We start from the raw sequence: 67,109 nt of genomic DNA, 5'->3' as shown, positions 1-67,109 counted from the left end.
TCAGCACAGCCAGGGCAGTGCACACATCCTGCAGCATTCACCCTCCTCAGCCCCCAACCCCAGGGCTGTGCTGTGAGACCCCCGGGTCCCTCAGCCTGTGGAGAGGCTGCAGTGTGACCCCAGGGCACGGCTGGGCATCATGCCCCAGAGCCTGTGCCCTTCTTTGTGCTGTGGTGAGGGGCTGCCAGCTCTGCCCACCCGTGTTCCTGCTCTACAGGGTGTCTGTGTGATCCCACCCACCCTTGCACTGTGCTGAGCCCCATCAGGCAGCTCTGTGCTCCCCTCCAATGGGGCTGCTCCTCTGTCCCACACCAGCCCCATGGACCAGCATCACCCCGATGCTTCCTCCATCCCTCCTCCTCCTCAGCCTCCCTTCCCAGTGCGTTTCCAGGGAGCACAGCTCCTCCCTCCCAGTCAGTGCCAGACGAAGACAACCCCAAACACAGAGCAGGGCAGGGCAGGGCAGGCAGCCCCCAGCCCCGCTGGCAGGATGGGACGGGACAAGAGACCCCGCGGGTGACTCAGGGGCTGGGCAGAGCCTGGCCGGTGTCTGCACATCCCTCCTGGCTCCTGCAGCGCGACGGGCAGCCGGGGCTCGGGAAAGGGGCTCCGGGCAGCGGGCAGCAGGAGCTGCCGGTGCTCCAGCGAGCTCCGTGTCCCGACGGCGGGGCGACGGGGACAGCGGGGACAGTCGGCACGGCCGCAGGAGACGCTCTGCAGAGGGTTTGTCGGGCGGGAGGAGCTGCCGCCGCTCCCCGGGGCCGGGCACAGCCGGGTCCCGCCGCCGTCCCGGGGCTCCTCCGTCCAGCCCTCACCCTCCTTCCCCGGCCCTGCCCGGCCCCGCCAGCGCCCGTCTCTGTCCCGGGCTGAGAGGCCGGTGGGACCCTGCGCCGTGGCGGCCGCGTGTCCCGATTCTCCCCGGCCCCGGCCCCGGCCCCGGCCCCACTCACTGCCCGGCCGCTCCCTCCAGCGCGTCCCCTCCACGCCGCCGCCGCTGTCGATGAGGAGGAAAAAACGGGTGGCTGAAAACAGCCTTCGCCAGCGCACGTCACCCTCCAGGTGACCGTAGCTGCGGGGGGGCCGCCGACCGCCCCAGGCGGCGCTGCCCGACCCCGGCCCCGACCCCGGCCCCGGCCCCGACGCCGGCCCCGCCAGCACGGCGAGTGCCCCAGCGAGGCAGGCGGCGAGGGCGGCGGGTGCCCCGCGCCTCATGGCAGCGGGGGGCGGCGGGGCGGCGGGTGACGGGCCATGGCCGCGGCGGCGGCGGCGGCGGCGACCGGCCCCGACGGGGCGAGCGGCGGGAGCGCGGGGCGAGCCGGCGGGGCGGGGCGGGGCGGGGCGGGGCCGGCCAATGGGAGGAGAGGGGCGTGGCCAAGGGGGCGGGGCCTCCCATTCATAAATCGGCGCCCCGACGGCTGCTCACGATCGTGGTCGCTGCCCCCGGTGCTGGTCGCTGCCGTCTCACCGGAGCTCTCACGGCGTCTGGTTGAAGTGTTACCGAAATCTGCAGCAGGGAAAATGACTCTTCAAAGCAGGTTTTATGGTTTAGGAAGCCCACATCAGCTTATCTCAGCTCTGGGGGTCCCAGGGGTGGCTCCTCCTGATGTTGCACCCCAAGAAATGAAAGAACACCTCTAGCAGAGACATGAGCCCCCCACTCTCCTGTGACACTGCAGTGCAAAGGGATGTTCAATGTGATTTGGGTGCAGAGTTGAGGAACACAGTGGGAGGTGTTTAGGACGTGCTCCTTTTAGCTCATAACCACTTCTAGGGGTGTCAAAGGGGTGTTTGATGTTGATTTCATGGCTAATGAAGCCATTTACTCACTTTGGGCACTGTGACCTTGCTGAAACTGTTTGGAAGTCGGTTGTCTGCTCAGTTCTCACAATTTATAGCCAAAACAGAGCTGCCTTGCTCTCCTGAAGCTCCCTCCCTTGGCCTTTCTCAGGCTGACTTCAGAGGCCTCCCACTGCCAGGTGTCTGCACACCAAACAAGCACCACTGGCACTTTTAAATGCTTTTCACCCCTTTGCTTGTGGTTCTCTCATCGTGCTTGTATGAAACCAGAGCAGATTTGGTTTGCAAAGCCCTTGAAGCTGCTGCAGTCCCAGCCCTCCCCTCACCCTGCCCAGCCCAGCACTGACCCACAGCCCTCAGCACCTCAGCTCCAGGGCTTTGGGATCCCTCCAGGGCTGGGCACTCCCCCAGCTCCCTGGGCAGCCTGGCACAGGGGCTGACACCCCTCTCAGGGAAACAGTTCTGCCTCAGCTCCAGTCTCAACCTCCTCTGGGGCAACTTTAACAACAAATGAGGGTAGAGATTCGGGGTCTACAAATGAGGTGGGTGGAACTCTAAGGAACCTGAGGAGGAGCCTATAAACGAGGCATCTCTGCAGCTGGGTATCAATGGCACTGCACCCTCCCATCCCCCCCCAGCTCCCGTGGTGGGTGGGCAGGGGATGGTCTGGATGTGAGGAGTAGCTGGGCAGCCGAGGGGCTGCTGGGGCCAGGGCTTGGCCTGTGTGTGTGTGTGTGTGTGCGTGTCCCGCGGGACAGCCCCGTGTCCCCCCCGCCGCGACCCCCCGTCACTCCGCTCCCAGCCCGTCCCGTCGGGGCCGCCAGAGGGCGCGGGGAGAGCGGGGATGGGGCGCGCTGCACCATGGGAGTTGTAGTCCGGCGTGGGGGGGGGTGGAAGCGCTGGAACTACAGCTCCCGGCGTGCCCCGCGCGGCGGCAATGGCGGCGTAGCGCTGGCGGCATGGCGGCGCTGCGGCTGCTGGGCCCGGCCCGGCTGCGGGGCGGCGGTGAGGGGCGGCCGGGCCCGCGGGGGCGCGGCGGGGCAGCGGGACGGCCCGGGATGGAGTAGCGCGGCTCTGGGGCTCTGCCTGTCCCGTGGGACGGCGCTGAAGCTGAGGGGTGTGGGAGGCCGCGCTCCGAGCGTCTGGCTGTGTGGGAGCCTCGGCCTGTGGGAAGCGGCCGTGGGGCTGTGGGACCCCGGCCGTGGGGCTGTGGGACCCCGCCGTGGGGCTGTGTAGGGTCCTGGAGGGCTGACCCTGGCCCTGAGGCTGTGGGACCCCGGCCATGGGGCTGTGGGACCCCGGCCATGGGGCTGTGTAGGGTCATGGAGGGCTCAGTCTGGCCCTGAGACTGTGGGAACCCCACTGTGGGCCTCTGGGACCCCGGCCATGGGGCTGTGTAGGGTCCTGGAGGGCTGACCCTGGCTCTGAGGCTGTGGGAACCCCACTGTGGGGCTGTGGGACCCTGGCCATGGGGCTATGGGACCCCGGCCATGGGGCTGTGTAGGGTCCTGGAGGGCTCAGCCTGGCCCTGAGACTGTGGGAACCCCGCCATGGGGCTGTGGGACCCTGGCCATGGGGCTCTGGGAATCCGCCATGGGGCTGTGGGAACCCCGCCGTGGGGCTGTGGGACCCCGGCTACGAGGCTGTGTAGGATCCTGGAGGGCTCAGCCTGGCCCTGAGACTGTGGGAACACCACTGTGGGGCTGTGGGACCCCACCATGGGGCTGTGGAACCCTGGCCATGGGGCTGTGTGGGATCCTGGAGGGCTGACTCTGACCATGTGGCTCTGGGACCCCAACCATGGGGTCTTGGAGGTCTGATCCTAGCTGTGAAGTCCCAGAGGTCTGATCCTGACAGTGAGGCTGTGGGATCCTGGAGGTGTGACCCAACTGAGGGGCTGTGTGAGGTCCCTGAGCCTGACTGTGAGGCTGTGGAGTGCCCTTGGGCATGAGCATCCCCCTGGGGCAGAGCTGGGGGTGTGCACTGAACCCTCCACTGAGATGGAGCTGTGAGGGCTGAAGCCTCCTCTGACCTCTTGGTCTTTGCATCTTTCTGCTGCAGGGATCCCATGGAGTGTTCTCAGGAGCTACTCCTCTGCCAGCACCAAGGAGAAGATGAGCAGGGTTGCCACGTGTGAGAGGACAGAGCTGCTGGAAGGTGAGCTGGGCAGAGCTGCAGGGCATTCCCCTTGCTCAGTGTACTGGGAGGAGTTTTTAGGAGTCTCCACAAGATGTTTGAGCCTGGAAATCTTTGTAGCCTGGGCAAGGATGTGAGGATTGCCATGGAGCTGATGGGCTCCCTCAGCAAGTTCTGGCCTGTCTTAAGGACCTGGAGGCTCACTCTGCTCCCAGGGAGTGTTGAGTCACTGTAAAACACAGCGTGGTCCTAAGGTCCCTCCAGGACATGTGAGGGCTCTACAGACTGACCTGGAGCACCCTTTGGTTTGAGCTCTGGGAGCTGAGGGCATTAAGACCTTGGAGAGAGAGCCAGTGAAGTGAGCAGGCAGATTAGACAAGGGGGAGCTGATTTTCCCCTTGCAGTGACACTGTTGGGTGCCCTGAGGTGCTGGAAGGGGCCACAGCATTAGGTAGATCCCAGAAAGCCAGTGGCTAGAGCAGCTGCTTGTTGGGAGGAGAGCTGGCCCAGGAGGGAAGAGGTCCTGATATGGACACTCCTTCCCTCAGCAGGTTCCTGGGCACATCTAGAGGTCAGACCTTTGGGGTAGGAGACAACCCCTTCACCTCTCCCCATCTGTGTGTCTCCTGGCAGTGCTGAAAGCTCGAGTCAAGCAGCTCCAAGGCAGTAACAGCCCAGAGGTGCCAGAGAACACAGTGGAGTTGGCCTCACTGGGCAATGACAAGTGCCAGGCCCAGCTGCAGAGAGCAGTGGCTCCTGAGCCCCCAGGGGAGCAGACCCCTCCCAGGGAAATTGCTGAGAGCCCAGCCTGGCCCAGCAGCTGGGCTGAGAAGCTGAAGAAGGAGACGTGCATCCACCAGCTGAAGGTGGAGAAGGAGTTATCTGTTGGTGCTTCTTGGCCTGTGGAACAGCAGGGGAAGGTCAAGGCCAAAGCAAAGGCCAAGACCAAGTCAAAAGCAAAAACCAAGGCTAAAGCCAAGACTAAAGCAGAGGCCAAAGCTAAGGCTGAAGCAGAGGCTGAAGCAGAGGCCAAAGCCAAGGCTGAAGCAGAGGCCAAAGCCAAGGCTGAAGCAGAAGCCAAAGCCAAGGCTGAAGCAGAGGCTGAAGCAGAAGCCAAAGCCAAGGCTGAAGCAGAAGCTGAAGCAGAGGTCAAGGCCAAACCAGGGATTAAGGGCAAAGCTGAAGCTAAGAAGACCCTGAAGACCTCAAAGGCTACATTGTCTGCTGCCTGGAGCCAGGACCCTGCTCTGTTCCTCAGTCTCTGTGGGCAGGGGAAACTCAAGGAGCGTCCAAAGATAAGGAAGCCTCAAGCTGAGCTGAAGCACAAGGACAGCAGCCATTACAGGGTCCTGCAGCAGACCATCCAGTCCAACCTGGAGTGTTTCCTGTTCCTGCAGCAGCCACAGGAGGCTGAGAGGTTCCTGCTCATGTACCACAACTCCCCTGGCAGGAGGAGGCACTTGAATGTCGATTCCTACAACGTGGTGATGCGGAGCTGGGCAAAAAAGGTACCGAGCTGTGGCTGCTGCCCTGCTGTGGCTGCTGCCCTGCTGTGGCTGCTGCCCTGCTGTGGCTGCCAGGTTGTTGGCTGGGAGAGGGGAGGCTGGCTCAGGAAGGGAGATGTCCTCAAAGAAGGTGGTGGTGTAGTTTTACCTCTGTGTGTCACATCTGCCTCTTCTGCTGAGAGGGATGGAGCTGATGGGAAGCCACTGGGCAAGTGTGTGGTGGCCAGTGGCAGGACAAGGGGTAACAGGCACAGGCTGGCACACAGGCAGTGCCCCTGGCACAGGAGGAGCAAGTCCTTTGGTGCTGAGGTGAGGGAGCCCTGGCCCAGGCTGCCCAGGGAGGGTGTGGAGGCTCCTTCTCAGGAGGTTTCCAACCCCACCTGGACATGTTCCTGTGCCCCCTGAGCCAGGGGAAGCTGCTGGAGCAGGTGGGAATCAGGCCACTGATCCCTGGGAGGTGACTTTTATAGGATCACACAATCCCTGAATGGTGGGGGCTGGAATGGCCTTGCAGAGCTGCTCCAGCCCCTGCTCCAGCTGGTTCCCCTGGCTCAGGGAGCACAGGAACGTGTCCAGCTGGGGTTGGAAACCTCCTGAGAAGGAGCCTCCACACTCTCCCTGGGCAGCCTGTGAAGTCTCCTCAGCTTTAAGGGGACTAGAGGATGAGGCAGAAGAGACATGGCTAAACCTGCAGAGGAGCAGAGGGTGGTGAAGCTGTGCTTTGGGAGTGCTGGTGCCTGTGGCCACAGTCCCCTTCTCTCTTCTCCCCCACAGGGCCGTTTGAAGCGCATCAGCCATCTCTTTGCCATGATGCACTCTGTGAAGCTCCAGCCCAACCTTGAATCCTATGCAGCAATGCTGGAGTGCATGGGCCACACCTCAGAATCTGTCAAAGTCATCTGGAGGTAACACCCTTCACCTGGGCAGCATCCTCACAACCTGCTGCCTCACTGGGAGAACTGGAAGCTTGCAGTGGCACAGAGGTGCCCTGGCCTGAGGCTGGGAAGACCTGTCCCTGTTGTGTGCACATCTAGATGCTCTGACTCACTTCTTGTGGTCACATTTAGGGATGGGCAGAGCTCCTGCAGTGGGCTCTCCTTGTTGCCACCCCAGCTGCTAGGGAGTTTGAGATCTTGCAAGGAAAGGAGATGTAGGAGGTGAGAACAGCTTTGCTTCTGGTCAGAGCTGTCTCTGCACTCCCCAAAGCAGCTCCCTGAGCCAGGAGTAGTGTCAGCTTGCCCCAAGGGAGGTTGAGGTTGGAGATGAGGCAGAACTGTTCCCTGAGAGGGGTGTCAGCCCCTGTGCCAGGCTGCCCAGGGAGCTGGGGGAGTGCCCAGCCCTGGAGGGATCCCAAAGCCCTGGAGCTGAGGTGCTGAGGGCCAGGGGTCAGTGCTGGGCTGGGCAGGGTGAGGGGAGGGCTGGGGCTGCAGCAGCTTCAAGGGCTTTGCCAACCCAAGTGATTCTGTGATTCTAACCACAGTTCCCTGTTCCTTTGCCCAAGCTGTGACCAGCTCTGTGGGCTCCCTTCTGCTGCCTCAGGGGAGAGGAGAGCTGGGTTATTTAAGGGTGAAGGAACCTGCATCTTTTTGTTCAGTCTCACAACAGCAGTGGAGCTCAGCCTCCCTGAAAGCTGCCTGCTCAGCAGAGGTACAGGCTGGAGGGTGGATAATTGATGGCTGTAACCTGAGGTGGGTGACCTTGTGGGGACAGGCTGTGCTCTGGAGGCAGCTCCCACCTCAGCAGCTCCTGCAGGCTGGCTCTGGGCTGTGTGCAGGGAGAGCTCCTGCAGCCAGGCTGCCCACAGACACGCTCTGAAGGACTGAGGCATCTGCTTTCTGTGGCTCTCTCAGTTCTCTGCCCTGCTTTGGGGAGAGGGTTTTGCTTTTGTGGCTGCCAGGGATTTGGGAGGGGTGGCTCTTTGTCCTGTGATGTGTCTCATGTGCAGCTGGGGGCACAAGAGAGAAAGGAAAAGCCTGATGCAGTCAAGGCTCTTGTATCCTCAGAAGTGCTTACCCCCATGTGTCTCCTCCAGACTTGTGTTTAAAACCTTTGTTCCCTGCCTCATGATGTGCTGGTTTCTGTCCAGCACACAAAGATTCAGCCCATCTTATCTGCCCCACCTCAGCTGCCTGCAGCAGATGAAGATCAATGGCTTTGAAATGGATGACCTCTTCCAGAAGTGCCTGTTTGAGGAAGATGAGAAGGAGAATGTGCTGAAGGCCATCAGGATTGTCCATCCTGACTACCAGCTGCCCCCTCCACCCAGCCCCCAGATCTGCAAGTCTTCTCTGCTCCCAGACTTCTACTCCAAAGTAAGCTCCAGAGCTCAGGGGTGGTGGTAAAGCAGGCCAAGTGGTTCTGGAGCCAGGTGTCCTTGAGACCACTCCAGGCCTGTAATGTGGGAAGCACTTTTTAGCCCAATCTCTGCTCAAAAGCCCACCCAAGTCATCACAGGGGTAAAGAACAGCCTTAGAGAGAAGCTGGGGGCTGGCAGGGGGCTGAGAGATGATGTGCATACACTGGAGGAGATGCCTGTAGGGATGCTTGACCATGACACAGGAACAGAGCAGCCTCTGGAGAAGCTTTTAAACCCCCTGGGGTTTGCCAGCCAGAGACCTCAGCCCTCTGGACACAGAGGTCCTGGAAAAGTGCCTTCAAGAGGGACTGACCCCACATGCTTCTTGCAGGACAGCTGAGACAATCAGCACATCTTCCCTTCCTCAGGCTTTTGGCACTTACTGTCTCAACTCTTCTTGCAGGAGAGGATGGTGTCATACCCCAAGCTGGATTTCTCTGTGCAGGAGCTGCAGGAGTGTTTTCAGCAGCAGCTACAGATGGAGCTCAACAACACCATAACCATGGAGTCAGTGGAGGCAACCAAACCTCTGACCCCTCAGGCCATTAAAGCGGTAAAGCTGAGGCTGGGGGCTGCATGTCTGCAGGGAAAGGGGAGTGTTCAACCCTCCAGATGTGTGGGAGGGGCTGTGGGACCTGGGGCTATTCAGCTGGAGAAGAGAAGGCTGAGGGGGGAGCTCAGCAGTGCTGATCAATCCCTGCAGGGTGGGTGTCAGGAGACTGGGGCCAGTGTTTGGTGTGTGGTGGCCAGTGGCAGGACAAGGGGTAAGGGGCAGAGGCTGGCACACAGGCAGTGCCCCTGGCACAGCAGGAGCAAGTCCTTTGGTGCTGAGGTGAGGGAGCCCTGGCCCAGGCTGCCCAGGGAGGGTGTGGAGGCTCCTTCTCAGGAGGTTTCCAACCCCAGCTGGACACGTTCCTGTGCCCCCTGAGCCAGGGGAAGCTGCTTGAGCAGGGGCTGGGGCTGGAGCAGCTCTGCAGGGCCCTTCCAGCCCCACCATTGTGTGATTCTGTGAGAGATGCAGAGGGTGGTGGCCAGAAGAGGGAGGCAGCTCCTTGGTACCACACTCTCATCCCAGCTTACTCAAATCACTCAGGTCTCACCAAGTTCTTGGCTTGTTTCCCTTTCTGTGCAGCGCAAAGTGCTGGACACGCTCCGTTCCCAGTGGCACAGCTCCATCTTCCAGGCTCTGAGGAAGTCCAGGAGCAACATGCCCAAACTCAAGACAATGTCTGGGCACATTAGTCTCTACCCCTACCTGTGCCTGCTGCCAGATGAGGAGTATGTGGGCATCATGCTGCAGGTAGGTCCCTGCCCTGCCCTCACAGGGCCAGGGGCACAGGCCACAAAGCACTGCTTGGACCAGCAGAATCACAACATGAGCCTCAACATTTGCCCTGGTTATGAGGTGCAGGCTCTGTCTTTTCCTTGTGCTGAGCAGCCAGAGAAGCCCTTGCTCTGTCTTGGCCGTGTTTTCGTCCTCATCATGACATGAACCAGCATCTTCCTATGCTCCCTGCTTTAACTCCCACTTTGTTTCTCTGCTTCTCTGCTCCCTCTTTCTGTTCCTTTCTCCTTAAGAGCCTTTTTACCTTCCCCTTTCTCAGGTCCTCAACACCCTCTCTCCACAAGGAGAATCCCTGACTGTTTTGGCCAGGGAGCTGGGCTCCAAAGTCTACAACAGATATGTCACCCAGAGGAAGCTGCACAGTGGCCAACTGGAGAAGGTGCAGGAGATCTACAAGGACTACATCCACCTCCTGGCAAAGGATGGCAAGGTAGGAACACCTGGGAGAGGACTTCCTGAAGCCTGTGGGTTACAGAGCAGCAGAGCAGAATGAGTAGAGTCAGTTTTCCTGTCCCACCTCCTCACAAACACAAGGTCCAGGTTGTGGGAAGCTGCTGCTAGAGGCCACCAAGAACTGGGGAGATCTCCTCTGGTTCTTTGCAGCCTCCCTGCCTCATGGTGACAGTCACAGAAGTGAGTATTTCTGAAGGGGAAGGCTTTAAATTGGCAGAGTTGATGCCTTGGAGCCAGGCATCTTGTGCAAGATTGCTCTGGGGCATGAGGAGGATGAACTTTGCAGGGAAAGAGGAAGGGAGAAGGAAGCCAAGGCCACCGATGGGAGTAGCTCGAGTGCTTGGTGCATCTGGCCTGGCAGGGGAAGGCAGATCTGCAGCCTGGGAGAGAGGATGAGGATGGGAGTGTGCTGAGGGGAAGGGCTTTGCATTGCTGCTCTCCTGCTGCAGCAGCAGGTTCTCACTGCTGGCCTTACCCCAGCCATGCCAACAGCCCTTCCCCAGATAGCTCTGTCAGGGACGAACCTCAGCGGGACACACGGACAGGAGGAGGGTCCATGTTCCAGCTACACAGATCCCACCCAGCAACCCCTCATGGCTGACCCCTCTCCAACTGATTTTTCTGCTTCCCCCTGCCAGCCTGGTGAGTTTTTGCCACGGGAATATTGGGAGAAGCTGGTGGCAGAAGCAGGTTTTGGGCCTTCAGTGAACCTGAAGGGCTGTGACTGGCCGTACATGCTGCTGGTGCGCCTGGGCATGCACCTGCTGGAGATCCTGGTGAAGACTGTCAAGTTTCCCAGGAACATCCTCAATCCTCGCCTGGAGCCAAGTCTCATCCCTGTCCTCTACCACATCTACTCCTTCTCCAGCACCTGGCAGGTGAGTTTCATCCTGGAGGCTCTGTGGGTGGGCAGGTCAAGCTCTCCAGCAGAACCAGGCTTTTGCAAGGGCCTCACAGCTCCCTGCTGCCTTTGTTGCTCAGGGATGCATCATGGAGACTCTGATTCTTGTGCAGGTGCTGTCAGTACCTAGTCTGATCATTGTGTAATTGCTGATTGGCCACATGGGCTTCCAGACTCCAGCCTTAATGACACGCAGGGACACTGAGGGGCTGCAGCGTGGCCAGAGCCGGGCACAGAGCTGGGGAAGGGGCTGGAGCACAAGGGGCTGGGGAGGGGCTGAGGGAATGGGGGTGTTGAGGCTGGAGAAGAGGAGGCTGAGGGGAGACAGCAGCACTGTCTGACACTCCCTGACAGGAGGCTGCAGGGAGCTGAGGGTCAGTGTCTGAATGACAGAACAAGAGGAAACAGCCTCAAGTTGCCCCAGGGGAGGTTGAGGCTGGAGCTGAGGCAGAACTGTTTCCCTGAGAGGGGTGTGAGCCCCTGTGCCAGGCTGCCCAGGGAGCTGGGGGAGTGCCCAGCCCTGGAGGGATCCCAAAGCCCTGGAGCTGAGGTGCTGAGGCCTGTGGGTCAGTGCTGGGCTCTGACTGCAGCAGCTCCAAGTCCAACCAACATGATCCTATGATAATCCTGTCCTACCGACCTTCTTCTCTCCAGGTTGGGCTGATAAAGCCTCATCCCATCTTCTCCCAGCTCATGTCAGAAGCTGCAGAGACCTTGCTGACCTTTAACTCCTCTTCCATCCCTATGCTGTGCCCTCCAGTCCCTTGGACCTCCCCCAACCTTGGTGCCTTTATCCTCAACGACACCAAGCTGATGCGCTTCGTGGACGGGGCCATGCAGCACCAGGTGCTGCTGGAGCAGTGTCCCCCAGTGAACCTCCACCCAGTGCTGGATGCCCTCAACCAGCTGGGCAACTGTGCCTGGAAGATCAACCAACCAGTGCTGGATATCATCATCTCCATCTTCAATGACAAAGGGAATGAGAAGCTGGACATCCCCCCACCTGTCTCTGAGGCTCCCAAACCTTCTGTCCCTCCTGGCAGCCCCTCTACTTGGACCAAGTCTCAGAAGCATGAGGTGTTGCTGTGCAAGAAGAAGGCAGCTGAGATGCACAGCCTGCGTGTAGATGCTCTCTATAAGCTCTCCATTGCCAACTATGTCAGGGACAAGATCTTCTGGTTTCCTCACAACATGGATTTCAGGGGCAGGACTTACCCTTGCCCACCTTACTTCAACCACCTGGGGAATGATGTCACCAGAGCCATCCTGCTCTTTGCAGAGGGAAGGCCTCTGGGGCCCAAAGGCCTTGACTGGCTGAAGATTCACCTCGTTAACCTGACAGGGCTGAAGAAGAAGAACACTCTGCAGGAGAGGCTGGAGTATGCCAATGAGATCATGGAGGACATCCTGGACTCAGCTGATCACCCACTCACGGTAGGTGGGGAAGGGCTGACAGGGCACTGCTCCTTTTTGGAGTGGAGTGGTGGGAATCTGAACCATGAGGAGCCTGCAGCAAGCCCTGGGTGGATTGGAGAGATCCCCTTCACAGGATCAGCCAGGATTCCTGAATGGTGGGAGCTGGAAGGGCCCTGCAGAGCTACCCCTGCTAAAGCAGGTACCCCTGGCTCAGGGGGCACAGGAATATGTTCAGCTGGGGTTGGAAACCTCCTGAGAAGGAGCCTCCACACCCTCCCTGGGCAGCCTGGGCCAGGGCTCCCTCACTCAATAACCAAACTGCAAAGCAGAGAAGTTCCTCTGTGGTGGAGTCCAAAGAGGAATTGTCCAAACACACTGAGGAGGAAAAAGGGATCAGCATCATCCTGAGTTCCAGAAGAGACTTGCCCATTCCTCTCAGGTAGCAGAGCTGCCAGGCAGTAAAACAAACCAGGAATCAGATCCATTTTGGGACAAAACCATATTGAAGTGTAAGGTTTTGAGTGAGAAAAGGTGCAACAAGGCATTGCTGAGGCTGCAAACAACAGCCATCTGTGTGAACACAGGGACATCCAGGGCAGTGGAGGTCTGGTGGGAGGAGAGGCTTTGTCCAGTGTATTCCAGGAGCACAGAGGCTCCTGCCTTTGCTTTGTGGGGCCACAAGAGCATTGGTCACTCTTACCAGTGTGTGCTTTGCTGTTCCCAGGGCAGGAAGTGGTGGATGGACACAGATGAGCCCTGGCAGACCTTGGCCTGCTGTATGGAGATCGCCAAAGCCTCGAGGTGCCCAGATCCAGCAGCCTACATCTCCCACTTCCCAGTTCACCAGGTGGGAGCCCAAGGGATCCACACAGCACATGGGGCTGAAGGGGGGTGGGGGAAACAGGCAGAACACACAGCTCAGGGCAGAAGAATCCCACAGTCATTTGGGTTGGCAAAGCCCTTGAAGCTGCTGCAGCCCCAGCCCTGCCCTCACTCTGCCCAGCCCAGCACTGACCCCTGGCCCTCAGCACCTCAGCTCCAGGGCTTTGGGATCCCTCCAGGGCTGGGCACTGCCCCAGCTCCCTGGAGTGAAGCATCCAGGTCTCCAGCACTGTATTTACTACACCATGTGGCCAAGGCTTTTTTAAGAATGGGAGTGCAGTCTACAGGCATCTTGGCTTGAGGACTCCAGTAATTTGCTGTTTCATGCAGCTGTTCATGAGCCAGTGCACTTGGGTGCTGCTTTGCTTCCTTTGGCTGGAGCTGAGCCTGTCTGGGAGGTTGCTGTTGGCTGCCCACAGGGTGAAAGCAGGGCCAGTCTTTACCTTCTGCAGCTTCAGGATCAGGACTGGAAGTCAGCCTGACCTGACTGGTGGGAGAGCACCTGCCCAGCTGAAGTTCTCGGGGCTGTGGTGAGAATTTGGGGGCTTTTGGTCTGCTCCTGTTCTGAGGCTGAAGCCAAGCAGCTCTGCAGGAGCACAAGGTGGGAGAACTGGACCTCTGTGCTGTGACTATTGCCCTGTGTCCTGCCCCTGCTCGGTCCCAGACATGCCCACGTTCTGAGTGGGGCAAGCACAGCCTTTCAGGTGCTGCTCAGCTCTCTGAAGGCATCCTGCACCTCTGGATCCTGCCCTTGGGCCACAGCAACCCCAGGCACCTCTCCAGGCCGGGGCAGAGGGGCTGGGAAGCTGCTGGAGGGAAAGGACCTGGGTGGCTTGGTGCCAGCAGCTGAACAGCAGCCAGCAGCGTGCCCAGAGGGACAAGAAGGCCAGGGGCATCCTGGCTGGGCTCAGCAGTGGGGTGGCAGCAGGAGCAGGGCAGGGATTGTCCCCTGTGCTGGGCCCTGGGGAGGCTGCAGCTCCAGGGCTGTGTCAGTGCTGGCCCCTCACTCACTGCCACAGGGACACTGAGGGGCTGCAGCGTGGCCAGAGCCGGGCACAGAGCTGGGGAAGGGGCTGGAGCACAAGGGGCTGGGGAGGGGCTGAGGGAATGGGGGTGTTGAGGCTGGAGAAGAGGAGGCTGAGGGGAGACAGCAGCACTCTCTGACACTCCCTGACAGGAGGCTGCAGGGAGCTGGGGGTTGGTCTCTGCTCCCAAGCTACAAGTGAATAGGACAATAGGGAAGGGGCTGCAGTTGCCCCAGGGGAGGTTGAGGTTGGAGCTGAGGCACAACTGTTTCCCTGAGAGGGGTGTCAGCCCCTGTGCCAGGCTGCCCAGGGAGCTGGGGGAGTGCCCAGCCCTGGAGGGATCCCAAAGCCCTGGAGCTGAGGTGCTGAGGGCTGTGGGTCAGTGCTGGGCTGGGCAGGGTGAGGGGAGGGCTGGGACTGCAGCAGCTTCAAGGACTTTAACAACCCAAACAGTTCTGTTTCTGTGATTCCATCTGTCCTTCCCTGCTGCCATTAGCCCACACTCAGCCCCTTCTCCTGTCATGTCCCAGCAGCCCCACAGCTCTCTGTGCAGCCACTGCCCAGCCAGCTATCTGTCTGCACTGATAAATCCCTGTGCTGCATGGGAGACAGTGATTAATTGTTTTCCTGGTGAGAGGGGTTTGCTCATCCCATTAGAAGATCAGATGGCCACAGTGAAGTGTGGGGGGAGAACAGGGGTGTATTCTGCCAGCAGCAGTCTGGAATATGTATGAGACAGTCTAACTGATACTGTTATAACAACAAAAGATCAAGAGAGCAGTTGTGGGAGTGTGGAGGGTGCTGTTAATGAAATTCAAGCAAGGACTTCTTCTGGAGGGCACCCCAGTGTCTTTCCACCTGAGTCATCAGCACTTGGTTAATAGAGACAGCTCTTCTGCAGCCCTGACAGTTCTCAGCTCTGCAACTTGCTGCACTGCAGGGTGCAGGGAGGAGGGGGAGAGGAGAGGAGGGTTGATCCTGCTGGCAGCTGCAGGCAGAGCCCAAGCACAGGAGGAAAAGGGACAATCCAAAGCAGCAGCAGCACATCTGTGGGAAGCCTTTCTGCTGGTGATGTTTGGGGAGCAGCAGGATCTTCTCATGCCATCACTCAGGTCCTGCCCATCTCATCCAAACTGATCTTGGTCCCAGGGGGACTGTCAGGGCAGCTGCTGGGACAGATCAATCCATGATCTCTGTAACTGCAGCTCTGGGGAAGGCTGAGTGGGAGCTGGTTTCTGCCAGGGGGAGCTTTCCAGCACTTGCTGAGTGACCTTCACCTCATCCTGCCTCTGACCCCACTCCTGGGCTTGCTGGTGTTGCTGTGGCTGTTGCCTCTTGGGGCTTCTTCCAGCATCCCAGACAGATCAGTTGTTTTCTGAGTGTCCTGGCTGTCAGTGTTTCCACAGAGCTGGTGTGTTTGAAGATTCAGGGAGGGGACCATGTGATGGGGAGGCTTTGTTGGTGTCAGGCAGGCAGCAGGTACTGATGAGACCCAGACAGGGAAACTGGCCAGGAGGAAAATGGAAACTGGTGTAGCCCTGGCCAGTGCTGGGAGATGAGCTGCAAAGCTGCCTGGAAAGGGCAGGGAAATGTCCTAAAGCTCCTGAGCTAAGTGTGTCTGCCATTGAGCTGGGGATGGGTGAGCAGGGCTAACTCACACTAACACCTAACAAGTCTCCTCACTGGCAGGATGGCTCTTGCAATGGTTTGCAGCACTATGCAGCTCTTGGCCGGGACCTTATTGGTGCCATCTCTGTCAACCTGATGCCCTGCAGTGTGCCCCAGGATGTCTACAGTGCAGTGGCCCAGCAGGTGAGGCACAGTGACAGGTTCCTCATGGACCTGCCTCCCCTCCTTGCCAGGGTACTGAAGGCCCTCTCTACTCTGTCCTGGTAAGGCCACACCTGGAGTTCTGTCCAGCCCCAGCCCCTGCTCCAGCAGCTTCCCCTGGCTCAGGGGCACAGGAACGTGTCCAGCTGGGGTTGGAAACCTCCTGAGAAGGAGCCTCCACACCCTCCCTGGGCAGCCTGGGCCAGGGCTCCCTCACCTAGCACCAAAGGACTTGCTCCTCCTGTGCCAGGGGCACTGCCTGTGTGCCAGCCTGTGCCTGTTCCCCCTTGTCCTGCCACTGGCCACCACACACCAACCACTGGCCCCATCCTCCTGACACCCACCCTGCAGGGACTGATCAGCACTGCTGAGATGTCCCTGAGCTCAGGCTTCTCTTCTCCAGTTGAACAGCCCCAGGGCTGCAGCCTTTCCTCCTCACACACATGTTCCATCCCCTCAGCATCTTGCTGTCCCTGCACTGGCCTCTCTCCAGCAGTTCTCTGCCTCTCTGGAGCTGGGGAGCCCAGAACTGGCTGCAATACCTGAGTCCTGATGCCATGTCCTTGTGGTGTCTGGCACCATCCAGCTGCCAAATGACACTGCTCTGCTGAGGCAGCAGTGGAAAGCTCTGGCCCCCACAGCCACACTTATCTGTGAGATCCAGATGCCTCTTTTCTCTTTCAGCAGCTGATCTCAGTTAAGCAGGGCTGGGCAAGGTGGGGAAGCACAGCTTGAGGGGGAAGGTTCTTGTAGCCCCCTCCACCTCTCCCCAAGCCATGAAGAGCCCTTGGGCCAGTGTGACTGGCTTTGGGGCTGCTCTCCTCAGGTGGAGGAGCTTAGGAAGAAGGATGCTGAGCAGGGGGTGAAGATTGCCCAGGTGCTCCAAGGCTACATCAGCAGGAAGGTGGTGAAGCAGACGGTGATGACGGTGGTGTACGGCGTGACACGCTACGGCGGGCGGCTGCAGATGGAGAAGAGGCTCAAGGAGATGGACGAGTTCCCTGAGGTGCTGTGACTGCCCCAGCCTCCCTCAGCCCAAGCCCTGCTGGGGGAGGCACCTGCAATGCCTTTCTTGTGGCTTTCCTTCCTGCCTGGTGCTCTCTTTACCTCTCAGATCTCAGCTAACACTGCTGAGTGCAGCACTGAGCTCCCCCGTGCCCACCTTGTGATCCCCCCATGCCAGCCCTGTGATCAACCCCCCCCATGCCCATGCCAGCCCTGTGATCATGCCCCTGTAATCCCTCCCATGTCTGTGCCAGGCCTGTTGTCATGGTTCAGGCCCAATGGCAACAAAGCCCTACACAGCCCCTCCCTCACTCATTCCCCCTGCCCACACCTCGCATAGAATGGGGAGGGGAGTTGGAAAGGAAACTCCAAACCTGGGGGTTTAAGGTAAGAACAGGGGTTATAACTGACTTAAATATAACAAGAGGAAGAAGAAGAAAGTATAATAATAGTAAGTAAGAGAAACAAAACCCAAGAACAAGGCAAGTGCTGCCCAGTGCAGTTGCTCCCCAGCTGCTGACTGGTGCCCAAGCAGGGATCTGCCCCTCTCCACCAGCCACCCCAGTTTCTATACTGGGCTTGACTCCTGTGGTGTGGAATAGCCCTGTGGCTAGCTGGGGTCAGCTCTACTGGCCACATTCCCTCCCAGCTCCTGGTGCCTCTGCCACTCACTGTCAGGGCAGGGGGAGAAGCAGGAATGAGCTTGATCTTCAGTGTAAACCCAAAATACAGCCCTGGAGCAGCTACTAGGAAGGAAATTAACTCCATCCCAGCCAAAAGCAGGACACCTGCCCAGTGTCTGCCAGGGCTTGTGGCTGGGAAGGGATTCTTGAGGTGGGGCTGCTCCTCATCCTCCCTGGGCCCAGCCTCAGCTGGTGTTTCAGATGCAAAACAAGGTTTGTGCCTTTGTTCTTCCACCTGGAAATGGCCCCTGTCCTCAGCATTGCTCTTGGAAGCTTGTTCCTCTTGATGCTTGCTTCTTGCTTAACACAGCTTGTGATGGGGGCAATTCTGAGGCTCTCTTAGCTCCCTCCAAGCTCCATCTCTTGCTCCACATCTTTAGCTGCCCCTTTGCTCTGTCTTGTGTCTGTGCAGGAGTGTTTGTGGGAGGCATCTCACTACCTGGTGAAGCAGGTGTTCAATGTCATCAAGGAGATGTTCTCAGCCACTCGAGATATCCAGGTAAGGTGCCTGATGCCTCTTATCTCTCCCTTCTTTCTTCTACCCTGGCTCACAGACAAGGGGATGCTCCCTGGGGAGGGGATGCTTCCAGCCCAGAGCTGTGAGATTGTGCCTGGTGCAGAGCCAAACCCCCCCAGTAAATGCTGGACTGTCCCAGTCAGTGGCAGGAATCGGGCTGGCCTGTGCTGGGAGGGGATTGGGATCTCTCCCAGCTGCCCAGACTAACTCCAGCTGCTCTTTTCCCATCTTCCCTGTGCTGAAGAACTGGCTGACAGAGAGTGCCAAGCTCATTGCCCAGTCGGGACAGACGGTGGAGTGGGTGACGCCGCTGGGGCTCCCCATCCTGCAGCCCTACTATCGCTCCAGAGCTGCTGTGGTAAGTGTCTGCTCTGGGGGTCTCATCCACCCCTTCCCCTCCCTGATGGGGAGCAAGGGCAGCTGAGCTTTGAGGCAACTGGCTAAAGCCTGGCAGGTTGGCATCATAGAGTTGTTTTGTTTGGCAAAGCCCCTGAAGCTGCTGCAGTCCCAGCCCTCCCCTCACCCTGCCCAGCCCAGCACTGACCCACAGCCCTCAACACCTCAGCTCCAGGGCTTTGGGATCCCTCCAGGGCTGGGCACTCCCCCAGCTCCCTGGGCAGCCTGGCACAGGGGCTCACACCCCTCTCAGGGAAACAGTTCTGCCTCAGCTCCAACCTCAGCCTCCCCCAGGGCAACTCCAGCCCCTTTCCTCTTGTCCTGTCACTTGTTACTGGGGAGCAGAGACCAACCCCCAGCTCCCTGCAGCCTCCTGTCAGGGAGTGTCAGAGAGTGCTCCTGTCTCCCCTCAGCCTCCTCTTCTCCAGCCTCAACACCCCAGCCCCTCCCCAGCCCCTTGTGCTCCAGCCCCTTCCCCAGCTCTGTGCCCGGCTCTGGCCACGCTGCAGCCCCTCAGTGTCCCTGTGGCAGTGAGCGAGGGGCCCAGCACTGACACAGCCCTGGAGCTGCAGCCTCCCCAGGGCCCAGCACAGGGGACAGTCCCTGCCCTGTTCCTGTTGCCACCCCACTGCTGATCTCAGCCAGGATGCCCTTGGCCTTCTTGCCCCCCTGGGCACGCTGCTGCCTCCTGTTCCTCCACTGTCAATAACCCTCCCACGTCCCTTTTGACCATCACCTGCAGCTGAGCCTGCAGAGAGGTGAGATTCGTGTGTGCAGGCACATCCTTCAGCCTCCTCCCTCCCTGCAGAGACCAGAGTGTGTGGGTGGGCTGGTGAGGAAGCTCTGCTGCTCCCATCCCACTCAGGCAGCTGGGGCAGGGGCCTGTTCCCTGCACCCAGGAGCTTTCCTCAGAGCTCCCGTGATTCAGTCGCCGCTCTCGTCTCCCACACGTTGCTGAGCTGACTCACAGCTCCTCAGCCTGGCTCGTCCTCACAGCCCCTCACCTCCAGGAGCCCTTGTCTTATCCCTACCAGAGTGAATCAGTGCATTGCTGGGAAGGAGTGAAGGATGCCTGCCAGCATCCTGGGGAGGGGAAGCAGGAGAGGTGTGACTGAGGCCTCACAGCTGCCCTGGGGACTGGGATGCCTTGGAAAGGTCCCTGCCCAGGCCCCTTGTTGTGGCCTCAGATGTTTCCTGCAGCTCATGCTTGCTGATCCCACTGCAGAAGTACAGGGCAGTGCCAAGTGCTTTGTGCTGCTGCACAGTGCAGTGTGAGTGCTGATCTGTGGGAGCAAATGAAACATGAGCCACCAATGTGCCCTCGTGGGCAAGAAGGCTGATGGCATCCTGGGGGCATCAAATAGAGTGTGGGCAGCAGGTTGAGGGAGTTTCACCTCCCCCTCTGCTCTGCCCAGGGATCAGGAGATTTCCAAACCCACCTGGACAAGTTCCTGTGCCCCCTGATTGAGGGGAACCTGCTTTAGCAGGGGCTGGGGCTGGTTGAGGTGTGCAGGGCCCTTCCAAACCCCCACCACTGAGGGATCCCTTTTCTGTCTCCCTGCAGGTGAGCTGTAACATGCAGCAATTGAGTTTGAAAAGCTCCAGCACCAGCCAGTAAGTAAACTCATGGTCTTACTGAGACCCCAGCCCATGCTTTGGGGACAAAGCCAAAGCTTTCCCATCAGTGGCACCTTCCACTGAGTGTCAGAGCTCTTGGTACACCCCTGAGCTGCAGAAAGGCAGCCAGAGATGCTCTTCAGGGCTGTCTCCAGCAGCTCCAGCTCTTGGCTGGCACATTCATTGTTGGCTTGGAAGTGCCTCAGCTCCTCCCATCTCTCTCTCTGTGCTGCAGGAAGCCTGACACAGTGAAGCAGAAGAATGCCTTCCCTCCCAACTTCATCCACTCCCTGGACTCCACACACATGATGCTCACAGCTCTGCACTGTCTCAGGTATGAGCAGGCAGCTGGGGCTGCTCCTGCCCTGGGCATCAGTCTCTGCAGGGAGAGTGTCACCAGGGTGAGGGGTGTGATGTGGGAATGGAGTTTTCCTGGGGGTGGGTGTTTGGGCCTTCTGGCAGAGAGGGATGGGAAGAGGCAGCAGGGACAGAGACATGAAGGGTTGGCCTTGTCTCTTGCTGAAGATCTGCAGGGAAGTTTTCCCCCTCTGCTCTGCCCTGGGGAAGCCTCATCTGGAGTCCTGGGGCCACTTCTGGGCTCCCCAGCTCCAGAGAGACAGGGAACTGCTGGAGAGAGGCCAGTGCAGGGACAGCAAGATGCTGAGGGATGGAACATGTGTGTGAGGAGGAAAGGCTGCAGCCCTGGGGCTGTTCAACTGGGGAAGAGAAGCCTGAGCTCAGGGGGATCTCAGCAGTGCTGATCAGTCCCTGCAGGGTGGGTGTCAGGAGGCTGGGGCCAGTGTTTGGTGTGTGGTGGCCAGTGGCAGGACAAGGGGTAACAGGCACAGGCTGGCACACAGGCAGTGCCCCTGGCACAGGAGGAGCAAGTTCTTTGGTGCTGAGGTGAGGGAGCCCTGGCCCAGGCTGCCCAGGGAGGGTGTGGAGGCTCCTTCTCAGGAGGTTTCCAACCCCACCTGGACACGTTCCTGTGCCCCTGAGCCAGGGGAAGCTGCTTGAGCAGGGGCTGGGGCTGGAGCAGCTCTGCAGGGCCCTTCCCACCCTCAGCATTCAGAGACTCTGTGACTCCCCCTCCTTGTGTAGGCCCCATATAGATCCCTGCAGGAGGGTGTCCATGGGGTAGGGGATGTCATGGATAACTCTCAGCTTCACCTCCTGGCACCTTCTGCCTCCCAGACAGGGTCTGACCTTCGTCTCAGTCCACGATTGCTACTGGACTCACGCGCTGACCGTGGACATCATGAACCAGGTGAAAGTGTCCCCCTGGCTCCCTTGTGAGCAGGATCTTGCTGATCTGTCCTCTGGGCACTTGCCAGCCCTTCCCTCCCCTGGGCTTTGCTCCATAGCCCGATTGATTTACCCAGACAAAGTGAATTTGAGGTGCTTTTGGTGGTTCCAGCCCATTCCTTAGTGCCATCCACCCTTCAGGGACTCTCTGGAGGAGAATCTGTCTCTAAATCAGCCTTTGAGAATCTGTGCCTGTAAGACAGCACCTAACAGGATGGGTGTCTCTGTGTCCTGCCCCTGGAGTGCTCTGAGGGCTTTGAGGGCTCTTGCACAGTAGATTGATAAACGAGGATCAACCTCTGCATCCCACCTCCCCAGGCTGATTCCCTTCACCCCTGTCTGGCAGCTCCCCTTCCCTCTCTTCCTTACCCTTCCCCTCACCTCTGACCTGGCTGAGAAGCACTGATGGGATGGTGGGGAAAAGGTCTCTTAACCCACATCTCCCTGTTGCTTCCTGGATCAGATCTGTCGGCAGCAATTTGTGGCTCTGCACAGTGAGAAGATCCTGCAGGATCTGTCTGAGTTCATGCTGGAGAAGTACTGCAGGTATTGTACTGCTGAGCCCCTGCAGCTCCTTCCTCTTCCCCTCTCTCAGGGGTGGTTGTTTTACCCAGTGACAAGTGACAGGACAAGAGACAGTCTCTGCTCCTTAGTAATGAGTGACAGGACAAGGGGAAATGGCCTCAAGTTGCCCCAGGGGAGGTTGAGGCTGGAGCTGAGGCAGAACTGTTTCCCTGAGAGGGGTGTCAGCCCCTGTGCCAGGCTGCCCAGGGAGCTGGGGCAGTGCCCAGCCCTGGAAGGATCCCAAAGCCCTGGAGCTGAGGTGCTGAGGGCTGTGGGTCAGTGCTGGGACTGCAGCAGCTTCCAGGGCTTTTCCAACCCAAGTGATTCCATGATGTGCCTGGAGGTAGCTCTGGAGGGAAGCTGAGCTGCTTTCTGCATCCTTGGCTAGAGAACTGCAGCAGGATTTGGTGCTGGAATCTCTCACTGGGCCTGGGCTGGGCTGTAATGTCTGTGCTCTGGGTTCCCCACTGTGAGTGAGGCAGTAGGGGCTGGGCAGGACACGTGTAGGGCTCAGGATTACCACTGCAGAGCAGGACAGCACAGCCTGAGCTGGGTCTGTAGGTGCCTCAGCACTACAAGCCCTGAGGCTGCTGTGGCAGGGCCTGAGCCCTGCTGAGGGTACCTGGGAGAGCTGGATCCCAGTGTCAGGGGCTTGCAGTGGGGGATCAGAGGAAGATGCACCTTCTCCCACAGTTCCCATGCTGATTTGCTTTCCTTCTGCTTCATCCAGCCCTGACAGGGAGACCAGAGCCCTCTGGCAGAAGAAACTGATGGAGCAGCTGTCAAATGTCCCCAAGACAGGTAAGAGCATGGGGCAGGAACTGGGAAGCTCTGGAGCAGTTGGGACGTGTGGAGAAGCCTCCAGAATCACTTGAGCTTGTGTGATGACTGAAGCTTTACATCATGAGGGTCCAGCTGCCCCCTGAGAGTGGATTTTCCTGCCTGTGCCCCTGGGATTCTCCCCCAGAGCTGACCCACCTCATCCCATCCCCCTCTCCTCATTCTTCTCCCATCTGTTCCCAGCCACGAGGCTTTTGCCTGGAGATGAGAGTGAGGCACATGGTTAATTGCCAGGATCTAGATGATATACATGCAATGGGATTAAGGCAATGGGTTTAACTCCTCCTAAGCTCTCAGCCCTGCTGCTGCCAGACCATCTGTTTGGCCTTTGTTCTGCCTCAGCAAACGGTGCTCAGTGGCCATGCTCAGCCCCAGCACCAGGGATGATTCCTACCCTCTACCCTTCTTTCCTTGTCTTGCTGCTGTTCCACTCTCCTGTCCTGCTCTTGCTGCCTAAATCTGGAGGCACAGCAGTTCCTGGAAGACCTCAAAGATCCCTGTTGTCAGCAGGGGCTGAGCTGAAGCAGTTGTCTGCAAGAAGCTGAAGCAGGGCCAGGGGCAGCTTCTCTCTCATTTGTCCCATCTCCACCTTGCCCTGCTCCTGCTCTGCCCTGACCTCTCCTTCCCTTCCCCCAGGTGAATTGAACCTGAAGAAGGTGATGGATTCCACTTATTTCTTCAGCTGAGCCCTGGCAGCCACAGTGGCCCTGGGCTACCTCTGGCCTGCTGGCTGCCTCAGAAGCTGTGGTAGGCACCAGCCCCTGAGGCTCCTCTGTCTGTATCTCATGGGGAAAATGGGTTCAGCTGCCCACCCAGCAGAGAGATCTGCCCCAGGGCAGACTGGGATGCTGTGAGGACGTGTGAGTGGCAGACAGGGTGTCTGCATGGCTTGTTGCTGCTTGTGTCCCAGCTCAGGAGAGCAGGCACAGAGCCCTGGGGAGGGCTGCAGCTCTCTGCTGTGGGGCTGAGGGGGCAGAGGTGGGGCTAGCTCCTCTCCATCCTCACCCTGGCACCATGTGCCTGCCAGGGCTGTGAGTGCCAGAGCTTGCTGTCTCTGGTCTGGCCTGGGCTGCCATCCCTCTCCATCCCTCCAGCAAGCTCAGACTTTCTGGGGCTCAGACCCCTGCCTGGAGGGCAGCAGGAGCCTCCTGCTCTGCTCTTGGCCACGGGGCAAGTGCTGCTCTGGGTGCCCTGCTCCAGCTGCTGGGCACTGACCCATTTTCCCCTGGCACAGCCTCTGTGGCTCCTGACTCATTTCCAGGGACTTGTTTCACCTCTTCTCACTGGGGCTCACACAGGGAAAACCTCTAATGGGTGTGGAGGTGTATGATACTGTAAATAAAATGGGCTTTGAAATAGAAGATGGGAGCTGTGCCCTGTGTCCTGTGCCCTCTGCATCTTGGCCCAAGTCTGGGCTCTCACCTCATCTTTCTGGGGCTCTGGGGGCAGTGGGACTGATGTGTCCCCAAACTGCTGCTGTTTGTGCTGACTGGTTGGTTCAGTTATTCACTGAGGTGTCACATTCTGGAAATGCTTTTGTAGCAGAAATAGAGACAGAACTTCAACCCCCCCCTCACTTCTCCTCCCCCAGCAGAGTGTGGCTGGTGCAGCTCCTGGGCTCTTCCAGTCCTTCTCTCCCCAGGGCTGGGTGTGTTTGGGTGCTGCTCCTGCAGCTGGAGATGGGTTTTAGGCCAAACTGTCATCTGAACCCTCCAATTCTAGTTCACAGCCTCCTCCCATCTCCATCCTTGGTGCTGCTGGAGCAGGGACACAGCAAGGGGAAAGGCTCAGAGAGGAGACTTTGCACCTTCTGATTGTTCACAGAATCATCCCCTGGGAGCAGATGTGATTACCAGGACACTCTGTGCAGCCACACACAGCTTGAACTCATCCCTGGGGCTCTCCCTGCTAAGTCCCACCTAAAAGGGAGAAGGGTGCAGGTGCAGGATGGGCTGGTGCCAGTAGAGCTGATGCCCCTGTGCCCAGGCTGCACTCTGGGTCAGCTGCTGGAGCCCACACAGAGGGGCTGCCAGGCCAAGAGCCACACATGTCCTGAGCTTCCTGCAGCCCTTCCTGGTGCTCTCTGAGCTCATAGAACCACAGAATCATTTGGGATGGCAAAGCCCTTGAAGCTGCTGCAGGCCCCCCCTCACCTCACCCTGCCCAGCCCAGCACTGACCCACAGCCCTCAGCACCTCAGCTCCAGGGCTTTGGGATCCCTCCAGGGCTGGGCACTCCCCCAGCTCCCTGGGCAGCCTGGCACAGGGGCTGACACCCCTCTCAGGGAAACAGTTCTGCCTCAGCTCCAACCTCAGCCTCCCCTGGGACAACTTGAGGCTGTTTCTTCTCATCCTGTCACTTGTTACTGGGGAGCAGAGCCTGACCCCCAGCTCCCTGCAGCCTCCTGCCAGGGAGTGTCAGACAGTGCTGCTGTCTCCCCTCAGCCTCCTCTTCTCCAGCCTCAACACCCCCATTCCCTCAGCCCCTCCCCAGCCCCTTGTGCTCCAGCCCCTTCCCCAGCTCCACTGACTATTTCTGGCAGAGAAGCAGCTCTTCCAAGGACAAAGCTGTCTCCCAGAGCCCAGGCTGAGGCCGTGACCGCTGGCAGAGCTCCCAGGGCCGGGCAGGGAGAGCTGGAGCAGGCGGAGCCTCGGCAGGAGGGGCCGGTGCTGCAAGAAGCAGAAGCAGAGTCACTCCAAGCTCTGTCAGCTGCTGACGTTTATTGCACAGGATGGGCTGATGCAAAAAAAGGTGGATGTTTGGAGCAGGACCCTGAGCCCACCATCTGGCACAGCACCAGGGGCCTCTGGCTGCAGACATTTGATGTGGAAAGCTCCAGAGTGCAGGGGCAGAGGCAGATGTGCACACACAGACTCTCCTCATTCCTCCCATTGCACACACAGACTCTCCTCATTGCACATATAGACCCTCATTGCACATACAGACCCCTCATTGCACATACAGACTCTCCTCATTGCACACATCCCTCATTGCACACACAGACCCCCATTGCACACACAGACCCCCATTGCACACACAGACCCCCATTGCACACACACACTCTCCTCATTGCACACACACACCCCTCATTGCACACATCCCTCATTGCACACAGACCCCCCATTGCACACACAGACCCCCATTGCACACACAGACCCCCATTGCACACACACACTCTCCTCATTGCACACACACACCCCTCATTGCACACATCCCTCATTGCACACAGACCCCCCATTGCACACACAGACCCCCATTGCACACACAGACCCCCATTGCACACACACACTCTCCTCATTGCACACACACACCCCTCATTGCACACATCCCTCATTGCACACAGACCCCTCATTGCACACACAGACCCCTCATTGCACACACAGACCTCTCATTGCACACAGACACTCATTGCACACACAGACCCCTCATTGCACACACAGACCCCCACTGCACACACCCCCCATTGCACACAGACCCCCATTGCACACAGACCCCCATTGCACACACAGACCCCTTATTGCACACACACACACACACACACACACACAGGTTCCCCAGGCTCCAGCCTCTGCCTCCCTCCTAAACACTGACCAGGGCCAACTTGGGCTTGTATTTACCTCCCTCCCCAGCCCTGGGAGCTGGGATGTGGGGGGCAGAGTGTGTGTGGGGTGCTCAAAAGCCTCACAGCAACCATCCCTCAGACCACCTCCCTTCCCCTCCCATCCTCCCACCACTTACCTCCAGTCCTGGCCCCTCACCCCTCCCCTTGGGGCAGGGGGAGGGGAGGCCGGGAGCCGTGCCAGGGGCTGGCCAGCTTGCCCAAAGCCCCAGGGAGGTGGCCTGTGGATGCACACACAGGGGTGGATGGGTTCAGGTCATAGATATCATACACAGAGCTGGGCACAGGGGATGATGCAGCTGCAGCGGCTCCAGGGGGGCAGCGGGGGCTTTGCTGTGGGGAGCAGGAGATGGGCCCAGACTTTGGTCAGAGCTGGGGGTGGAGGAGAGGGAAAGGGAGAGGAGGATGGGGGGGAAAGGGCTCAGCCCAGCCCCCACCGTGGACGTGGAGGGAGGGGGATGTGTGGGGCACAGCGGCCCCTCCGTGCCCAGCCCGGCCGTGCCCCGCTCCGTGGGGCGGGAGGGAGCCGGGGCGTGGGGCTGGCACCGGTGGCCACGACGGCTCCTGGGCTGGGCCACGGGGGTGGGCAGGGTGAGCCAGGGGCTCGCCGCCACAGCCCCGTTCGGGGCCCCGGTCCCGGCCCGGCGCCGAGGTCACAAGTTGGAAGACAGCCTGGCCTTGGCCGGGTCCGTGTCGGGGGCGCCGCACGGCTGCGAGGCCGCCGAGTCCTGCCCCGGGGCCGCGGCTCCCCGTGAGGGCGGCCGAGCCCGGAGGCCGCCCGCGGGGCCGGGGCCTGGCGAGGAGGCGGCCGGGCCCCCGCCCACGGAGCTGGAGGAGCGGCGGGCCGAGGCCGGGGGGCTGCGGGCGGCGGCGGCCGGCGGCCCGTGGGGCAGCGAGGGCTGCGAGGCCGAGAGCGGCCGCGAATCCTGGCTGAGGCTGCCGGTGTGCAGGGCCTGCGTGCTCTTGTGGGCTGCCAAGCGCTGGGGAGAGCCGGGGAGCTGCTGCTGCTGGCCCAGGGACAGCTGAGAGCCCAAGTGCGCCGCGGCGGCTCCGTAGGCGAACGTCCGGCTGGCCAGAGGGCTTTGGGACGGAGGGCTGGCGGCGGCCGAGGCGAAGGCGCTGCTGGAGGCGGGGAGGGCCGAGGGCTGAGGCTGGTCCTGCGAGGGCGAGGGGTTGGCGTGGGGCGCGGGGGGCTGCGGCTGCTGAGGGGGGCTCTGCTGCAGCAGCACCGGGGAGACGGCGAAGGGGCTGGGCACGGCCTGGGCGTACTGCAGGCGCCTCATCATGCGCGGTGAGCCCAGCGCCATGGAGCCCACCAGCGGGCTGGCCATCTGAGGGCAGAAGCTCATGGCCACGGCTTGCTGGAGGGTGGCGATGGCGGAGGTGACCTGAGGCTGGACGGGGCTGTACATGGCCGTGTGCTGCTGCAGCTCCGCCTGCTGAACCATCTCCCGGTCGTACTTGACGATCTCCTGGATGATCTCGTTCTCCTGGTTGTTGAAGACGCCCGAGTTGAGGTCGTGTTGGACTTTGTGGAGCAGGATGGAGTTCTTCTTCCCTGCAGGGAGAGAAGGAGGACGGGGGAAAAGGCCGTGAGACGCCGGGCTTGGGGTCACACCGAGTCCTCAGGCCCCTCAGCCCCTCCCTGGTGCCTTACCAATGCGGTCGAGGCGGTCGATGGCCACGGTCTCGAAGGCTCTTCTCATCATGGGATATTCCTCCAGCACCTCGTTGAAGTTGTCCACCGAGAGCGAGTAGAGGCGGCAGTAGGTGTCTGCCCGGACGCTGGCCGTGCGCCGGCCCCGTGTCAGCAGGCAGATCTCTGCAGGGGACAAACCACCACAGTCACCAGCCAGCAGGGAGCAGCACACCAAGGAGCAGAGCAGGAGGAAAAGCTGAGAGCCAGCGAGTGCTGGGTGCCCCAGGAGTGTGTGTGAACACCCCAGAGGCCCCGGGAACGGCTCTGGGCTCACCTCCGAAGTAGGAACCGTCGGAGAGTTTCATCTCCTTGTTGCCTTTGGTGAGGATGCTGACCACCCCGTGCTGGATGAAGTACATCTTCTTGCCGATGGTGCCCTCACGGATGATGTAATCTCCTGGCTGGAACACCTCAAACTTGAGCTTGGTGAGCATGGCCGTGACAAAGTTGGGGTCAGCGTTGGCAAACAGCGGCATCGAGGCCACCAGCTTGCGGCAGTTGAAGTTGACGATCTCCTGCAGGGAGGAGGAGGAGGAGGAGGAGGAGGAGGAGGAGGTGAGGGACCTGGGGACAGAGCTGTGGCTTCACTACATCAGGCCCATGGACACAGAGGTGTCAGCACACACAGACACCCCCCTAAAACACACACATTGAGGGGAGGGAGCACTGGAACAGGCTGCCCAGGGAGGGTGTGGAGGCTCCTTTCTTGGGGGGCTTCAGGATCCAGGGACCTGCAGGGTGGAGTTGGACTGGCTGAGCTCCAGAGGTCCCTTCCAACCCCACCACTCTCATTCTATGATTGTGCATGGACAGAGTCACACTTGAAGCTGCAACAGCAAAGTGATGCTCAACTCCCCAAGCACACGTGGGACCCAAAGCTCCCTCCATGGCACGGAGCAGGGGGGGGTGTCCTCACTGTGGGGAGAGCTTGGGGGGCTTGGTGAGCATCCCCCAGGCAGCTTGCCAGGCCCCCCAGGGCCCTCACCTCACGCAGGGGCTCGTTGAGCTCCCCCAGGATGCTGTCCTCATCAAACATCTTGCCCTGGTAGCGATGCTCGTAGTAGTCGTGGATCTTCTGGCGAAAGTCGGCGGGGAGCTTGTGGAAGGACATGTACTGCTCCACCTGCTTGTACTAGGGGCAGACACAGCATGTCAGCATTTGGATGGCACAGGATCCAACCCCCACCACACATCCCAGCTCCATGGGGTGGGTCTTGGGTCCCTCCAGGCTAGTGGGTCCCTCTGTACCACCGTGGGTCTGGGAGGGGATGGGTTGGATGGGTGAGGGACAGGAGCTGTGGTGCCCATCCAGCCCAGTCCTACCTTCTCCTGGTACTGGCGCCGGGAGGAGTCCAGGGACTGGATGAGGGCGGTGGCGTGGCCGATGAACATGGCGTAGCAGGTGGCCCCCACGATCATGCTGAGCATGGTGAGCCAGATGTCTGTCATGCTCTCGGGCGCCTGCTTCCCGTAGCCGATGCACAGCATGTGGCTCATGGACTTGAAGAGGGCAAAGGAGTAAAGTTCACTCCAGGAGTCGTTCTGCAGAGACAGGGACGGAGGCAGCGCTCAGTCACACACCCGTGTGCAAGAGTGTGGGGCTGGAAGGGCCCTGCAGAGCTGCTCCAGCCCCAGCCCCTGCTCAAGCAGCTTCCCCTGGCTCAGGGGCACAGGAACGTGTCCAGGTGGGGTTGGAAACCTCCTGAGAAGGAGCCTCCACACCCTCCCTGGGCAGCCTGGGCCAGGGCTCCCTCACCTCAGCACCAAAGGACTTGCTCCTCCTGTGCCAGGGGCACTGCCTGTGTGCCAGCCTGTGCCTGTTACCCCTTGTCCTGCCACTGGCCACCACACACCAAACACTGGCCCCATCCTCCTGACACCCACCCTGCAGGGATTGAGCAGCACTGAGAAGGGTCCCCTGAGCTCAGGCTTCTCTTCTCCAGTTGAACAGCCCCAGGGCTGCAGCCTTTCCTCCTCACACACATGTTCCATCCCCTCAGCATCTTGCTGTCCCTGCACTGGCCTCTCTCCAGCAGTTCCCTGTCTCTCTGGAACTGGGGAGCCCAGAACTGGCCACAGGACTCCAGATGAGGCCTCAGCAGGGCAGAGCACAGGAGGAGCAGAACCTCCCTGGCCCTGCTGCCCACACTCTCCATGCCCCCCAGGCTGCCATTGGCTCTTGCTCATAAGGGCACATTTGCTGCTCATTAGCACCCTGACTCAGGGTTTCTCCACCTGCATCTCCCAAGAGCACTCAGCAACTGGATGTTTTTGGGGGAGGTTGATTTTCCCAGTCACAGCTCATAGGTGGGATCCAACCCAACCCACCCTCCTGGCACAGCCGTGGCTGCAGCGCTCTGCTCCTTTCTGGTGGGCTTCTGCACCCCATAACCCATCTGGCTTCACTTTTGGTAGTCAGGCATTGTGGTTTGGGGCTTTTTAAGGTGATAAGCAAGAGGCCAGTGAGTCCCAGAACAAGCTCTGAGGTACCACAGTGCTCACACTCAGGAGCCTGTGGCCATGGCTGAGACGGGCTGGTGGCACCTGGGGTAAAGAATCCACCAGGCAAAGCCCTAAGTTCCCTCCCAGGGGCAAAGCAGACAGAGAAGGAGAAGCAGGAGACGAGGAGGAGAAGAAAGGGAGGAAGTGAGGTGGGGGAAAGGAGCAGAGATGGGAACATGGGCAGAAGGAGACGAGACAGACGGAGGCAGAAGAGCCATTTGCAGCGGCTGCAGGGCTGAGAGGGAGCAATTAGAAACGTGGCCCATGATTTATTCATAGCAGCTTTGTTGCTAATGAGCAGGGACAAAGCATCAGGGGACAGGGCAGAGAGCCATGTCAGCATCTTCCTCCTGCTCACATCGATCCACTGCCCCAGGTCCAGGGAGATGTGAGCAGGGAGCTCATCCTCAGCACAGGGACGGGCAATGTCCTGGGCTGGCTGCAAGACAGGCCAGAGGCCACGGGGATGGGACAGAGCAGGGGAGCAGAGCAGGGTCAGGGCTGCCACTCACCACCATGCCATTGATGGAGACCCAGCAGTTCTGGGGGAAATCCTGCAGCATGGGCACCAGGAACTGGAGGCAGCCGTCCCAGTGGCACAGCAGCAGCATCATGCCGATGAGGTTGATGATTCTCATCACGGCGCTGGCCAGGTCGTAGGTCATGTGGAAAATCTGCAGGTGGAAGGGTGAGGGCAGGATGGCAGAGGGGTGAGAGCAAGGACTATCAGCCCCCACTCCCCTGCCTGGCTGACAGAGGCAGCTGGGGCTGGGCTGGCCCCAGCCCTCCCCAGGGTGATTTAGAAGCAGAGGGATGTCGCCTCGCTGCCGCCCCGGGAAGTGCTGGTGGTCATGAGCTTTGCTGAGGACAGGCCAGAGCTGGCAGGAGCTCAGGGAGAGCTAAAGGGGCTCTCACTACCCCATTAGGGCTAATGGACAGAAGCAGGAACAAAACCAGTTCCACTTAAACACGAGGAGCAAGTCCTTTGGTGCTGAGCTGAGGGAGCCCTGGCCCAGGCTGCCCAGGGAGGGTGTGGAGGCTCCTTCTCAGGAGGTTTCCAACCCCAGCTGGACACGTTCCTGTGCCCCCTGAGCCTGGGGAAGCTGCTTGAGCAGGGGCTGCAGGGCCCTTCCAGCCCCCACCATTTAGGGATGCTGTGAAATGCTGTGAGCATCATGGAGGGAGCAGGGCAGAGGGTGCAGGGGCCCAGGCTCAGCCATGGGGCAACTTTGGGTAAAGAGGGTGGAAGATGCCCACAGCAGGGTGAGGCTGAAGGAGATCCTGACCTGGGGAGAGCAGCCAGGGCAGCTGCACACAGTCTGCTCTGCTGTGGATGTCCCACATGTGAATGTCCCCTTCCCTGATGGGGAAGGGGCTGCATCTCCCCAGAGCCATCAGACATCAAACCCTGAATCCCACCAGTGACCTGTGGGAGAAGCTCCAGCCCCAGCTGTAGAGGGGTGTGTGGAGGATGAAGCTGCCTCCAGGAGCAGCTTCTCAGTGCTCTGAGCTCCCAGCACATCTTCCCTCAGTGTGGGGCTTCCCAACCCCAGCCCTGGCATCTCCTGCCCCAGAGCACCCACACAAGGGTGTAGAGGTGTTTCCTTCTGGGTGTAAACTGAGCCACAGGCTGACAGCTTCAGCCATAGTATTTTCAGGGTCTAGACAAGGTGATGGGGGTCACATTCCCTTCCTGTCCCCTGGGAGCAGATGTGATTACCAGGACACTGTGCAGCCACACAGCTTGAACTCATCCCTGGGGCTCTCCCTGCTAAGTCCCATCTAAAAGGGAGAAGGGTGCAGGTGCAGGAGGGGCTGGTGCCAGCAGAGCTGATGCCCCTGTGCCCAGGCTGCACTCTGGGTCAGCTGCTGGAGCCCACACAGAGGGGCTGCCAGGCCAAGAGCCACACATGTCCTTGCTGGGACATGTCCTTGCCCAGGGACATGCAGTCCTGCAGCCCCTGAGGGACTGAGCTTCCTGCAGCCCTTCCTGGTGCTCTCTGAGCTCATAGAATCACAGAATCATTTGGGTTGGCAAAGCCCTTGAAGCTGCTGCAGCCCCAGCCCTGCCCTCACCCTGCCCAGCCCAGCACTGACCCACAGCCCTCAGCAGCTCAACTCCACGGCTTTGGGATCCCTCCAGGGCTGGGCACTCCCCCAGCTCCCTGGGCAGCCTGGCACAGGGGCTGACACCCCTCTCAGGGAAACAGTTCTGCCTCAGTTCCAACCTCAACCTGCCCTGGAGCCAGGAGCCAGGGAGGAGCTGAGGTGAGGAGCATCGAGCAGGGGAACACGAGTGAGCTGCTGGCAGAGCACAGGGCAGCACACTCACTGGGCACACACACGGGCACAACTCATCTGCAGCACAACAGAAAGAGCTGTGGGCACTGCCACCCTCAAGCCACAGCTTGAGGACACAGCAGGAGGAAGGTGGAGGACACACAAAACCTCTCCCCACCCCAAGCAAAGTCCCAGCCCCCCCCCAGCCCCACGCACAACCCTGGGCAGGGCGTTTGCCCAGCAGCGCTGCCCTCGCAGCGCCTCCTCCTGCCTCCTGCTCTCTCCAGCCCATCCCCACGCTGCCAGGGCTCCATCCCACGGGGCTCATCCTTCCCCCCACGGGCTCCTCACCTCCTCCCACTGGTGGATGTAGCGGATGAGGCGGGAGAGGCGCAGGAGCCGCAGCAGGCTGAGGATCTTGGTGAAGCGCACGATGCGCAGGGCTCGGGCTGTCTTGTACACCTCCGAGTCGATGCCCTTCTCCACGATGAGGAAGACGTAATCCACGGGGATGGAGGAGACAAAATCCACCACAAACCAAGTCTTGAGGTATTTCTTCTTAATCCTTTCAGGGTCCAGGATGATTTCGGTGTTGTCCTCGATGACGATGCCCGTCCTGAAGTTCAGCACCAGGTCCATGAGGAAGAAAGTGTCGGAGACGACGTTGAAGACGATCCAGGGCGCCGTGGTCTCCTCCTTGAAGAAGGTGATGCCCACGGGAATGATGATGAGGTTGCCCACCATGAACAGCAGCATGGTGAAGTCCCAGTAAAACCTGGGGAGTGAGAGGATGGAGGAAGGTGGCAACAGCCCCCCTGCAGCCCCCCGAGGTGTGGAGGCAGAGCAGCCATGGGGGACCCCAGCCCTAAGGGACTCCCACTACTGGGGTGCCACCACCATGGTGCCACCTCGTCCTGGGTATCTCTTTCCTCTCTTCCTCTGCTCCCCCACGTTGAAAATGTCCCCCCCAGGTCTGAGCCTGCAGTCCAGCCCAGTCCCTAGCTGAGGTAGGGCTGTGGCAGTGCTGAGGGGTGTGCAGGATGAGGCCAGGGGCTGCCCAGTGTAGGGGTCTTGCCCCTGCTGTGCTGGTTTGGCTGGAGCTCTGCCTTGAGCACCCAAAGCCAGGCACCCTGGTCCTGGGGCAACGCTGCCAGGCACCAGTGAGGTAGGATCCACACCCAGTTGAGCTGAGGACCACCCTCATCCCCAAACCACCCTCCACAGTGGGGCCACTGTGTTCTCTGCACGGTCACAGGTGGAAGCAGAATCCAACCCCTCACCCTTCCCTGCTCCCAGAGTGGGCACCTGAGGAGGGGGCACAGAGTCCTCCCCAGGGACAGCCAGAGCCCCTTCAGCCCAGCACCTCCCTGAGCCAGGATGTGGCCCCAGTTTTAGGAGTGTGCAGGGTGATGGCAGCAGGTTGAGCCCCCAGAGCATGGCCATGGGGGGGAAGGGAAGAGAAGGAAGGAAGGGAGGGAGGAAGGGAGGAAGGAAGGAAGGAAGGAAGGAAGGAAGGAAGGAAGGAAGGAAGGAAGGAAGGAAGGAAGGAAGGGAGAGAGGGAGGGAGGGAGGGAGGGAGGGAAGGAGCTGCTGTGGCTCCCAGCTCAGCACATCACGTACAGCTGCAGCTGCAGACAGTGGAGGAGGCGGGCGGCCGCCTTTGCTTTTGCCGTGGCTGCCACAGCTTCTCCGTCCTTTCCATGCTCTCCTGCCTCACCCTCGTCCTTCTCTCTCCTTGTCCCCATCTACCAGGCCACCCATGACCTCTCTGAGCATCTGCAAGGTCACAGCAGCCCATCCTGGCAGGGGCACAGGGAGGGGATCCCAGCCCCTCGCCTGCCCCATGGCACGATGCTGGCCTGGGGATGAGGGAGGGGAGGAGAGAGGAGGGGAGAGGAAGGGAGGGGAAGATGCTGCTCACTGCCACACACACAGACACACAGGACCCTTGCTCACATGTCTCTGCTCAGCCCACTCTGCCAGGAGCAGGAGCCCCAGGGAGCTGGAGGCTGATGGGCCCAGGGTGCTCTGGCCAAGCTGCCAGGGACTGTGGGGGTGAGGGGGAGACCCCTCCCACAGGAAGGGGAGATGGGTTGGATCCATCCCCCCCTCTCCATACAGCTTAGCACAGGGCCAGAAGGAGCTGAGCATCCCAGCTCCTGACCTTTCTCCAATGACACCTTCCCCATGTGAGACGTTACCGTGGCAACCACGAGTGATGTCACCGCTGCACAAGGATGACTTCACACCCAGGAGGAGGGGGCTGTGCTCCCCCCACGCCCCCCAGGCAAGCTCTGGCCATGGGCAACCAGCAGCTCCAGTGTCCCACAACCCCCCAGGCTCAGGACCCCCCAGGGCTTCAGCACCAGCTGGGTTGGAGCAGCCCCCAGCAGCAGCCCTGGCTGGAGCCCATCCCACAGAGCAGCTCTGGCTGCAAACTGCCCCTTCTGCACACAGCCAGTCCCATGGGGGCAGCAGCCACACAGAGCTGCAAAGAGCAAAGATTAAATAACCATGCCAGCTGGGCAAAACTCTCCCCTGGCTCAATTCCCTGTGCAATCTGGCTGAGCCAGGGCACAACTCAGCTTGCTGAGAGAGATAAACTGCTCCTGATCTCCCCCCCCACCACTGCCAAGTGACACACAACTGACACTGTATGATCTCTTTGGGGGCCTGGATGTGAAGCCAACACTTTCTTCCTTGGAGGGCAGTGTGTGCACTGGATAAAAGAAGAAAAGATCCAATCCAGGCTACTAAAAATATCTGGAAACAAATTAATTAGGATCCTTGCCCCCCTCCCCCTCCTCTTTGCTTCTGACCCAGTTGAATGGGGAGATGCTGAAAGCCTCTGTGAGCTGGAGCTGCTGTGTTCCTGCTCCATCAGCCACCCAAAGCCTGGCACAGTGGTGCCACCTCACAGGTCCTGGGCAGGAATGGAGCTGGAGCCAAGCAGTCCCACCAGGTTCCATGGACCACACCATGCTCCTGCTCCTGAGAGCCCAGAGCACATCCCTGCACAGAGCTGCTGCCTCTCTGGCACCTCCAAACACCTGATGGACACACATGGAACAATCCCAAGATCCCCACCAGCAAACCCTCCTCATCCTCCTGCTCTTAATGCCAGAGATGGGGCAGAACCCCCTGAGCTGCCCAGGGGAACACAGGACACCAGGGACATCCCTGCTCAGCTTCATCATGGGCACACACTGCTCCAGAGAGCTGCCAGGGATGATGCAGCCAGCTCCATGTGCTCAGTGCAACGTGTCACTTCCCTCTATGGTGATGTCATCAACCAAGCACCAAGCTGCCCATTCTCCAGCCTGCCTGGGTGGGTGAGGCTCCCCAAAACCCTGCTCTGCAGGAGAAGTCTCTGAGGGTTGAACCCCACAGCCCACATTGGGGTCTTGGCTGCAAACAGCTGAGCTGCCCAGAGGGTGGGAGCAGTGTGGGATCAGTGTGAAATCCATGTGGGATCAGTGCAGGATTGGTGCAGGATGGATGTGGGATCTGTGCAGGATGGGTGCAGGATGGATGTGGGATCGGTGCAGGATGGATGTGGGATCAGTGCAGGATGGATGCAGGATGGATGTGGGATCTGTGCAGGATTGGTCCAGGATGGATGTGGGATCAGTGCAGGATGGATGTGGGATCAGTGCAGGATGGATGTGGGATCAGTGCAGGATTGGTCCAGGATGGATGTGGGATCAGTGCAGGATGGATGTGGGATCAGTGCAGGATTGGTCCAGGATGGATGTGGGATCAGTGCAGGATGGATGTGGGATCAGTGCAGGATTGGTGCAGGATGGATGTGGGATCTGTGCAGGATGGATGTGGGATCTGTGCAGGATTGGTCCAGGATGGATGTGGGATCAGTGCAGGATTGGTGCAGGATGGATGTGGGATCTGTGCAGGATGGATGTGGGATCAGTGCAGGATTGGTCCAGGATGGATGTGGGATCAGTGCAGGATGGATGTGGGATCAGTGCAGGATTGGTGCAGGATGGCTCAGAGCTTCCCAAACCTGCTCTGAACACTCATTCTAAAACGAGGTCGCTCCTGGAAGTGGGTTAAGATGCCAACGGCAGAAGTTGGCCCCAGAGCAGGGAGATGAGGTGCCCAACACACCCTCTGTTCCCACACATCCCAGTACAGCCACTTGTGAGGGATAACTGGTGCTGCTCTCCATTGGAAAAGCCTTTTAACCCTGGGAGGACCCTGGGGAGGGGGATTAAGGCTTTGCAAACTGAATCCTCACAGCCCCCCCAGCCCATCACAGCCTTTACTCCCTGAGGACCCAGCAGTGGCTTTCAGAAGCCCACGGGGCCGAGGGGAACCAGAGGGAACAGTGACACCAGCTGCCCAGCCCAGGAGCCCTCAGGAGCCCAACAGCTCGGTGACACCAGCCAGGCAGCAGCAAAGCCTCAGAAACCATTTTAAGGCTGGCAGAGGAAGGCTCCATCCGAGCAGCACCAGCGCCACGTGCTCGGGCTGGGGCTTCTCCCCCCATTCAGATGCAGGAGCAGCTCCTGCGAGAGCAGTTTGCCAGCAGGGAACCCGCAGGGCTCAGCCCCGGCGCCGTGGCTCGGGGAGGCTGCGGGAGCCGGGCTGGAGGGAGGGGACGTGGCTGATGCCCGAAGCACGGCCCGACGCTGCTCTCCGCAGTCCTGATGCAGCCACGGAGCTGCCGGCGCCCAGCCCTGCTCCCGGCCTGATGCAAAACCTCTCACGGCACGAGCAGGGGAAGGGATGGATGGCAGAGCTGCAGCATCCACTGCTCTGCACCCCCAGCGAGCAGCCACTCCCTGCTGGGAATGCCACTGGTCATCACTTCAGCCGTGGCCCTGCCACATGCCTCTGCCCCTGAGACCTCCCAGTACCCCCGTGCCCACCCCTGCCAGGCTCCCACCTGTGTATGGGCTGTAAAGGTGGGAGCCAGACCAGCAACACACCCCCAGCTCACTGCCAAACAAGGGCTGGGTGCATCTCCCCAGCTCCCAGTCACCCTCCAAGAGCAGCTGCAGAAACACCAAGAGAAATAACAAAAAGCCATCACTTGCTGGGGGGTTTTTCTTCCCTCCCATCACTAAAGACCAGAAGCAGCAAAGACAAAGACAACTGAGGCCCAGAAAGGAGCTGACTCTGCTCAACACTTCAGTGCACAACTACAAGGTCTCCTTAGAGCACATTTGCAGCTCAGGATCTCAAACAGTCACCCAAAGCTGCTTCCTAAGAAAGAATTCAATAGGTAAAGAGCAACTTTCATCCCTGGACCAAGCCTGTCCCTGGGTGCTCACACGAGGAATGGCAGTGCTGTGGCCATGAGGAGATGGGATCCCTAAATGACTCTGGTTGTTAAATGCTCCCACAGATGCAGGTGGGAAAATGGGTTTTGTGGGGCAAACAGCTGGGTTCAGGCTCCATTCTCATTACTAGATTGTTTTTGAAGGGCAGGACAATGGGGATTAGATGGACACATGTGACACATCCTCAACGTGCACAAGTGCAGAGGGCACCTCACCAGCCCTGTGCTGAGCCAATCCTGTGCAGGTGCATGTTTGTAGACCCAAATGATGCTGTGGCTCTGCCTGCAGCTCCTCCCCACTGGGCAGGGAACTCTCCTACGCCACTTGCAGCATCAAAACACAAGCAGAGGCTCTTCCCCACTGGGTTTCAAGTGAGAGAGGCTCCGGGAGGGATGGAGCTGACACAGGGCAGGAGGGTCACAGTGACTCCCCAAGGTCACTGTGGTGTGGGCCAGTGTCTGCTCACCCACTGCAAGCACCAGCCTAAGGAGTGACACTGGTTTGTTCCAGGGAAGCCTCTGAGGCCTCAATCCCAGCCCTGGGCTCACTGCAGGGAGCCTCTGCTCTGGCAGCACAGCAGCTCTGCTGCAGGGACCACGGCTCTGGCAGCTCAGTGACATGGATCAGGCTCCAGCCCTGGCACGGTTGTGGAAGGGAGTGATGAGGCCAGGCTGTGGCCTCCTCCCAGCCTCCTCCAGCAGCTCACAGGTGCTGAGGGCAAAGTGGAGCACAGGCAGTGTGGGGAGGCTCTGCCACCCCCTAGGTGCTCAGTCACAGCAGAGGTGGCAGGTCCCTCTGCCCTGGGCCTGGGGGTGGCCACTCTGCAGCTGCTCCTCACCCTGGCTCTGCAGCAGAACCTGGTGCCCAGCCAGAGAGCCAAGGAGAGGCCTCCAACAGACACCTTTGGCAGCTTCCCAAAGGGACCCCTGTGCAGGAGGGGTCCTGAGAGGAGGCTGAGGGTCTCTGGCTGCTCCTCTGGAAGGTGCCAGATCAGCCCAGGAGCAGCACATGAGGGCAGGAGCAGGAGGTGCAGGTGCTGATCCCTTCTGAGCCTGCCTGGCCAGTACAGACCCCAGCACCCACAGCCACCTCCACCAAGGATCTCCTGTGCTGCTGGAGACCCATCAGTGCAAGAGATGAACAGACCCAGGGCCCATCTCAGCAGTGTTTCCCACCCTGGCACCCAACAAACCTTCCCTCCAGCCTCCTCAAACCACACACAGCACTGAGCTCCTTGTTCCCTTCCAGCCTCTGGCCAAATGCCTCCAAGTCCCTTCGAGGTGGCTGGACCCCAATGGGGCTTCAGCAGTGATGCCAGCAGGGTCTCAGCCACCCATCCCCACAAGGTGCCCAGACACTTGAGCCAAACATCCCTCCTGGCAGCTTTCATGTGACCTGGGAAGCATTTTGCCACTTCTGAGCTCCCCCAGGGAGCAAAGATGGAAACGAGATGGAGCTGCAGAGCCTTTCTCCCCAGGTCTGACAGGTCTGGAAGCTGCACAGGCTGGATCTTGGAGGCTTTGGATCTCTTGGGAGTGAAATGAATCCCTCCTTGTGCTGCCTGAATCTCAGGGACAGGATCAGGCCTCCTTAGGGGAGTGGGGGGCCTCACAAAGCTCTGCTTAGCAGCAGAGGAAGCAGTGTGTCCTCCAGCCCAGGCCCCCAGCCCTCCCAGGGGAGGGAGATGCCTTCCTCCGGGGCGGTTTGGGGGCAGAGCCAAAGCCCGGAGGAGCTGCACTGGGCTGGGCCGTCAGAGGCTTTGGGAAGGACGAGGGGATGTCCTTGCCCGGACACCCCCTTGACAAAGCATCCCCGGGCCGCTTGCTGCCCAGCTGGGGAGGGGGATGCTCAGCCGCCAGCCCCTCCCTGCACATCGCAGCCTCCGCGCTGCCACCTCCGGCACAGCTCAAGGTGCCCTCTCCCAGGGCTCGGCTCGGCCTCCCCTTCCCCGGTTCCCTTCACCCTCTGTCCCCGCCCGCGATCGCTGTTGCCGGATGCTCCATCCCCGAGGGATGCACCAGCCCGGCCCCGATGCTCCATCCCCGGGGATGCACCAGCCCGGCCCCGATGCTCCATCACTGGGGGATGCACCAGCCCGGCCCCGATGCTCCATCCCCGGGGATGCACCAGCCCGGCCCCGATGCTCCATCACTGGGGGATGCACCAGCCCGGCCCCGATGCTCCATCACTGGGGGATGCACCAGCCCGGCCCCGATGCTCCATCACTGGGGGATGCACCAGCCCGGCCCCGATGCTCCATCCCCGGGGATGCACCAGCCCGGCCCCGATGCTCCATCCCCGGGGATGCACCAGCCCGGCCCCGATGCTCCATCCCCGGGGATGCAGCAGCCCGGCCCCGATGCTCCATCCCCGGGGATGCAGCAGCCCGGCCCCGATGCTCCATCCCCGGGGATGCAGCAGCCCGGCCCCGATGCTCCATCCCCGGGGATGCAGCAGCCCGGCCCCGATGCTCCACGGCTGCGGGGCCGGCGCATCCCGCGGGGTCCCGGCTGTGCCTCTCGCCCCCCGCCCCGTGCGGGCTCTCACCTGAAGTCGCTGTAGGGGTGGATGATCCAGGCCCCCGCCGATTTGACTCTCTCCTGCTCCCTCTCCACCGCCTTCTGCGAGCCGAACATCCGCAGCGAGAACTTGTTGACGCCGGGCTGGAGCATCGCCCCGAACTGCCGCTGCATGAAGCTGGCCTGGCTCCCGCGGGCCTCCTCTCCCGCATCTTCTCCCGCACCTTCCTCGGCCGCTTTGGCCCCGCCGGGGGACGCGCCGCCTCCGCCGCAGGAGAACGACACTTTGGGCTCCCGGGCCGGCTCCGGGCCGGGGCTCCGCGGCGGGTCCCCGCGTCTGCACTCGCCGTTCGGGGATCCCTTCCCGCCGCGGCCCCGCGCCCGTCCCGCAGCCGCTCCGCGCTTCGCCGCTTCGGCCGCCTCGTCTTCGGCCGCCGCCGCCGCCGCTTCCCCGCCCGCCGAACCGCGGCCCGGCCGCATCCTGCCGCTGCCGAGGCCACCGGCGGCCGAGTGGCGGCGGCCGGAGCGGCGGGGGAAGGGCCGGGGGCGGGCCGGGGGCGGGCGGCGGGGCCGGGCTCCGCAGCTCCCCCCGCCGGTACAGCTCTGAGCGGCGGGAGCGGCCACCGGGGGTTGCTCCGCTCCGCTCTCTCCGTCCCCCCAGCAACCGGTGGCGGGTTGGAAGGGTCCGGGGATGGAGACCCCCGGGGATGGAGAAGCGGGAGCCGGGGGGTCAGAGAGTGCGGCCGGACGGGCCCCGGGGACACCTTGGGGAGCAGCATCGTGCGATGCTCTGGGTGCAGGGAGCGATGCTCTGGGTGCAGGGAGTGATGCTTTGGGTGCAGGGAGTGATGCCCTGGGTGCAGGGAGTGATGCTTTGGGTGCAGGGAGTGATGCCCTGGGTGCAGGGAGAGATGCCCTGGGTGCCGGGAGAGATGCTCTGGCTGCAGGGAGAGATGCTCTGGGTGCAGGGAGTGATGCTTTGGGTGCAGGGAGAGATGCTCTGGGTGCAGGGAGCGATGCTCTGGGTGCCGGGAGAGATGCTCTGGGTGTAGGGAGCGATGCTCTGGGTGCAGGGAGAGATGCCCTGGGTGCAGGGAGAGATGCTCTGGCTGCAGGGAGAGATGCTCTGGGTGCAGGGAGTGATGCCCTGGGTGCAGGGAGAGATGCTCTGGGTGCAGGGAGAGATGCTCTGGCTGCAGGGAGAGATGCTCTGGGTGCAGGGAGTGATGCCCTGGCTGCAGGGAGAGATGCCCTGGGTGCCGGGAGCGATGCCCTGGCTGCAGGGAGTGATGCCCTGGGTGCAGGGAGCGATGCCCTGGGTGCCGGGAGCGATGCCCTGGGTGCAGGGAGTGATGCTCTGGCTGCAGGGAGAGATGCCCTGGGTGCAGGGAGAGATGCCCTGGGTGCAGGGAGAGATGCTCTGGCTGCAGGGAGAGATGCTCTGGGTGCAGGGAGAGATGCCCTGGGTGCAGGGAGAGATGCTCTGGCTGCAGGGAGCGATGCCCTGGGTGCAGGGAGCGATGCTCTGGGTGCAGGGAGAGATGCTCTGGCTGCAGGGAGTGATGCTCTGGGTGCAGGGAGCGATGCTCTGGGTGCAGGGAGAGATGCCCTGGGTGCAGGGAGCGATGCCCTGGGTGCAGGGAGCGATGCTCTGGGTGCAGGGAGAGATGCTCTGGGTGCAGGGAGAGATGCTCTGGCTGCAGGGAGCGATGCTCTGGGTGCAGGGAGAGATGCTTTGGGTGCCGGGAGCAATGCCCTGGGTGCAGGGAGAGATGCTCTGGCTGCAGGGAGTGATGCTTTGGGTGCAGGGAGCGATGTTTTGGGTGCCGGGAGCGTGTCAGAGCGCTCAGCACCCCCCGCTCTGCACCGCAGGAACGTGCTGCTCCTCCCGCAGCAGCTTTCCCCGGCTCTGAGGTGTGCGGGCACGCTGCGGGGAGGAGGATGGGTGAGCCCCGAGCACCCTGAGACAGCCGGACAGGCCAGCTGAGCTGCCCCAGGGACAGGGGTCCCACAGGTCCAGGGCAAGGTGAGACCGAGCCGAGGTCACAGTGGCACATGGGTGACACGATAGCACCCAAGGGACAGGGCGGTGCGTGGGTGCCACGGCCGCATCGCTGGCACCATCTGCTGCCCACGGCGCAGAAATGCAGCCGGAGCCTGTGCGTGAGCGGCTCCCGCAGCAGCCACGGCCAGAACCAGCCCTGCTCCCGGCCCAGGGTGCGGAGCGGGCAAGCACAGCCCCTCCCCACCGAGCCCCAGGGGAGAGGATGCTCTGAAAGCAGCGCCCCGGGGCACCGCAGCCTCACCCTGCCACGCACATCTGCCGCTGCAAACGCCAGCCCATTGCTCCGAGCTGCCCTGAGCTCAGCACCCCCGAGGAGCCGCCCTCTCCCTCCCTCCTCCCCAGCAGCAAGAGGCTGGAGCTGCCCATGCAATCAAAGCCCCAGCGAAGCAGCAGCTCAAGGCTCACCCTGAGGAGTCAGGGAGCAGGATCCAGCACCCACAGCATCCACCCTCTACCGGGGACCACCACAGCAGAGGTTCCTGCACCCCATCACCTCAAGCAAGCATTCCCAGCAGAGAGCAGCACGCTGCCACTCCATCCCCTCCTTCCCTCCCCTTTCCCGGGTCTGCTCTGCCAAACAAAAGGCACAAGCGGTGCTTTGTGTTGGGTCAGGCAGGACCCCTAATCCTCATCAAGGCAATTAAGCCCTGCGTTTGCTTTCTCACCGGGAGGGCAGCCGGCAGCACGAGGCTGCCTGGGAAGGGTTTGCACAGGGCTTGCATAACCCACTGACGTGCTGCAGAGCCACACAGCCCGGGCAGCCAGGGCTGCTGGCACACTGAGGCAGCTCAAATGCTCTCAGGAGGGATTGGGCCACCCCTCAGCACAAGCAGCAGGTCCCAGCACAGCCCTGCAACTCAGAGCCACACTCCCCAGTTACCCCTTCCCATGCAGGGACAAGTGTTTGGGCACAAGGGCCCAGTTCACCTGCATGCCCAGAGCAGGCAGAGGCAGGAGGGTGTGAGGCTCTTCTCCAGCCCCCAGCACCCCACAACCTTGATCCAAGGCAAAAGCCCCCCCAGCTCAGGGATGGCAGCAGAAAAAGGACTCCCTCCCTCCCATGACAGCCTCTGTCCTCTCTGCCAAGGCAGCAAAGGCCTCACCCACCTTTGCTCTCTCCCCTAGGAAAGAGGAGGAAGACAAATAACTGCTCAAAGAAGCACAAGCCCCTCAAGCAGCAAATGCTGTAAGCTGGGGCTGGTCCTTGACCCCAAAGCCCAAAGGAACTGTCCCCCAAAGGCCATTGTGGCTCCACAGAGCAGGGAGCACTGCTCAACCCCCTGCACCAAGGCCTGAAACACCTCTGGAGCTGCAAAGCCTTGGGGATTGGAGCAGAGTCAGGGCTGACACCAACCAGAGCCACAGCACCATGTCCTAGAGCCAGAGGAGGCTGAGATGAGGCAACCCAGGGAGATCCAGCCAAAGAGGGAAGAGACCAGAGTCCAAACAAAGAGATGGGGGAGGAGGGAAATAAAAGAGAGAGGAATCATCTTTATTTGTGAAGTGTGTTAACAGATGGAACAGTTCAATGCTACTCAGCAAGAAAGGTATTAGACTCCACTGAGCACTTGTTTGCTCTCAGGCTCAAGCACAAAACCCCACTGCTCAGCTGCCCCCCAGCCCCCTGACTCTGCCCCCACTGCAGCAACTGGACAAGAGAACCCCACACCCAAGAAGTTAGTTACCAGCAATCCTATTTACCCACAGGCCAGCTCCAACACTCCCCCCACCCCATCCTGGTTTGTCTGTTCAAGGGTGAGCTCAGAGCAGCTCTGGAGCTGCCTGGGAAGCTGCCCCAAAGGCCATGGCACCACAGAGGAATCAGCTTTGCACCAAGTCATGTGCTGGGAAAGACTGAACGAGCTTCCTAAAGCCTTCAGTCACATCAGCTCACCTGAGCAGTGTCTCCCACACAGACAGGGCAGGACAGAGCTGCTGGGAACACAGACCACACTGCCCACAGCCAGTGGAGCAGCACAGGAGGAACTGGGCACGTTTCAGGTCTTACCAACAGCTCCTGGAGTAGCCTGAAACCCCGAGGAGGTGAGGAGAGCCCTTACCCAACACATCCTGCTCTGCCCAGAGGTGAGGAAATGAGTTGTGTTCCCACTCAACCCCTCCCTCTGCACCAACACCAACCTAGGACAGAGCCAGCCAGTGAGCTGCACTCACCAGCAACAAGGGATTTACACTCACAGGTAGAAAAAGCCCCCCACAACTCAGTTTAAAAAACAAGAAGTGTATTTTAGATCCTACAGCTGAAGGTTCTTTAAGAAGTGAAGTAACTGAACTGCAAGGACACACTAAAAATCTCTCATGATGCTATTTTACCCCAAATAAAAATAGAAGAAAACAAAATAGTCCAGGTGAGCTCTTCATCTACATGTCACCTGGGAGGAGAGAGAGAAAAGGCAGTTAGATGAGCCAGTGGGACCAGTAAAGCTGCACTGGGATAGAGGGGGGTTGATGGAGCAGCACAGGACAGAGGCTGTGGGCTCAGAGTGCTCTCCTGTGTGAGCCCAGGGCAGGAGTTAGCAAGCACTAACTCAAGTTCAACACTTCTCCACCTCCCCTGGGCAGAGGCCACGCTGCTGTTCCCCCTGTGCCACCCCAGCAGCTTTGGCAGGTTCCTGCCAGGCTGCCAATGGTCTGTGCCTGAACTTCACAGCACGTTGTGTTCCCCCCTCAGCCACCACACATCCTGCAGGAGGATTTGGGGCCAAAGAGTCTCTGCCTGCATGGATGCTGCTGCTTCCTCCAGAGACCCTTTGCAGATGCAGCTGGGCCAGGTCTCTGAGCAGCTGATGAAGAGCTTCAGCTCAGTTATAGAATCCCAGGATGCTGGGGCTGGAAGGGCCCTGCAGAGCTGCTCCAGCCCCAGCCCCTGCTCCAGCAGCTTCCCCTGGCTCAGGGGGCACAGGAACGTGTCCAGCTGGGGTTGGAAACCTCCTGAGAAGGAGCCTCCACACCCTCCCTGGGCAGCCTGGGCCAGGGCTCCCTCACCTCAGCACCAAAGGACTTGCTCCTCCTGTGCCAGGGGCACTGCCTGTGTGCAGCCTGTGCCTGTTACCCCTTGCCCTGCCACTGGCCACCACACACCAACCACTGGCCCCAGTCTCCTGACACCCACCCTGCAGGGACTGATCAGCACTGCTGAGATCCCCCTGAGCTCAGGCTTCTCTTCTCCAGTTGAACAGCCCCAGGGCTGCAGCCTTTCCTCCTCACACACGTGTTCCATCCCCTCAGCATCTTGCTGTCCCTGCACTGGCCTCTCTCCAGCAGTTCCCTGTCTCTCTGCAGCTGGGGAGCCCAGAACTGGCCACAGGACTCCAGCTGAGGCTTCACCAGGACAGAGCAGAGGGGGAGCAGAACCTCCCTGGCCCTGCTGCCCACACTCTCTTGCTGCCCCCAGGCTGCCATTGGCTCTTGCCCACGAGGGCACGTTGCTGCTCATGGCCAGTTTATGATCACCCAGCACTGCCAGGTCTCTCTCCTGGAGCTGCTCTCCAGCAGGTCACCCCCAGCCTGTCCTGGTGCAGCTGGGGCTGTGAGGAGGAGCAGAGTCTGCACTGCAGCTGCAGCTCTGGCCTGGGGAAGGCCACTCACCTCTCTCCTGCTCTCAGTTTGCGTTCCTCTGACGGACGTTCTTGTCCTTGTGGTTTGTGGCATTGCTTTTCCTGGGGAGAGAAAAGGAGCAGTGAGGAAAGAATCAGCACAAACCTCTCTCCTACTGATGTGATTCAGGTTCAGACTGATGGCTGAGGTGAGTTACCAGCACAATGTCAGTTTGAGACACTGGTGTCACCCCCAGTTCCATGTAGTTTATCCACAGGTCACATGAACTGAGCCATGGGAGGGGAAAATCTCCTGCCCAGCACTTCCCAGCCCAGTTAGCTTTTATACTCATGAGCAGACTCCATGCATGGACATGACCCAACAGTACAAATCTGGCTAAACAGGGAGAAAAACAAGGTACTTACAGAGGTGCAGAACCTCCATCATCATCTTCACATTCAGGACAGCATAGGAAGAAAGAGAGAACAGTGTCAGGGCAGAAGCACACATGATCTGTCACCTCTGCACTGTGGGGACTGACATTCCAGGTGGGTTATTAGTGGGTTGGATACTCCCACCTGCCCAGGGCTGAACCCAAAGTGGCATCTCACCCCCAAGGCTCCTGGCAGAGCAGAGGGCTGTTTCTCACCACAACCCTACCACCCCTTCTGTGAGCTTTAAGCTGCTTCTTGTCTGAGCTTAGACAGGGCACAAACTTCAGACACAAGCTCCTGTTCAGCAGGTGTTTCTGTTGGCACAGGGTAGGTTTGGCTCACAGGGCAACCAAGTCACCACCATGAGCCCTAACTGGCATCTCACTAACCCTGAGACCACCCCAGGAGGCCATGGAGGTGGCACTAGCCAGAGAGGCATCCAGTCAGCCTCTGGAGCAGCACTGCTGAGTGGTTTCACATTTACACCCTCTGTGCATCCTCCTCAGGATACCAACCAGCCTTCCCACCACCAGCACTGCAACTGGAAATGCCCAGCAAGAGCACAAAGGTGCCACTCAGCTCCCTGTTGCTCTCTAGCACCCTTAAACCAGATCCCTCCCAGATCCCAGCACAGGCTTCACCAGCAACTCAAGGGGAATCCAAAGAGGGTGTTTCAGCAATGAGGCTTCAGGCAGCAGCAGCCCCACACCCTTCCTACACCCCCACCCCATTTTGTGAGCTCAAAATAGCCACAGTGCACACCACATTCTTGCTACACAGCTAAGAAAACAGCTCTGCCAACACGTGCTCAGCCCTGGGGCCTTTCAGCAGCTCCTTGCAATCTGCCACCTTCCAACAGAAGGTTCCCCATCATCTCCTCCACAGCCCAGGCTCCCCTCCAACAGCACTGAGCACTGGCACTGCCCTGGGCAACCAGGGCTGCATGCAGCTGGTGAGAGGCCAGACACAGAGCATGGCTGGAACTACCTTCTACTTACCATTTGAGGTGACACCCAGCAGCAGAGAAGGGAAGAGTGGAAAGATAACACCAGCAAGGATATCACACCATACACAAAGGCAGACTCTGCCCATCCCAGGTTAACAGGGAGCAGCCACTTCACAACCCTGTCCCATGAGCAACAGCATTGGTCTGAGCTGGCTCAGCAATGTCTTGCTGTTGCATCTCTCAAGGAGCAACAAAGACTCTTTGGGGGAGAGAATCACTTTACACCAAGGAAGTGTAAAGCTGATGTGTGTTTGTCAAAGGGGTTTGATGCATAAGCACACAGGAGGCAGAGCTTCAGAGCTCTGGCCAAGGAGTAGTGGAACACTACAGAATATACACCCTGTCAGCATCTGTCAAAGCATCAGCTACAGCTCTGACAGATCATCCCTCACTCCCAGAGACACTGAGGGGCTGGACACAAGAGTACTGGGGCTGAGGGAATGGGGGTGTTGAGCCTGGAGAAGAGGAGGCTGAGGGGAGACAGCAGCACTCTCTGACACTCCCTGACAGGAGGCTGCAGGGAGCTGGGGGTCAGGCTCTGCTCCCAAGTAACAAGTGACAGGACAAGAAGAAACAGGCTCAGGTTGCCCCAGGGGAGGGTGAGGTTGGAGCTGAGGCAGAACTGTTTCCCTGAGAGGGGTGTCAGCCCCTGTGCCAGGCTGCCCAGGGAGCTGGGGGAGTGCCCAGCCCTGGAGGGATCCCAGAGCCCTGGAGCTGAGGTGCTGAGGGCTGTGTGTCAGTGCTGGGCTGGGCAGGGTGAGGGGAAGGCTGAGACTCAGCAGCTTCAAGGCCTTTGCCAACCAAACCCATTCTATGATCTAGACCAGGCCAATGCCATCAGAAGGCAGATCACTCACACACACACACACAGGCTACAGGTGGTTTGTTTGCTGGGAGATGCAGCCACAACACCCTTTAGATGACATCTGCCTTCCAGCCCAGAGTGTCAGAGGGCAAAGCACCTGCTTGTAAAACTGCCTTGAGCAGAATTCCTCCAGAGCCCTGTAATCAGGGGAGGAACAAAAACCAACCTGCCTTGAGCAGAATTCCTCCAGAGCTCTGTAATTAGGGGAAGAATATTGTTTCAGCCCCTGTGCTGCACCTCACAGCCCAGGCCTACCTGATGTGCAGAGGGCTGAGGGGCCTGCCCCAGCTGCAGGAAGGATACAGAGCATTTACACTTCATTGTTAACTGGATCAGATAAAGGAGGGCAGCTGGGCTCACACAATACAGGTTCCTACTGATAAGGAAAGGGAGGAGCCAGGACAGATTAAAGATAGCATCATGCCTGGAGGAAGTCTCCCAGAGTCAGGATGTGTGGACCCCAGAGGACCCAAAACAGATGCTTGGATTGAACCTGGATTAAGCTAAACCTGGTCTCATAGAATCACTGACAACCCCACAGTTTTGCAACAGCAGAAGAGCTCTACTGGTTAATCAGAAATCACCTTCTGCACAGTGTTAGCTGCTAAAGGAAAGCCAGACCTGGACACAGCCACTTGAACTAAGTGCAGAGGAGCTGGTGAGACCTGAGGGTCAGCCTGACCTGTACACAGGAATCTTATCTCACTCTCCAGATTCAAAGCACAGCTTGCTGAAGGGCTGTGACAAACAGTGCCATAACTTGCCAGCTTCATGGCCAAATGAGCCTGGGAGAGACTCCCAATTGCTTTAACAAGAGCCCTCAGGAGCAGCCTCAAGCAAACACCCACCCCAGCCCTTCCCAACAACACCCTCCCCACCCCCCTCCACATCCCTTGGTCTCAACCTCAACACTCCCTTCCCAGGCAACTCTTACCATCCAGAACCTCATCTGGCTTCCTCCTCTTCTCATAGATGAAGATGATGGTGACAAGGACCAGGACTTCTGCCACGATGCCCAGGAAGGGCCAGAGAGCTGCCAGGCGGCTGCGCACGCGCAGGCTGACGCTGGCGCCGCCGAAGCCCTGCGAGTTGGTGGCGTTGCAGTGATAGTCCCCTGTGTCCTCCTCGATGCTCAGCTTCAGGATACGCAGCTCAGTCTTGTTGCCACTGGTTTTGATGATGTATCGACCAGTCCCGTTGATGATGGGCTGGAGAGGGAGAGGGGGGTAAGGGAGGAGGAGGAGGAGGAGGGTGAGGGCAAGGGTTGGGCAGCGATAGGACAAGGGGTGATGGATATCAACTGGAACACAAGAGGTTCCAAGGAAACACAAGGGAGAGTTTCTTCCCTGTTGAGGTGAGGGAGCACTGGCAGGGGCTGCCCAGATGGGCTGTGGAGGCTCCTTCTCTGGGGACATTCCAACCCAGTTGGATGAGTTCCTGTGTGCCCTGCTCTGGGTGTCCTGCTCTGGCAGGGGGTTGCACTGGATGAGCTTTGCAGGTCCCTTCCAACCCTTAAGAGTGTCTCAGACTGGGAGCTCTCAGACTGGGAGCTCTCAGACTGGGAGCTCTCAGACTGGGAGCTCTCAGACTGGGAGCTCTCAGACTCCCCTCTCCGACTCCCCTCTCCGACTCCCCTCTCAGACTCCTGGAATGAAGGGAGCTGCTCACTACAACTGTTCCTACCACAACAGGAATCCCCCTGAGGCCTCCCACTACCATGGCACCACTGTGAGATACCCAACTCTAACCAGCCACCACCCCCCACCTCTCTGTTGGGAAGCAGAAGGGGAGAAAGAGAAGCAAACTGCAGCACTTACCTCATGACCATTTTTGTACCAGACCCAAGAGTTGACAGGGGGGAAAGAGGGGTTCTTGCAGGTCAGCACACCTGTGTCCCCCTCATTGCCATGCTCAGATTTCTTGTATGCCATCACTTGGGGTGCAACTACAGCAAGGGAGAAAGAGGAATCAGACACCTCAGAAGAGGAAACATGCACAGGATTTGTGCTCCCTGCAGTGCACCTGGCCAGGGTCAGTCAGCCACAGGGCTTGGCTTCACTTTAGGAAGTTTCACTTCACAGGAGGTTTCTTTCTCAGTGCCATTGTTTGGCATTTTCAGAGGAAAACACATCACACTGCTTCCCACAATGGTTTGGCTTGGCAAAGCCCTTGAAGCCCCTGGAGTCCAAGCCCTTCCCTCACCCTGCCAAACCCTCAGCTCCATGGCTTTGCAATAGCTCCAGGGCTGGGGACAGTGTCTGACAACCTTCTGAGGGGAAAAAAGCTCTTCCTCATCTCCAAGCTAAACCTCTGATGGACAAGGTAAGCTGCCTTCAAGAAAGGCTCCAAGAGATTTGCCCACCAGATGTTATCTCTCTCCCATTATTCTTGAGGGAACATGCCCACAGCAGCAGGCAGATGGAATGCAAGGGCTAAGAGCTGACCTTACAGACACTTGAGCTTGCCTCAGGGCAAGCCCTGCTAATACAGGTGCAGCAACAGCCTTGTAACAAAGGTTAGAAGTAGCTTTGCAAGAAGCTGAGAAGATAAAGCAAAGTGCTGAGGAGATCACAGCTTCCCCCACTCCCCTCCCTCAGACCCTGAAACAAAGAGGTGGGAAGTTACCTGAAATATTCACTTGTCCTTTAATCACTGGGCTGCTTTTGTAGACACATTCATAGACTCCAGAGTGTTCTTCCCTCTTCCCCTCAATGCTGTCAAAAGCAAGAGCATGAGCTGAGCATTCAGCACCAGTGATCCCACACCCAGATGCCAAACTGCAGCCCCACAGACACCTTTAAGCCCCATCAAATCTCCTTCCCTCTGGAAATCCATTGCAGCACCAGTATTTATGCTGCATCATGTACCTGCAGCAGCCCAGCTCTGCACCCTGCTCTGAGGAGGGCAGAAGAGGACTTCACACACAACATCTGACACAGTTCTGCCAGTTGGCACTGACACCTCCTGATGTTTTGCCCCAAAGCCTGTAAAGCAGCACTTTTCACTCCCTAACCCAAAGCACTAACCCATCAGAGCCTCTACAGGCAAGCTTTAGACTGTTAGCTGCTATGGATGAAGACAACCAGGCCATTACACCATCACCACTTCAGATTTGCCCAACCCCTTGGCTCTTTCCTCTTCCATATAGGCTCATGAAATACAATCACACCCTACTGAGCAAAGCCAACAGAATGTGAAGTGTGGCAAGAGTCCTCCAGCCAGCACAAGGCAAGATGTGCCCACACACCTTATGATGGAGACCAGCCCTGCAGCTCACCTCTAAAGAGCCAAAGAGCTTAGGACAACAGATCCCTCCCAGCAAGGAAAGCTCACTAGAACACATGGCAAAGGAAAACTCAGGCTGGTTTCCTCTAAACAGACCCAAGCCTTGGGAGAACTTTCCCATTTTCCCCCTCCATCAAGCTGTTACAATGAGATTTAGTGGATTATGTTGCTCTGCAAACAAACATCTCCTTCTGCAGCTCTCAGGCAAAGTTGCAGTCCCGTGGCTGCCCCTGGGACAACAGGCTGTTTGTTACTCCTGCCCTGCACAGAGCTTCCCACTCCCCAAAAGCACTGGGCTGAGGAATTGAGGTCACCAGAGGGAGGCTGGGTTATAAATACTTTAATCCTTGTTCAGCTCCCTGTTGCTATGGGGAGACAGGCACGTCTGCACTGCCAGACAAAAGGACATGATGCCTCTACAGCTGCTGGGTCAGTGCCAGGCAGGCCTGACTGTAATCAGAAAGGAAAGCTCATTGCACTGTTACAATAAGGCCTGGTATTCCCATCTCTGCTCAGCTACACCCTGGAAATGGTTTCAGAGCCTTGACCAGAACTTGCAGGCAGCTTCCCAGCTTGTTGTGCAAGAACAGATGGACTTTGGAATGGTACATAAACCCCAAAGCAAAGACAACATACACTGGGGTGTCCCTTGTTCCACACACAGCCTCTGGGGAGCAGGGAGCTGATGGTCTGGCCCAGAGCAGGGGCCCCTCAGAGCTCTGGGAACTGATGTCAGGGCTGACACCAGCCAGGCAGCACCTGACAACCCAGCAGAGCCCAGCTGAGTGCCTGCACGGAACCATGAAGCAGCACAACTTGTCTTACAGAGATACCTGTGGCATGTAACTTCCATGCAATTGCTTGAGTTGGGAGAGCTCTTGGAGCTGCTGCAGTCCCAGCCCTCCCCTCACCCTGCCCAGCACCACTGACCCACAGCCCTCAGCACCTCAGCTCCAGGGCTTTGGGATCCCTCCAGGGCTGGGCACTGCCCCAGCTCCCTGGGCAGCCTGGCACAGGGGTGACACCCCTCTCAGGGAAACAGTTCTGCCTCAGCTCCAGCCTCAACCTCCCCTGGGGCAACTCCAGCCCATTTCCTCTTGTCCTGTCACTTGTTACACCCCATTGAAACTTTGTTTAGCTCATCTGATGCCATTTCCAGCAAGGCTGAGAGCACTTAGTTTTGGCTTCTGCTGATGGGAAACAGTAACTGCCCCTGGTTAAAAAGCCAGCCAAGCCCATGGCCTGCATGCAGGGCCCTGACACTCACGTGTAAGTGGTGAAAGCACTGGAGTCAGTGTCTGTCTGCAGGATCTTGTCCCCGTGCATCCAGTCGTGGCCCATGATGGCAGGGAAAGGTGCACTCATGTTACAGCTCAGGATCAGCTTCCCAGAAACATCAGTGACATGAGCTTTGATGTCAGGACCTGTGTTGGCAAATGGTTTGACATGAAGTGAACACCACTGCCATCCCAGAGGTGAGGTGTCAGCCCAAAGAACCTTCACTGCACTTACCAAACCCCACGGCTCCTTGTCTCTAAAACCCCCTTCACTTACCTTTGCAATCAGTTGCCTGCTAGAACTGATGACCCACATAATCCCCAGGCCTGACTGCACCTAGACATAACCAATGCTGACCCTGCCACGTGTCCTGGCTGATTCTGAGCCTCCTGCTGTCCCTACAACGGGTGCAGCTCCAGCAGAGCCCAGTGTTCAATAAGCAATGGAAAAGGTCACGCTCTGAAGGGCGCTTCACAAGAGTGTGGCTCTGCTCTGATGTGCCACTCGTTGTGCCAGCACCTCCCAGCACCTCAGCACACTTCACACACTTCCAGGTAAAGTGAGGGATGGTAAGGGGTGGCAGTCAAGCCCCTCTGTCCTGAGGGGTAGCAAACAAGACCGTAGGGGAGTGACATGTGATGCAGCCCAAGACAACAGTTACATTTACTCCAAGGAGAACACACACAAACCCTGACTCCAAAAGGTCCTGAGCCTCCACATGCCAAGGAGCAGCAAGTTATGCAACAGCAGATGACTCAGGCCTTTCTGCTTGTAGGAGGTAGCCCAAGGAAACAGCTGCCACTAGCACAGAGCCTCGGTGGCACCACAGCTCCTACCCTTCCTCTCAATCTCAGTCCCTCGGAAGGAACAGCTTTTGCACAGGGCTGACAGGCAATGTTGCTTTTCCTCCTACCCAAATGGCACTGGAAGAAGGTTCTACAGGAGTTCTGGATTCCCTGGAACGTTTAAGCTGGCAAAACAAACCCTGCTAAGCTGCTCTAAGTGGAGGATTCACAGTGAGGCCTTAGCAGGACGTTCAGTCTCCCTCCTGCTGACCAGGGTTTCTCTCACTCACTCAAAGCAGCTGCCTGACAGCTCCAAGCAGAGGGAATCTCACCACTTCCACAAGACAAGCAACTACAATCACATGGAGTGTCTCACACACAGGGTCCTTTCAAAAATGGTTGCAAAAAGGGAGCCAAAAGCAGGTTTTGTTCCCCACAGCTTGTAGCACTAGAGCAAGAGAGCGAGCTTAAAGCAAGGCTGGTCACAGAAGTACGAGCTGTAGGGAAGGGCAGGTTTGTCAGTGGTGGTTAGGGCAAGAATCTAGTGCAGAGTCAAAGCTCCCAGTACTGCAAAACCAGCAGCAGGGAGGCAAGGCAGGAATAAAAGCAGCAGGTTCCAAGTCTTTGGCTCTTGGGGCCAGCCGAAGGGATGTTTGTGTTTGGGTTGGGAAGCCACAAGCCCCTTTTTGAGCCATTGTCATGTGCTGAGGGAGATGCCAGAGGGTGGGAGCCTCTCACTTCTACAGCTCAGGGTAGGAAGGTACCAAAAAGGGAGCTTTGAGGAGCCAACAGGACAACAGGGGGCGAGGGGTGAGCAGGGCAGGTAGACTCGAGACACCGGGTGGCCTCGACCCGGCCACTCACGTTCGATGACAAAAACATTCGCCTGGGAACGGATCCACTTGACTTTGGGGCTCTTGGACAAGTGGTTGCGGTCGGGGTCGTTGCTGGCCCTGCACTCGTAGGTCCCAGAGTCGTTGGGGCTGAGGCTGCTGATGGAGATGGTGCTGGTGGAGTGCAGGTTGTAGGTGGCGTTGATGTGGACGCGCTCCCGGCGAGCTCCGTCCCACAGCTGCCCCCACGTGGCGTTGGGGTCGTTCCCTTCGAACCACCATTGGATCTCAGGGATGGGATTGCCAATGGCCTCGCAGTACAGCTCCACGCTGTCCTGAGTCAGTCTCTTTTGAGACAGTGGGGACTTTATAAAGCCAGCTAGGAGTTGAAGAGGTATTAGTGCAAAAAAAAACATAAAGGGTTAGTGCAAAGCAAGAATTCGGCCTCCACCAGCAGCAGGTTGTGGAGAGGAGGCCATATGTGATCTTCAAAGCATGGGGTTCTTCCCTTCCCTCCCCTCCACAGGCTCTCTGAACTCTGCTAAGAAACTGCTGCACCTCCAAGTCAACAAGGCTTGCTGTAGCTCCACTGCAAAAGCACAACATACAGCCCAGCACATGTCCCCAAACAAGAAACACGCAGCTGTCAGGGCATCACCAACACTGTGCACGACAGCACAAAGCTCACCAGGGCAGCCCAAGGCCACTGACAGCCTGGGATGCAGCAAGAGTGAAGGCAGTAGGGTGAGGGAGGTTCTGCTCCCCCTCTGCTCTGCTGAGGCCTCAGCTGGAGTCCTGTGGCCAGTTCTGGGCTCCTCAGCTTAAGAGGGACAGGGAACTGCTGGAGAGAGGCCAGCACAGAGCCAGTAAGATGCTGAGGGGATGGAGCATCTTCCATATGAGGAAAGGCTGCAGAACCTGGGGCTGTTCAGCCTGGAGAAGAGGAGACTGAGGGGGAATCTCATGAATAGATACAAATACCTAAAGGGTGGGTGTCAGGAGGTTGGGGAAGCACTTTGTTGTATTCAGTGACAGGACAAGGGGTGATGGAAAGAAGCTGGAACACAAAAAGTCCCATTTAACACAAGGAAAAACTCTTTCAGTGCTGAGGGGAGGGAGCCCTGGCCCAGGCTGCCCAGGGAGGGGGTGGAGGCTCCTTCTCAGGACGCTTCCAACCCCACCTGTACACATTCCTGTGTGACCTAAGTGGACCTGCAGGGGGGTTGGACTGGATCATCTCCACAAGTCCCTTCCAACCCTCACCATTCTGTGATTCTATGCTGCTTCCCCTGACACCCACTCAGGCCTCAGGCACTTGCAGTTCAGGATGAAGACAACAGCTATTTCTTTGTTGCAAGGGCTTGTCCACAGGCCCTGCACAAGTTTCAGCATCCCCTGTACCCTGGCAAGGTGCTCCACAGGTCTGCCTGAGCACCCAAGGCCTGTTGTGATGGAAAGCTGGCAGCAGCACAGCCTGACACTCACCAAGATGCCCTGCAGATACATTTAAACACAATATTAAGATAACAGGAGGGAGTTTTTTTGGGGGGAAGGAGTGTCTTGCAGTCTGCAAGATGTTACAAGCCAGGTGAGGAAACTGGTACCATTTGTTGTCATACAAACAGTGGCATCAGACTTTTCATCTCAGGAGAGAGAACTCTGCAGAGCTCAGTTAGTAATAAAAAGGGATGAGAAGCAGGAGAATCAGCTGCAGGGTGGAACTACAGCCCTTTCCAAACTGCTCCTGCAAGTGAGAGGCCAAGAGGTTCAGCTTGAGATCAGAGTTCAAACATAGGTCCATGAGAGTCTGGCCTGAGGAAAGCTGGGCTGCCAAACATCTTTAGCCAGGCACAGCACAGCCATCACAACCAGCAGTCCCTAGCAGGGGCTGCTTGGAGCATTAGAAGGCAGCAGGAGAAGGGCAGGGCCCCAGGGGAGCTGTGTGTGTGTGGAGGGGGCAGGAAGGGAGGCTCCAGCAGCATGGCTGCAGGAAAAAGCATCACACAGAGGTCAAGGTCACTGACGTGACTCAACCTCAGTCAGATTTGAGAGGAACCAGCCCAGCTTTGCAACACATCCTTCCTGCACACTGGCTGCTCTTCAGATGTGCCAACAGTGGGCTTCACAGGGCATCCCACACCCCCAGACAGCTTCCAGGGAAGTCCCTTCCTCCCTTCTTGAAGTGTGTGGTTACAGCCAACCTCCACACACCCACCATGAGGCACCTGCACAAAGGACGTGGCTCTGGGAGCACCTTTGGGTTGGTGTGTTTGAATGTTAATGTGAACTCCTGTGACTATCTGTTGTGAGCACAGGAATAAAGGGTGAGGGAGCACTGGAAGGGGCTGCCCAGATAGTTCCAAACCCACCTGGATGAGTTCCTATGTGACCTACAGAGTGGTCCTGCTCTGGCAGGGGGGGTTGCACTGGATGAGCTTTCCAGTTCCCTTCTAACCCTTAAGATTGTGTGATTTTGGGGGACAAAACCCAGTTTGCTCAGACTCAAGAGAAACACAAGTGGATCTGCAAGGTAAGCTTCAGAATTCCCCTGTTTCTCAAAGGCAAAACATCAGCTTTACACACTAAAACCTGGAAGAATGTGGCTGGATGAGGAAGGTGAGATGCAACCTGAACACAAGACACTTTCAAGAGGAGGCTGATACTTATTAATCACCTGGCAGGTGACAGGAGTCCCATAAAGATACATGAGGGTATCAAGCTCTGCCACACACCAAGTTTCACTCCTAGAGCAACTAACCTGTGTGCTGCATGGGGTTGGGTTTTTCTTTTACAGCCCAGGCCTGTGATTAAACACTCCCAGCTGCAGCACTTGTAGAAGCCTGTCCCATTTTACCTACAGCCTGGTTTCAAGTGGGAGCCAGTAAAGATCAAGGTTGGTTGAGGTTGTTTTTTTACAGATGCAAGGTGATTAGTGTATGCTGACAAAACAGCTGCTGCAAGGTTGTTTGAGTTAGAGGGCACTTCACAGAGCTCACCCAGGCTAAAAAAGCTTCAGCAAGCACCTTTTGCATTCACACAGGGTTAATACCTCCCTTTTCCTCCACAACACAAAGCAGACCAAGCAGTCAAAACCCTGGGCACACCTGCAAAGTCCAGGGGCACATGAGCACAGCCAATATCAACCCTCTGGAATCCACCCCAAAGCTACTCAAATGGTGATGGGCTTCAGGCTGAAATCAGCTCACATAAAGGAGAGCTGGACACCTCAGTGCAGCACAGGATCAAGCTGGGCAGTGGTGAGGGCAGGCAAGACCAGATAACGTTCTCCCAGGTCACCTTCAAACTAAAAACAACCTCCCCCCAGGGAAGAGGGAGGAGTCCTCATGGTTTAAACAGTGTCTGGGAGGCTGGACAGCACAGGGAGCCCTGGCAGGAGCCTGCATGTCCCCCAGGGCACACTCTGCTCCCTGGCAGGACCTTTGTTTCTTGGCCTTAGAAAGGGAACTTTGAGGTCCTGACACTTTTTACCATTCCCACCAACAGCTATAAAACCCACTCTCCCCTGAAGCTTTGCATAACCAGGCAGCCACTGCACATCCAGGTCAAAGGGAAGTGCTTTCAGTCAGAACAGCTCCTCCTGAGGGCACAGAGTCCACAACACACACACACACATCAGCTCTTTTGCAGGCTGAGCTACCATAAGTTGGGAACACCTCCGTTTAAGATGATCATCTCTCATGGATTCTACCCCAGAAAGCCAAATCTAAGCATGGCTGAGAGGTAAAACCCTTCACTTTCCAACCCTCCACTGTGGTTTACTTGAAGCATCAGTGTCATGAACACACCTCAGCTGGGGCAGGACACGTGTGTTGAACACAGACAGGCTCATGGAGCAGCTCTTCTTCCCAGATCAAGGACAGCAACAGCTTTCCCCACATCCCCTTGGTGTCAATCTACCACCACTCAGCTTGGCATTGGGAGCAAGAAGCAGCAGACATTGGCAGTTTCAGGTCAGTTGATGAAACTCAAGTTCTACCCCACAAGTGAGAGGTTTCACACACAGTTCTCCCCCTGCCCTGTGTTCAAATACACCTCTGCCACGAAGAAACACTGCAGCAGACACTTGTTTTCTCCTCATCCTCCCACTCTTTCACCTTCAATCCTTGGCTTTGGCTCTATAACAATCAAGCAAGTAGGATACCACAAGCAGCTGATTTTAGTACCTGATGTGCCAGGAACAACAGCCTTAGATAAAACAGGGCCTTTAGCCCCAGCACCTCCTGCAGCAGGTCTGCAGGGAGAAGCCAGGGCTGCCTGCTCACCCCCAGCTCTGAGCACACAACCAGGCTGCTTTGATGCCAGCTCAGGAGGGGGAACAAAATGAAAAGCCAGAGCAGCAGCTCAGAGCAAATCCCATCTCGTTTGGGGTTGTGCTTTTTAAACACCCAAGGAGAGGCCAGTGCCATCCCCAGCTCCCTGCAGCTCCGGGGGGTGTTTGCTCACGAGGGGTTAAGCCACTTAAGCACCATGTGAGGGCTTTAGAGCCAGCAGAGCCTCAGAAACCGGGCTCAGAGGGCACAACGTGTCCCTTGTACCGAGACGCAGCCGAGCAGGAACGGCCGGACCGCACGGTGCTCCTGGGGAAGGAACAACCGAGCCCGGGCCATGGCTGCAGAGAGGGCTTGGGGCAGCCCCTGACCCCGGGCTGCGGCTTCTCCCCTGGCTGTACCGAGGGTCTGGGGCAGCCTCCGCTCCCGGGCTCGGTCCCTGGATGCTCCCCTGGCTGTACCGAGGGTCTGGGGCAGCCTCCGCTCCCGGGCTCGGTCCCTGGATGCTCCCCTGGCTGCAGCGGGGGTTTGGGGCAGCCCCTGGGCCCGGTCCATGGCTGCAGTGGGGATTTAGGGCAGCCCCCGGGCCCTGTTTTCTCCCCTGGCTGCAGCGGGGGCTCGGGGCAGCCCCTGGGCTCGGGCCTGGGCCGCAGTGGGGATTTAGGGCAGCCCCCGGGCCCGGTCCGTGGCTGTACCGAGGGTTTGGGGCAGCCCCGGACCCGGTCCCTGGCTACTCCCCGGCTGCAGTGGGGATTTAGGGCAGCCCCCGGTCCCTGTTTTCTCCCCTGGCCGCAGCGGGGGCTCGGGGCAGGTCCCCGGGCCCGGTCCCTGGCCGCAGCGGGGGCTCGGGGCAGGTCCCCGGGCCCGGTCCCTGGCCGCAGCGGGGGCTCGGGGCAGGTCCCCGGGCCCGGTCCCTGGCCGCAGCGGGGGTTCGGGGCAGCCCCCGCCCCCGGGCCCGCCCGCCCCGGGCCCGGCCCCGCCCGCCGAGGACGTGCCTCGCCGCAGGGCGCCCGCGCTGCCGCCTGCTCGGCCCCGGCCGGCTCCAGCGCCGCTCCCCTCCCTTCCCGCCGCTCTCACCCCACCGCAGAGCCGCGATCCCCGGAGGGCTCCGGCCCCGCCGCCCAAGAGCCGCCCCCGGCTGCCCGCAGCGGCCGCCGCCGCCTCCCCGGTTCATCCCACAGACCCCCCCCCCCCCCGGCCGTGCCGTACTTGTCCCCGCCACGGCGGCCGCGGTCGCGCCGAGGAGCAGCAGCGCCAGGAGCCCGCGTGGTGCCGCCATCGCCGCCCGCGCTGCCGCGCTCCCGCCCGCGCCGCCCGCTATAAGCACCGCGCCGGGGGCGGGGGCGGGGCGATCCGAGCCACGAACCAATGGCGAGGCGCCGTGGGAAGATGTCCCGCCCACGCGTCCCGGTGCGACCAATCAGAGGGAAGAGCTGTGCAAAGCGGCCCGCCTCCTCCCCTCACGGCCCCTGCGGGGAGAGCCGGTTCGGGCCGGTCCCGCCGAGGCCACGCCCACCGGCCGCGGGGCAGCCAATGGGGAGCGGCGCGTGCGCGGGGCTCGCGGCGGGAGCGGAGCGGGACGGGAACGGGAACGGGGACGGGAACGGGGACGGGGATGGGAACGGGAACGGGAACGGGGACGGGAACGGGAACGGGGATGGGAACGGGAACGGGGATGGGAACGGGAACGGGGACGGGAACGGGAACGGGGACGGGAACGGGAACGGGGATGGGAACGGGAACGGGGATGGGAACGGGAACGGGGATGGGAACGGGGACGGGACGGGGACGGGAACGGGGACGGGAACGGGAACGGGAACGGGAACGGGGACGGGAACGGGAACGGGGATGGGAACGGGAACGGGGACGGGAACGGGAACGGGGATGGGAACGGGAACGGGAACGGGAACGGGGACGGGACGGGAACGGGAACGGGAACGGGGACGGGAACGGGGATGGGAACGGGAACGGGGATGGGAACGGGAACGGGATGGGAACGGGAACGGGGACGGGAACGGGAACGGGAACGGGAACGGGAACGGGAACGGGGACGGGAACGGGAACGGGGATGGGAACGGGGACGGGAACGGGAACGGGGATGGGAACGGGGACGGGGATGGGAACGGGAACGGGAACGGGGACGGGAACGGGAACGGGGATGGGAACGGGAACGGGGATGGGAACGGGGACGGGAACGGGAACGGGGACGGGAACGGGGACGGGAACGGGAATGGGGACGGGAACGGGAACGGGGATGGGAACGGGAACGGGGACGGGAACGGGAACGGGGACGGGAACGGGGACGGGGATGGGAACGGGAACGGGGACGGGAACGGGAACGGGGATGGGAACGGGAACGGGGATGGGAACGGGAACGGGGATGGGAACGGGGATGGGAACGGGGACGGGACGGGGACGGGAACGGGGACGGGAACGGGAACGGGAACGGGAATGGGGACGGGAACGGGAACGGGGATGGGAACGGGAACGGGGACGGGAACGGGAACGGGGATGGGAACGGGAACGGGAACGGGAACGGGGACGGGACGGGAACGGGAACGGGAACGGGGACGGGAACGGGGATGGGAACGGGAACGGGGATGGGAACGGGAACGGGATGGGAACGGGAACGGGGACGGGAACGGGAACGGGAACGGGAACGGGAACGGGGATGGGGACGGGAACGGGAACGGGGATGGGAACGGGGACGGGAACGGGAACGGGGATGGGAACGGGGACGGGGATGGGAACGGGGACGGGAACGGGGACGGGAACGGGAACGGGGATGGGAACGGGAACGGGGATGGGAACGGGGACGGGAACGGGAACGGGGACGGGAACGGGAACGGGAACGGGAATGGGGACGGGAACGGGAACGGGGATGGGAACGGGAACGGGGACGGGAACGGGAACGGGGATGGGAACGGGAACGGGAACGGGAACGGGGACGGGACGGGAACGGGAACGGGAACGGGGACGGGAACGGGGATGGGAACGGGAACGGGGATGGGAACGGGAACGGGATGGGAACGGGAACGGGGACGGGAACGGGAACGGGAACGGGAACGGGAACGGGGATGGGGACGGGAACGGGAACGGGGATGGGAACGGGGACGGGAACGGGAACGGGGATGGGAACGGGGACGGGAACGGGACGGGAACGGGGACGGGAACGGGGACTGGAACGGGGACGGGGATGGAAACGGGAACGGGGATGGAAACGGGAATGGGGATGGGAACGGGGATGGGAACGGGGACGGGGATGGGAACGGGAACGGGAACGGGGATGGGAACGGGAACGGGGATGGGAACGGGAACGGGGATGGGAACGGGGACGGGGACGGGAACGGGAACGGGGATGGGAACGGGAACGGGAACGGGGACGGGACGGGAACGGGAACGGGAACGGGGACGGGAACGGGGATGGGAACGGGAACGGGGATGGGAACGGGAACGGGATGGGAACGGGAACGGGAATGGGAACGGGAACGGGAATGGGGACGGGAACGGGAACGGGGATGGGAACGGGAACGGGAACGGGAACGGGGACGGGACGGGAACGGGAACGGGAACGGGAACGGGAACGGGGATGGGGACGGGAACGGGAACGGGAACGGGGACGGGAACGGGGATGGGAACGGGAACGGGATGGGAACGGGAACGGGAACGGGAACGGGAACGGGAACGGGGACGGGACGGGAACGGGAACGGGAACGGGGACGGGAACGGGGATGGGAACGGGAACGGGATGGGAACGGGAACGGGAACGGGAACGGGAACGGGAACGGGGATGGGGACGGGAACGGGAACGGGGATGGGAACGGGGACGGGAACGGGAACGGGGATGGGAACGGGGACGGGAACGGGACGGGAACGGGGACGGGAACGGGGACTGGAACGGGGACGGGGATGGAAACGGGAACGGGGATGGAAACGGGAATGGGGATGGGAACGGGGATGGGAACGGGGACGGGAACGGGAACGGGGATGGGAATGGGGACGGGAACGGGACGGGAACGGGGACGGGAACGGGGACTGGAACGGGGACGGGGATGGAAACGGGAACGGGAACGGGGATGGAAACGGGAATGGGGATGGGAACGGGGACGGGGACGGGAACGGGGACTGGAACGGGGACGGGGATGGAAACGGGAACGGGGATGGAAACGGGAACGGGAATGGGGATGGGAACGGGGATGGGAACGGGAACGGGGACGGGGATGGGAACGGGAACGGGGACGGGAACGGGGATGGAAACGGGAACGGGGATGGGAACGGGAACGGGGATGGGAACGGGAACGGGGATGGGGACGGGAACGGAAACGGGAACGGGGACGGGAACGGGGATGGGGATGGGAACGGGGATGGGAACGGGGACGGGAACCAGAATGGGGATGGGAACATGACCGGGAACAGGAACCGGGATGGGGACGGGAATGGGGATGGAAATGGGGACGGGAACGGGGGTCCCGGGCGTGTTGTCACTTAAAGCGACAGCGGGAGGAAGGTCACAGAGGAAACAGCCTCCAGTTGCCCCAGGGGAGGTTGAGGCTGGAGCTGAGGCAGAACTGTTTCCCTGAGAGGGGTGTCAGCCCCTGTGCCAGGCTGCCCAGGGAGCTGGGGGAGTGCCCAGACCTGGAGGGATCCCAAAGCCCTGGAGCTGAGGTGCTGAGGGCTGTGGGTCAGTGCTGGGCTGGGCAGGGTGAGGGCAGGGCTGGGACTGCAGCAGCTTCAGGGGCTTTGCCAACCCAAGTGCCTCTGTGATTCTGTGACTGGGCCCTGGGCAGAGGATGCTGGACCCTGCCACACTTTTGCCCCATTTCTGCACCACGAGGTTCTCCCAGCACAGGGAGCTGTGGAGAGGAGCCCAGGAGCTGTGGGGCAGAACGTGCAGAAGCAGCACTCTGGGGAAGAAACTGCTCTGGGAGGATTCAGAAGCTTCCCAAAGGCAGCAGATCCCTGGGGAGAGCACAGCAGGGTCTGGCAGCCACCAGCCCCATTGTTTGAGTCCTTCCTGCCCCCTGCCCAGTGCCCCTGGCCCCCAGCTGTGAGCATTCCACCTGGCTCAGGCAGAGCTGGCTCCCTGCACAGGGAAGAGCTGAAGATGGAGCTGCTGCCCTGCTGAGCCCCCACTGCCTTGGCTGCCTCTGTGATCAGGGCAGAAGCATCTGCCTCTGCTCGGTTATCAGCTGCTCCAGCTCCTTGAGCTTATCAGGCAGCTCCAGCTGGGCTGGTGCTTGAGGCCCTCAACCTCCCCCAGCTTCATGGAAAATGCTGCCAAGGCTGGAGATCCCAGGGCCAGGCACTTTCCCTGCAGCTCAGGCTACCCCAGCCAGGGGCTCTGAAGGCCAGAATCACAGAACTGTTTGGTTTGGCAAAGCCCTTGAAGCTCCTGGAGTCCAACTTGAGCCCATTTCCTCCTGTCCTCTCACTTGGGAGCAGAGACTGACCCCCAGCACACTGCAGCCTCCTGTGAGGGGGTTGCAGAGAGTGCTCCTGTCTCCTCTCAGCCTCCTCTTCTCCAGTCCTGCTCTGGGCAGCCTCCAGCATGTTGTGTCTTGCAGCTGGCACCACCAAGAGCTCTCAGCACTCCAGGCTGGGGGAAAGGGGCTGTGCAGGGCCCAAGTACCTTCCTGCTAGTGGGATGGTGAGAAGCAGGAAAGCCACCCCTCCCTGAGCTGCCTGGATTTGCTGGGGCACTCCTCAGGAACCCCAGCCCAGTGATAACTCACAGCACCACTGGGCATTGCCACCCCATCACCCAGAGCTGCATCCTGAGGGCAATGAGGAGGCAACTGGCTGCCAGGGACAAAGCCAGGGGGTATGTGGGCACAGGTCTATGGTTGGGGAACCAGCTGCAGGGGGTAAGTGGAGCAGCATCCCAAGGAAAAGAAGCTGGAGGGCTGCCTTTGAGCCAGCAGCTGGGGCTGCTGTTGCTCTCTGATAGCTGAGTGACCTTGGGAGCTGTTTGCTAGGGCTAAGTGGCAATAATCCTCTTCACCTTTTAGCCTCATTTCCTAAGGCAACAAAGCACATGCATTTGCCACGTGCAGTCAGAGGTGTCACTCCAGCCCTGATCCTGTTTGCACCACTCCTGAGGGATGGTGGGGCTGGGTTTTCCTTGTTACCCCTCTGCTGAGCTCTGCTCAGGGAGGTGGGAGCAGGGGCAGGAGCAGAGTGCCCCAGGCAGAGGGCACAGCCCTGCCAAGGCACCTCAGCCCAGCCAGACAGGGCAGGGTGGGTGTCAGGAGGATGGGGCCAGTGTTTGGTGTGTGGTGGCCAGTGGCAGGACAAGGGGTAACAGGCACAGGCTGGCACACAGGCAGTGCCCCTGGCACAGGAGGGGCAAGTCCTTTGGTGCTGAGGTGAGGGAGCCCTGGCCCAGGCTGCCCAGGGAGGGTGTGGAGGCTCCTTCTCAGGAGGTTTCCAACCCCAGCTGGACACGTTCCTGTGCCCCTGAGCCAGGGGAAGCTGCTTGAGCAGGGGCTGGGGCTGGAGCTCTGCAGGGCCCTTCCCACCCCCAGCATTCTCTGATCCTAAGGCACCAGGAATGCCCCTCAGCTGCACACTTGGGTCAGGGCAGCTCACTGCAGCCTCAGAAACTTGCCAGTCCTGGCCTGTGGGCTCAGTGTGCGCCCAGCTGCACCCAGATCTGAGCAGCTCCAAGAGCCTCAGGCACCCCTTGGCCACTGCCCTGCTCTGCCCAGGCAGGTTGGCTGCCTGCAGAGGCGCCTGTGCCACACACAGATGGTTTTGGAGGAGCTCAGCACCTTGGGATGAGCAAGAGGGGAAAAAAAACACCTTCCCAGTTCAGTGCTGGAGGGATTTAAGGGCTTGGTGGAGCTCACCTTCCTGCCCAGGCAGAGTCCAAGCTTCAGGTACAGCTCTGGAGCAGAGGCAGTGACGGCTGCACCCTCCCTGGGAAGGGCAGAGATGCTCTTCAGGTCAAAGGCAACAATGCCCAGGCACTCCTGCCTGCTCTGTGAGTTAGAGGAGGGAGAGGAGAGGGGTGTTGTGAGACCTGAGGCCACCCCAGCCCTGGCAGAGCAGCTCACTCACCCCTCCTGGCCAGGGCTGCAGTGCAGGAGCACTGACAGACACAGAAAGCTCCCAGCAGGCTGGAGCAGAGCCTCACCCACACACCACAGACATTCCCTTGAAGGAGTTTATTAAATAGCTTCCAAAAACAACCCCAAAGAAGAAAAAGAAACAAAACCAGAAGCAGAAAGACTCTGAACTACTCCATCCCTCCCAGTGCTAAGCTACACCCAGCCCATGCCCACACCCTGCAGTGCCAGGCACCTCCTGCACATGCTGCCCTGCTCCCTGCAAACACAGCTCCAGCATCACAGGAAGGAGCAGGAGGGTTCCCAGCAGGGACAGTCCCACTGGGAGCAGAGGGCAGCAGTGCTCACCCTCCAGCCTGTCCTGCTCAGCCACCTCAAAGGCTGTAAGAGAGCCACACACAATTCCCACCCAAAGGAAGCACTCAGCAGCTCCACAGCCTGCCCCAACCCTTCCTCCCACGTGGGACTGAAGGAGAGGGGAACGTCCCCCAAACAATGTGCAGCCACCACCAAGTTTTGCCATCACTCCTCATCCAGCCAGAGCCACAGCAGCTCCCAGCTTTCTGTCCATTCCTGAACACCACAACCCAAACTTCCCCCTCCCCAACCCACCCCCTACTCAGGAAGTTTATAAAACAGGGCTTGTTTGTTGCTTCATCTACACAGACAGTGCTGGGATTTCCTTTGCAACAGCAGAACAGTGTCCCTGCGAGGTAGAGAGTGAAATCTCAGGGCTGACAGATCCTAAATTCAAACCAGCTTGTCCTAGTTGAGGTAAAATTCAGTAGTTGAGAGGAGGTTTTGCAGTGCCTGAGGGAGCCATCAAGATTCCTCGTTGCCAGAGTCATCTTCATCACCATAACAGCTGTCTGCTTCCTCCTCCATCTCATCATCCTCATAATAGTCATCATAGAAGAGGTCTGAGCCCCTCATCTGGGGCTGGAGTCTTGGTCTTCACACAATACTCTGCCAGTGTGGTGGGGACCTTCACACCATCCCTCTCAGCATCCACCTTTGTGCCCAACACTTGCTTCCTGGAGGGGGACAAGTGGGGGTATGAGGAAGGGAGTTTTGCACAGCACTCCCAGGTCACTACCTGAGGCTCATCCCATGGAGACACCCCCTGACACAGCCCCTCCATCCCCTCTCACA

The 67,109-nt window shown here is 59.7% G+C and overlaps 5 protein-coding genes across 5 annotated transcripts in view; 1 reads left to right on the top strand and 4 right to left on the bottom strand.

The window, feature by feature from the left end:
- The window catches only part of FGF22 (fibroblast growth factor 22), a 5,413-nt gene extending 4,201 nt beyond the window's left edge, over nt 1–1,212 (bottom strand). Inside the window, exon 1 of the mRNA XM_062014779.1 lies at nt 951–1,212. Coding sequence (XP_061870763.1) covers nt 951–1,212 — 262 coding nt within the window. The remainder of the gene's footprint in view (nt 1–950) is intronic.
- A 1,514-nt stretch (nt 1,213–2,726) lies between these two features.
- POLRMT (RNA polymerase mitochondrial) lies at nt 2,727–23,916 on the top strand. The gene is made up of 21 exons (XM_062015036.1): nt 2,727–2,802; nt 3,859–3,954; nt 4,567–5,441; nt 6,213–6,343; nt 7,564–7,750; nt 8,198–8,347; nt 8,927–9,094; nt 9,399–9,569; nt 10,231–10,470; nt 11,148–11,927; nt 12,634–12,756; nt 15,506–15,628; nt 16,473–16,652; nt 17,747–17,833; nt 18,096–18,209; nt 19,812–19,861; nt 20,100–20,198; nt 21,059–21,131; nt 21,633–21,715; nt 22,464–22,534; nt 23,210–23,916. Exons 1-21 carry the CDS (start codon nt 2,757–2,759, stop codon nt 23,257–23,259), a joined length of 3,897 nt encoding a protein of 1,298 aa, XP_061871020.1. The 5' UTR covers nt 2,727–2,756; the 3' UTR covers nt 23,260–23,916.
- A 2,162-nt stretch (nt 23,917–26,078) lies between these two features.
- HCN2 (hyperpolarization activated cyclic nucleotide gated potassium and sodium channel 2) lies at nt 26,079–40,975 on the bottom strand. The gene is made up of 8 exons (XM_062014949.1): nt 40,524–40,975; nt 33,025–33,448; nt 30,906–31,067; nt 29,215–29,433; nt 28,877–29,023; nt 28,166–28,406; nt 27,850–28,014; nt 26,079–27,750 (listed from the first exon to the last, which is right to left on the bottom strand). The coding sequence occupies exons 1-8, from the start codon at nt 40,973–40,975 to the stop codon at nt 26,846–26,848; spliced, it is 2,715 nt and encodes a 904-aa protein (XP_061870933.1). The 3' UTR covers nt 26,079–26,845.
- Nucleotides 40,976–44,031: 3,056 nt separating this feature from the next.
- On the bottom strand, nt 44,032–60,194 carry BSG (basigin (Ok blood group)). Its single transcript, XM_062015005.1, has 8 exons — nt 60,100–60,194; nt 52,973–53,129; nt 51,046–51,134; nt 50,238–50,365; nt 49,355–49,628; nt 46,541–46,565; nt 46,167–46,237; nt 44,032–44,950 (listed from the first exon to the last, which is right to left on the bottom strand). Exons 1-7 carry the CDS (start codon nt 60,167–60,169, stop codon nt 46,180–46,182), a joined length of 801 nt encoding a protein of 266 aa, XP_061870989.1. The 5' UTR covers nt 60,170–60,194; the 3' UTR covers nt 44,032–44,950; nt 46,167–46,179.
- A 6,586-nt stretch (nt 60,195–66,780) lies between these two features.
- Nucleotides 66,781–67,109, bottom strand: part of CDC34 (cell division cycle 34, ubiqiutin conjugating enzyme) — a 6,992-nt gene continuing 6,663 nt past the window's right edge. The window contains exon 5 of the mRNA XM_062015064.1: nt 66,781–66,991. Within this exon, the coding sequence (XP_061871048.1) occupies nt 66,865–66,991 (127 nt within the window). The 3' untranslated portion in view covers nt 66,781–66,864. The remainder of the gene's footprint in view (nt 66,992–67,109) is intronic.

This window comes from Colius striatus, chromosome 25 (assembly GCF_028858725.1).
Source record: "Colius striatus isolate bColStr4 chromosome 25, bColStr4.1.hap1, whole genome shotgun sequence".
Lineage (NCBI taxonomy): Eukaryota > Metazoa > Chordata > Aves > Coliiformes > Coliidae > Colius > Colius striatus.
Note: the sequence above shows the minus strand (reverse complement) of the source record. Positions and strands in the feature narration are given on the sequence as shown.

Excerpts from the sequence above, each read along its gene's own strand:
- BSG (XM_062015005.1), bottom strand. The coding sequence starts at position 60,169 with ATGGCGGCACCACGCGGGCTCCTGGCGCTGCTGCTCCTCGGCGCGACC. Across the intron at positions 50,366-51,045 it reads AGGACAAGTGAATATTTCAG|TTGCACCCCAAGTGATGGCA; the intron begins GTAACTTCCCAC and ends CCCTTGCTGTAG. Across the intron at positions 46,238-46,540 it reads GATGGAGGTTCTGCACCTCT|GAAAAGCAATGCCACAAACC; the intron begins GTAAGTACCTTG and ends TTCTCTCCCCAG.
- POLRMT (XM_062015036.1), top strand. The coding sequence starts at position 2,757 with ATGGCGGCGCTGCGGCTGCTGGGCCCGGCCCGGCTGCGGGGCGGCG. Across the intron at positions 12,757-15,505 it reads CCCACTTCCCAGTTCACCAG|GATGGCTCTTGCAATGGTTT; the intron begins GTGGGAGCCCAA and ends CCTCACTGGCAG. Across the intron at positions 16,653-17,746 it reads AGATGGACGAGTTCCCTGAG|GAGTGTTTGTGGGAGGCATC; the intron begins GTGCTGTGACTG and ends GTGTCTGTGCAG.
- HCN2 (XM_062014949.1), bottom strand. The coding sequence starts at position 40,975 with ATGCGGCCGGGCCGCGGTTCGGCGGGCGGGGAAGCGGCGGCGGCGGCG. Across the intron at positions 33,449-40,523 it reads CACCCCTACAGCGACTTCAG|GTTTTACTGGGACTTCACCA; the intron begins GTGAGAGCCCGC and ends CTCACTCCCCAG. Across the intron at positions 28,015-28,165 it reads CGACGGTTCCTACTTCGGAG|AGATCTGCCTGCTGACACGG; the intron begins GTGAGCCCAGAG and ends TGTCCCCTGCAG.